We start from the raw sequence: 72,089 nt of genomic DNA on the forward strand, positions 1-72,089 counted from the left end.
AGTCTCTTAGTCTTGATCATTGTCCATGCCCTCTTTTTTTTTTTTTTTTTTTTTTCTTTCAAAAAAAGTCATGGCTGGATAAAATTTGGATTGTTTTGAACTCCAAACTCTGTCAATAGTAGATGAAGTATATGTGTTCATATAATGAACCTAATCAGGTCAGTTTGGAGACTTACAAATGGATTCTGCTTTAGGTTGCCTTTCCATTTTAGCATATGCTGAAGGCACTATTATGCCATTGTTTGAACATATGCTGTCTACCCATTGGAATTTTTGCCTGTGAAAATAACCAAACAGGCACAATTCCCCTGCAATCTCTCTTGTGTTCTTTGGTGTTTTCCTTTTGCAAAGGAGAATTGTCATGAAGTGAGAAGTTTTCACTGTGGTACTGTTAATAACAATAACATGCATTCATCTGGTATCTTTCATCCTGATGCACTACAAAGCACTTAACAAACTGAGGCACATGCAGTCGGTAGGGCTTTCTTCATAGCCATCACTTCAGTGCAGCGGCCTCTGAAGTGAAATACTAGAAAGGTTTAACAGTTTACAGCAACTCTGCACAGAAGTGTAGGGCAAACAGAACCGCAAGGTACAGCTCCGACTGAAGTCAATGTAGTGTAACTGCAGTGGGACAACAGGCAGGCAGAATAAAACCACCAGCGTTGGAACTGAGCCAGGCCGCTGGGGCTAACATCCAGACCCTTACAAAAATTATCATAGGATAAATAATGCTAACAAATAGTCAGGACTTCAGTTTTTTTACATCTCTTCTGAATGATGGAAGCGGGATATCCTTTTATACAAAACCATCCCTGGTATCAGGACTCACTGAAGCCCAAGAATTAATGCATGTATATGAATCGGAATGATTAATAGCATGAATACTGTGGTGTTCACAATCTTTTTTTGCATGTCTATAGACAGAGGAATCTATCTTTATCCTCCTTTTATTTACAGTTGATGAAATCCAAATATTAATCCAATCTCAGCTATCAATAAATATGAATATCAGACCCTGGAACCCAAATTGGGATCAGAACTTGAACATTTCTGACATTGACACGTAAAATTTATTTTTTATCTTCATCCAGAACAAGAGAGGAGGAAGTCTCCTCCAAAGTGCAGTTTGAAACTGCTCACTCATTTGCCAGCAGGGCACACTGCTCAAATGTCAACACAGTAAACATATTATTTCTGTAAAACAGACAGATTTTCAAAGGGGAAAAAGAGAGTTTGGTGTCCAGATCACATTGAAATTGAATGGAATTTGAGCACATAACTCCATTAAACTCCAGCCATAGTCCATGAACAATGTACCAGACCTATTGGGAGCAATCATTATGACTGAGATTTCTTCAGTACATGAACAACTGATACCTAAATACTGTCACCCTAATAAGTTAAGTTTGAGCCATTTCCCATCCTCTGATAGCAAAATAGATTAATTTTATCTAGTTCTCCATTTTCAGTTTGTTTGTCATACGGATGGGGGAACAAGATTGCAATACTATTCAGTCAAATTGGAGTTTACTGCTTTCACCTTTTTAAGAACTGTATTTTAACAAGCTTCATATTCACCTTCTTCACACTGCTTAAAGTGAGGGGGAAGATGAATTACTGGTGATACATGGTTTTATATACTTATCCTTTAAGGCTGGGAGTTTGGGGCCATGGTGAATGAAACTAATCTGAAATTAGGGTCATTGATGTTGTGTAGGTCAAAATGTGGCTAATTCACAGCTAAACTGTATACGCTCAGGAACACACAATGTACCCACCAGAACTACGAAGTCTGTGCAGTAAGTAAATAGCCTTCAGTTTCCCCTGGCCTTCCAAGGTCGTCTTCTGGTTTGTTGTCCCCCTCTTCTCCTTTGGGCCATCCCCCACCATCTAGGAAAGGCCTCTAAAATCTGGATCTTAAAGGCACACACATACACAAAACAATAATATTCCTCATTTTGGAACTCCCATATGCACAGTGCTGGGCAAAACAATATTGGATAGGTCAGTGGAAAGATGTTTGCCCCATCCTCCAATGTAACCAACTCCCCTATCCAACATTAATACACCACTATGACTAAGAGGAATGGGAAGCGTGTTGGAGAGATGGTTCTTTGGGAAACACTTCACATATAACAGACTTCTTTTCATAAAACGTGGTGGGAGTTGAAGTGCCGTAACATGGGTGAGGCGAGTGAAAGTGGTGGAGAGAAAAAAAAAAGCCGCTGGCACAGAGATATTTATAACTCAGGTGATCTCCTCCCCCCCGCTCCACCTGCCACCCCCCCCCCCCCCGACCTCCACCGAATGTCCCCCGGCCCTGACTTGCTTCCCCCACCCCGTTCCCGGACCGGAGCAGAGCAGCTCCATGCTGCTTCACTGCAGCAACTGCTGTCACAGGGTCCTAGTGCCCCCCATCTCGACTGCCAGGGCAGACTGACTGTGAGCCTGCCCTTCCCCCTCAGACCCTTTAATTTTCCAATGGGACCCTCCAGCAGCACAGGGGGCCTCCCCTGCCTGCAGTCACCGCTCCTGCCCCACGCTGGGCAAGGAGGCAGCCCCATCCCTCCCCCCCAGTGAGGCTACAGTTAGGGGCAACAGCAGGGGAGGAGGCGCACGCAGCACCCCCCCCCCCCGGCACCCACCATGGGGGAGGCAAGGGAGCTTCCTGGACCTGAGAGGGGCCCTAGGAGCACATGCAGTGATAGTGGTGAGGGTGAGTGTGCTGCTGGGGGGCAGGAAAGGAGGACTCCTCCCCCAGAGCTCGCTACTGCCGGCAGGGAAAGGGCTGGGGGGAGTCTTCCTCTCTGGCCCCTGTGCCAGAGCAGCCTGCCTGCACCCCAAAATCATCCCCAGCCCTGCCCCACCCCAGAGCCCACACCCCCAGTCAGAGTTTTCACCCCCCCACTGCACCCTCAACCCGAGTCCTGAGCCCCTCCAGCACCCCAAACATCTCATCCCCAGTCCCAGCCAGAGCCCTCATCTCCCCGCACCCTGACCCTCTGCCCGAGCCCTGAGCCCCTCCCACACCCCAAACACCTTATCCCCAGTCCCAGCCAGAGCCCTCATCCCCCACACCCCAACCCTCTGCCCCAGCCCTGAGCCCCTCCCACAGCCCAAACCTCCCATTCCCAGCCCCAGACAGAGCCCTCACCCCGACTCTCTCCCTGAGCCCCTACCACACTCCAAACCCCTCATCTGCAGCCACAGCCCTCACCCCTGCACCCCATCCCTCTGCACCCCTCCCATTCCCAAACTCCCTCCCAGAACCTGCACCCCCTCCCTCCACACCCCCTCCCATCCCCAAACTCCCTCCCAGAACCTGCACCCCCTCCCTCCACACCCCCTCCCATCCCCAAACTCCCTCCCAGAGCCTTGGGCGGGTGGCGGGGCGGAGTTTGGGTGGGGGACACCACCAAAATTTCTACAAACTGCCACCCCTGATCCTGCCTGCAAACCTGAACTCCCAGCATTCTCAGGACACATGCTGATCCCTAGTGGCCACTACTGATATCCAGCACCTCCCTCCTCTCTTAACCTGTGAGTCCCTCTCTCGATTGGAACTGGACTGGAACCAAAGACCATCTTGGAAACAACATTACCAGCCCAAGCAGTCAAAAATCATGAGTTGACCCCTCCAAAATCACAGGTTATACCATCGCCCCTTCATTCATTCTTCAGCGGCAGGCCCTTCCCTCCGAGAGGGAGTGAGGGACCCGCCGCTGAATTGCCGGCAAAGTGCTGGCCCTAGGGGAGGGCGCAATTTTATATTCTTGCCTCGGGCGCAAAAATACCTAGTTACAGCTCTGGGGAGTTGCAGTGTGATCTTTAGGTTTCCTCCCATTCCCCTACGTTCCTATTCCAGTAATGGAGCCCAGTTGCTTTTGCTTGGATTGTATACAGTTGTCAACACTTTAAAAAGCTTCACAAAGGACATTTGTCCAAATAAAGAGAAGGCTGCTCAGTCCCCACGCATTGGAGGGCTTTGCATATGTTCTGGTGTACAGTGGTTATCATGGTGGCGAAAAGCAGTCCTGGGGCACCTGAAAAGGGGAATGTGAACAACTTGTGATTTTCAGGAAACATAAGTGACACGCTTTCCACCCCTCACATTCAGTCTCTATCCATGTACATCGCTTACGTTTACAAATGGAAAAGGGTTAGAAACTTAATCTTTATATGGAAGCTGATATTTTCATTTGCTAAGCACCCTTAAATAAGCTGGCTCTGGATACATGAAATTGTTTTGTGAACCTGCAGTATGCACCACACATTTCCGCAGCTTTCTCATTAAATAATAGTTGCAGAAAATTTACAGTATGCCCCAGAGATTTGCAAAACAAATCCATTACTAGTACACTAAGTTAGCTTAAATCCTTTGGATGGTGAACTGGGGAGGTTGTATAGTAAAGTCATTGGCCAGACCTATGAACGAATATGAGAGTCTGGGGTAGGGGCATAAAACAGGTAAGAGGAAAAATAAGTGCCAGTTGGATATACAAGTACATACCAGGCTTCAAGCATTGTTCCTGCCCTTTTCTTTGTGGAATAAATGAAATGACCTTCCAGTTAAAGTATAAAAGATTGGAAAAGACAAAATAGAACAGTAAGACCTTGTTTCCCAGGGTATGTTCAGCATTAGAATTCTGCTCTCACACTCTAGTGAAGAAAAACTGTAGCCTGAACAGAAAACAGCTTAGCATTAAGCCATTCTTGTGTCAAATACTGTAAAAGAAAACAGTTAACAACACAAACTCTCTGCATTCTCATTACAAGCTGTGTGTATAATAGCCTGTCTCTCCTCAAATACCAAACAGGAATTCTTAGTGCTCTTTTGTGTTTAGCCTTCCAAGTTGGCAATTCCACCAGGCCTGCTGCTAATAACCTGTAACTCCTCCATCATTCACAGGTATTTTCTGTAGTTTTCGCTTTTATTGTGACTTGAAACTATTTTATGACTGAATTCTATTGTTGTTCTGCATACAGTGGGTAATGAAGCATTTTTATCTGCATCTTTTGGTTCTTTCTTTTATTCTCACAGCTTAATGACATTATTGTGAGCACCTCTGGGACTGTTATGCAGAAGTACTTTCTGGAGAAGTTGCTGCTTCAGAATAAGCCATTACTTTTTGTTGGCCCCACAGGCACTGGAAAGACAGCTATTACAAACAACTTCCTGTGACAGTTACCTCATGAAAAATATGTTGTACGTCAAATTAACTTATCAATGCAGATCTCAGCTAATCAAACCCAGGATATCTTCCTAACGAAATTCGAAAGGTATCCAGAGTTTTAATTAAAATCAAGTATGTAACTGTGCTTAGTTTACTCCACAGAGATTATCCACAAAATAATATAAAGCACTCTCCTTCAGTTTCTGACAGAATAAATGAAAGCTGATTTGTTTCTCCCTGTAATGTTTATTAGTGAGGAAACTACGTTTTAATTGTTGTTGATAAATATTCTGATTCATGGGGGTGCATAAAATGGAACAGTCTAAAAAGTGTGTCTACTTAACTTTTCAAATTTTGGTTTTAGGAGAATGAATCAGATGCCTGTTTCTGGGTATTCTTCAATCTAAAGCATATTAAAGGGAATCACCAGATTGGGTCTGACTAGTAAAGAGAGCCATCTGTTAGGGAAAGATCTGAGCAGTGGGCTATATATGGTACTTGCCAAGACAGAGAGGGCAAAAAGATCAACTGGAAGAATGGCAGCATCCAGGGGATTCTGTCTGGTAAATGGTTAGCTTTCCAGAATCTAAATCATGCATTTTTAATTAATCACATGACAGTGAAACGAGTCAAACATTAATTGGCACCATAAAAGAAAGCTTAGTCTGTATTCTGCACTATCAATATGGAGAATTTTGCCAGCCAGTCAGTGCAAAATGTGTAACTTTTTATTTGTAAGCACAATACCTTAGACTTGTGGGCTCCATTGTGACAACACATATTAACAACAATCACAAAAAAAGCAGCTAAGTAGTACTGAATGTTCTCAAAATGCTGTTAAGAATTACGTAAATAGCACTTTTGGTGTTAAAACTTATTGTAATAAAATTCAAATGTTCAAGCAAAACAAAATCAAGAACCAGAGACACAGACATGACAAACAGTTGAACTATTTAAAGAACAAACATTGCATGCACACTGGGGATCTAAACATAATAACAAAAACTGATATACTATAATGAAAGATTATATATATTCTACCATTAATACAAAGGGTTAGTAAATGTCATTAAGGTATTTATTAAAGATGCTCATGAGTCATAATTTTCATCTCTTGATACATTCAAATATAAAACCATTTGTCCAATGCATTTTTATTTCATATATTTTTCTTTATGTGTCCAAACTCACACAATCAAAGGTAAGAAGGTAGCCTATAAATCACATATATGGCAACTGAGCTGACCCTAGGAAAAGAAGTAGTCAAATGTTCTGAATTTAGGTTTTTTACTACGTTTTATCAAAATTTTGATTCTTCAGTTAACAAAGATTCAAATAATTTTTCAATAACACTTCCCTGAGTTTTTTGTTTTTGGGGCAGGAGGAACAGTTTGCCAGCTATATAGCTGTTGTGAATTTTATGATTTTGAAAAAGAAAATGAAGTTTGAAAAACCAGTAAAATGTTTTGGAAAGAAAACTGACATTTTTTATCTTATTTTCAACTAGTCAAAAGCAATTGAGGAATGTCTAATATGGTATTCTTAAGCTTCTAACACAAAATGGGTACAATATGTCCCACTTGATTGCAGAATTTCTACATCTGCATAGCTCAGAAAGATGTATGGCTTCGAAGATGAAGTGGCTCCTTTTCACCCATCTAGGATCATTAAGGGGTATGATATATAGTGTAGATGAACATAGTGTCTGAGACCTGTATTGACAAACTGCACTGTAATTTTGTATGATATTAGAAACAACTTTTCGAAAACATTTATCTGGTATTAATGAATCTTTTATGTTTGTGTCTGTAAATGCTTTCTGAAAATTATATCAAAATGTAGTACAGATGTTATGTAGATTCATTTTAAGATTTTCTGTTGATCACAGAGGCTTGTAAAAGTAAAGAACAAAGAGATTATTCTTGTAAGAAAGGTCATCATTGAATATTTTATTAACTTTTTCACAGTTTAGCATCTGGTACTAAAGCATAAGCCTCACAACATGTCACTTTGTATTTTATGTACAAGTCAACTAAAACTAGTACTGTATTGCAAAAGTTCTAGGCTGGCATGAAACAGCAGCCTAGGTGCAGCCCAGCAATGTAGGAAGTTATAGGTCTTATGTATGTATGTTATAGAAGTTAGGTGCTCGTTTGTGAACCAAGACAACTTCTTGTAGCGGTGAGAATTATATGTATTCAGCATTCCAAAGTTAGCTGAGCCATCAACAGAAGGCTGCAATCAGAAGAGTGCTAGGTGTGCTTTGACTTTAATAGGTTTCAAAAATCAGGAGAGACAACCTGAAGTGAAAAGCAACAGCCACATAAAGAAAAGCTTCTGAAAGACCCAAGCTGGTCTGATGTGAAACATCTGCAGTGCTCCTATTTAGGAATGAGGAACATGGGACCTGTCTGTGAGGTGCCGGGCTCTCTAAAGGATGAATAAGTTTCTGAGTAAAATTTAAAAAGCCAAACTATTGTGAAGTCCAAAAGAAACAATCATCAGTAGAATCAAGGCAGAGAGGAGAGAGCTAGTGGGAAATGACAGTATGTGGCATTAAAGGCAGACTGGAAGCTCTAGGAGGCTGTGACAGGTGGTACACATCCTTTGTATAACAGATACAGCCAAACATGCCTCATTAAAGGGGATCCTAAATCACATACAGTACAAGACAGCTTTCTGATCCATAAATAATCCAACTAAAGGACAAGCTATCTTGGATCTCTTCCAGTGATTCACTCAATTTATTATTTCACTTGAATATTTGACCAAATGACTAAAACTTCCAGGCATTTTGTCAATGGACTGATGAGGAACACCAGACATTTGACTTTATGCCTGAAGTCACACACTGAATTTAACAGCCAAGCAGATCAACGTATTAAATGCTACTACATAGTGCACAATCAAATAGGCAAGATTCTGTGTAACCAGGAATTCAAAGATTATCCCTTGCTTCGCTTGGAGGGGGAATAAGGGTACCACATGTCTTATTGCTTGGCTCTGCTCAAATTGTGACTCACTTCATACTCCCCACTGAGAATTTGGGGCAGGGAGTGGACAGAGCCATTGCTTCATCCAGTGCCAGATTAAGGAATTTTGGGGCCCAGTGCACAATGGCAACGTGCTCCAAGGGGGTAGGAGGCCACACTGGGGCAGGGGGAGAGACAAGGTCAGGACCTGCCCCTGTAGTGGGCAGCCCAGGGCCAGGGGATGGTTGGGTCCTGCCTCCAGGAGGTGGGAGGCTCGGGTGGGGGCCAATAGGAGAGTGATCCTATTCTGCACTCACCCTGGAGTGGGCTCCTATCTTGCAGGGCTGGCCTGGCTCCCTGCTCTGGCCACAGCATGCAGGTGGGGCCCTCCCCCCATGACACCTTGCCTCCATGCTGGGCCTGAGTTGTTTTGTGTGTGTGTGTTCCCTTCCACCCCTGGGTGGTGGTCAGAGGGGCCCCCTGAGATAGGGGCACTGTGAATGTTGTTTAATCTGGCCTGGCTCCACCTCCTTCTCCTCTTGCTAGTCAAAGTGGCTGGCTGAGTACCCAGGACACAGTGAGTAGCTCTTCAGACAGTGCTGAAGTAACTTATTCCCCCCTCTCCAGAGCAGTTGTGCTCTGCTTCTTACAGGGGACACATTGTAAAGTTACAATATAGCCCTAAGCTCCTACTTATTGGAGCAAATGATGTTTGAGAGACATAAACTGTTAGATTCAGGCTTCTTGTTTGTTTCTTAATTCTTGGGTGATTAAATTAATGAAATCTTGAATGAAAAGAGAGATTTCTGCTGAAAAACTTCGCTCAGAGATGCAGTGTTCTCAGGATTTACATTCAGTTCATGGTGAGTGAAATCTTATGTTTGTAACAGTGTTTTCCATTAGCTAGGTTCCATGGTTAAGCAAATCACTTCACATCTTCTTGTTGAATGGGAAATGCTATGTTGAAAGGGAAAGAGTGTGCTAGCACATTCCCTTACTTGTCTGCACAGTCCTGTGATGAGTGAACAGGAGTCCTGATCAAAGTTCTTCCTACAGATTTACAGTATAAAAACGCATACATTTCCCTATGCTCCTCTCACCTGGAGGACTATGAAGAGACGCATTTATCCTTCCCAGAATCCCTGTTTCCACCAGAGACATCTCCAAATCTTACTCAGCCTCCACAGTCACAGAGAGCAAAGATGCAGCCTGAGAAGAGGTTCCCGTTGAACTGAGGCATGAAACTGGAAGCTGATAGTCCAGCAAGCACAGAGTGAAGAAGAGGTGTCAGTGGGCAACAGCTCCACCACCACAACCGTCAATTGCTGAACATCTGAGAGAGGCCAAAAATACAATCTTAAATCCAACCAATTCAAGCTTTGGGTGGGGTTAGTCTGATCTGAGCTGACTCCTGTGGTTTTGATTTGGGATCATATCTGATTTTGGATCCTTCTAAACTGGAATGAACTATTTTCAATTTCTGGTTTGGATGTGACTAAAATATCATGAAATTTTAGCCCAAGATGGTGGAAATCATGTAAGGATAGCTAATCTTATTTCCACCCATGTACTGAGATATGGTCTAGATGAAATTACTATAAGATGGGGGCATAAATGGTTGAAAAACTCTACTCAAAGAGTAATTATCAATTGCTCACTGTCATACTAGGAGGAGTTGCCAGCACTTTGGAGGACAGGATTAGAATTCAAAATGGCCTTGATAAATAGGTGAATTGTCTGAAATCAAGATGAAATTCAATAAAGACAAGTGCAAAGTACTTCACTTAGGAAGGAAAAATCAAATGCACAACTACAAAATAAGGAATATCTGGCTAAGCAGCAGTAGTGCTGAAAAGGATCTGTGGGTTAGAGTAGCTCACAAATTAAATATGAACCAACAATGTGAGGCAGTTGTAAAAAACACTAATGTCATTCTGGGGTGTATTAGCAGGAGTGTTGCATGTAAGACAAAGGTGGTAATTGTCTGGCTTTACTTGGCACTGGTGAGGCCTCAGCTGGAGTAGTGTGTCCCATTCTGGGCACCACACTTCAAGAAAGATGTGGACAAACTGAAGAGAGTCCAGAGAAGAGCAACAAAAATGGTAAAAGGCTTAGAAAACCTGACCTATGGCTAAAGGGTTAAAAAAATGGGTATGTTTAATCTTGAGAAAAGACTGAGGGGGAACTTGATAACATTCTTAAAATATCTTAAGGGCTGTTGTAAAGAGCACAGTGATCTCCACGCCCATGTCCACTGAAGACAGGACAAGATGTAATCAGTTTAAATCTGCAGCAAAGGAAAATTAAGTATGAGATTAGGTAGGGTTACCATTCGTCCGGATTTACCCGGACATGTCCTCCTTTTCGCGCTAAAAATAGCGTCCGGGGGGAATTTGTAAAGCACTCACAATGTCCGGGATTTCCCCCTCCCCCGGCAGAGCGAGCGGCTGGGAGGGCTGCAGAAAAATCCCGGGCTGGACTCCTGAGCAGCTGTAGAGGAGCCGGAGCCGCCCTGCATTCTGAGTTGGCCTCTCCTGCAACCCGGTCCGGCAGCACTGTGCAGGGCCAGGGACCGGGTTTTGTTGTGCAGGGCCAGGGACCGGGTTTTGTTGTGCTGGGAAGCGCAGCCACGTGTCCGGCTCGGCTGCACAGAGCCCAACACCCTGTTCTGAGCAGCAGGGTAAGGGGGCCAGGGAGGTTCTGGAGGGGGCAGTCAAGAAACGGGGGGGGGCTTTTGGGAGGGTGGAGAAAGTTTTGGGCAGTCAGGGTACAGGTAGGGGGTAGGGTCCTGGGGGGCAGTTGGGGGGGGTCTTAGGAGGGGGCAGTTAGGGGACAAGGAACAGGGAGGCTTAGGGGTGGGGTTCTGGAGGGCAGTTAGGAGCAGGGGTCCCAGGAAGGGGCAGTCAGGGGACAAGGAGCAGGGGGGTGGGGAGCTGGGAGTTCTGGGGGGGGGCTGTCAGGGGGCAGGAGTGGGGAGAGGGATCGGAGCAGTCAGGGGACAGGGAGCAGAGAGGTTTAGATGGGTTGGGAGTTCTGGGGGGGGGCTGTCAGGGGGCAGGAGTGCGGAGAGGGATCGAAGCAGTCAGGGGACAGGGAGCAGAGGGGTTTAGATGGGTTGGGAGTTCGGGGGGGGGCTGTCAGGGGGTGGGGAGTGGTTGGATGGGGCGTGGGAGTCCCAGGGGTCTGTCTGGGGGTGGGGGTGTGGATAAGGGTTGGGGCAGTCAGGGGTCAAGAGGCAGGGAGGCTTAGATAGGGAGTGGAGTCCTGGGGGGCAGTTAGGGGCAGGGGTCCCAGGAGGGGGCAGTCAGGGGACAAGGAACGGGGGGAGGGTTGGGGGTTCTGGGGGGGGCGGGAAGTGGGAGGGGCAGGGGCGGGGCTAGGGCGGGGCTCCTCCCGTCCTCTTTTTTGCTTGCTGAAATATGGTAACCCTAGATTAGGAAAATCTTTCTAACAACCAGGGTAGTCAAGCTCTGAAATAGACTTCCAAGAGAGGTTGCAAACCCCATCACTGCAGGTTTTTAAGAACAGAGTAGACAAACATCTTTCAGGGATGGATATACGTGGTCCTGCCTTAGCACTGGGAGATGGATGAGATGACCTCTTGAGGTCCCATCCAGCCCTACATTTCTGTGATGTCATTTCCACCATTTTTGACTGAAATTTGGTGAGGACATCTTTCAAGCTTTCTATGTAAACTATCCCAAACCCTTGTCCTGATCCAGCCTGTCACCCTTATTATTAATTTCCAGTACTGTCCACAACATTCTAGAATCTAGTCCCATTCCAGACAGAAAAGAAGGTACAATCACATCCTTGAGATGCTCACATCAAAGCCTGAACACAATCCAGATGCAGATCTAAATACTGCCTCCTCAGCCCACCTCCAGTGACAATGAAACCTCACAGGAGCTACCCATTACGGGGTGGGAGTGTAAAGAAGAAGACATCTGATGCATCCCCCTAGCAGAACTGAAGACCAGAACCATCAAATAAGAAATCAAACTGATTGCCTATTTATATAAAAATCTGTTCAAACAATCTGTCTATAACCATTTTCAGTTATTCCACCAAATACTTAAAAGCTTTAGACATTTAGTCAAATACCCAAGTGAAATGGATATTTGATCATATGACTAAGTAGTTTGATGGAATAACTGTAAAACAATCTTTTAAAAAAAATTGGGGAGTGGCTGATAAGGAATAATAGGGAATATTGGCACCATTCTCCATGAGCACCTTTAATTTATTGTAGGAAGGAGCTACTTCACAGAATACCATTAGTATTAGATTTCAGGAAAACTAATTTGGGGAAATTTAAAAAATCTTATCATGTGAGAGTCAAAGTGAGGAGTTAATAAAACCCACCAGTGTGGAAGGAATCTGGGGAGTCTTTAAAGGACACTGTCGATAAGGTGCAACAGACTGAAAAAGAAAAATGCAAGGAGCAAGAAGTGGCCAATATGGTTTCACAGAGAGATGTCTCAAACATGGGAAGTTTTAGATAGGAAAAGGAAAGTAAGGAGGGAACCAAACAACAATATGCAGAGACTTTTTTAATTTATAAGGGGAAAGGTAGCTAATAATTATATTAAGGTCGCACTTTATATTAAGGTTCTGATTTATAAATGGTTTATAAAGTGTTAATAAATTATTAGTACATGATATAAATGTGTTACAGAGCTGAGTAATGTATTAGAGATGGTTATAAACACATCTGCAGAAGGCATTATTGCTGATTATAAGACAAAATTATAAGAAATCTTTTGACCAGTTGAATAGTATAACAATCGATAACAATTGATTAACCATTTATTAAAAGATCTATTAATCCTTTACATACCATTTATGAATGGAACCTTAATATAAAGTCTGACCAACAATAAAAATAATACTTTGCCCTTATATAATGCCTTCTATGTGAGGATTTCTATAAGGGTCTGAGCACCAATAAATTAGTACTCATGATACTCTTGTGAGATAGGGAAATTTATTACCCTCATTTTACAGAGAAAGGGAATTTGAAGAGGAGAGAGAGAAGGTGAATTGGCTATTGTCATGCTGGAAATCCAAGACAAAGTAGGCATAGCCTCCCTCTCCAAACTCTCAGTTCCAGGCGTTAGCCATATTCTTCTACAGTAACGATGAAATAATCCAGGTGACTAGTGGGCTTGCCATTAGTTGTCACAGAGGATTAATGCCTTGACCTGTTTGCAACGGGAGACATATTACACAGAGAAAGAGAGAAAGCCATCATCAGAAATACCCTCTTGATATTTCTGCAGTGCTACATCATCCAACCTCTTTCAGATCAGATCCTGATCACCCAGTTGAGCTAACAGTTCCACAAAATGGGAAACAACAGCCTAGGATAGAATTTAAATTAATCTATTTACTAGATTCTCTCATTTTGATAATTATATGACCGTATATATGATGATGATGAATTGAAAAATAATAACAGGAAATGATAGCCAGACAGGGACTTGTAATAGAGCTACTTTTTAATCTATCATGCTTACATGTAATTTCTACCACACAGTGTTTTATGAGCTTGTTAGCAGTCTAGCAGGGCTTGCAGAATATGGCAGGCGGAACTGCAGTAGCTACACGCTCCCTTAAGACCAATGTGTGTCAGTTACTGTTGCCACATCAAGCAGCACATGTCCTGTGTCTAGATGATTGGCGGAGTGTGGGATGACTCAGAGTATGATCTCCCCACCCCCCACTCCTCCACACACAGACACACTTTTAGGGAGAGAGACTGAGTTTTTAATTGCCAAGTAGAAATTTCATCATGTAATAAAGAGGGAGATGTTTGCCTAGAAATGTATTCGAGTGTTGCCCTTGAACTGCTATTGTTATGACTCGGTTGACAGATTCTGCCAGTTTTTGCTTAAATGAACAGAAGAAAAACCCTGTATATATCAGCCCATTAGCACTTGAGCATTGCCTTTAGGGATTCCCCCCATTCCTGATGATGCATGTGTCATCTGCAGCCAAGCTCCGAACAGGCTGGGGCTGAATACTCACCCTGCCTGTGTCCTACTACTGTCTACCAGGTAGATGAGGGGATACCCCTTAGTTCCTCCTGTCATAACTATAAAGGGAAGGGTAACAGCTGTCCTGTGTGCAGTACTATAAAATCCCTCCTGGCCAGAGACTCCAAAATCCTTTTCCCTGTAAAGGGTTAAGAAGCTCAGGTAACCTGTCTGGCATCTGACCAAAGGACCAATAAGGGGACAAGATACTTTCAAATCTTTGGGGGGGAGGGCTTTTGTTTGTGTTCTTTGTTGGGGAGTGTGTTCCCTCTCGGGACTGAGAGGGACCAGACATCAATCCAGGTTCTCCACATCTTTCTAAACAAGTCTCTCCTATTTCAAACTTGTAAGTAAATAGCCAGGCAAGGCGTGTTAGTTTTCATTTGTTTTCTCAACTTGTAAATGTACCTTTTACTAGAGTGTTTATCTTTGTTTGCTGTACTTTGAACCTGAGACTAGAGGGGAGTCCTCTGAGCTCTTTAAGTTTGATTACCCTGTAAGGTTAATTTCTATACTGATTTTACAGAGATGATTTTTACCTTTTTCTTTAATTAAAAGCCTTCTTTTTAAGAACCTGATTGATTTTTCCTTGTTTTAGATCCAAGGGGGTTGGATCTGTATTCACCAGGAGTGGGAGGGAGGAAGGAGGGGAATGGTTAATTTCTCCTTGTTTTAGATCCAAGGGGGTTGGATCTGTATTCACCAGGAGTTGGTGGGAGGAAGGAGGGGGGAATGGTTAATTTCTCCTTGTTTTAAGATCCAAGGGGTTTGGATCTGTATTCACCAGGGAATTGGTGAAAGGTTTCTCAAGGCTTCCCAGGGAGGGAATGGTGGCAGCGGGACCAGAGCTAAGCTGGTAGTTAAGCTTAGAAGTTTTCATGCAGGCCCCTACATTTGTACCCTAAAGTTCAAAGTGGGGATACAGCCTTGACACCTGCCAGTAAATCAAAGATGTGGTGTAAGGCTCTGAAATAGTGGGTCCATTCAACCAGTCATCTCAAAGAATCAGTTACTATGGTAACCATTCTTTTTTTCAATTTGTCTGTCTGTAAAAAGTATTATTTTTATTTCATTACTGTATCTTTGAAAATCACTTTTGAGCCTCTCACCTCAGGATCACCAGTTCACACCCAGCCCAGGTTGGTAGAGACCAAAATTATTGCTATCTTGATGCCTTTTTGATGGCCAATGTGAATATAGTTGGTCTCAGTTCAATATGTAGTGACAGGTGTCCACATTCTGAAAAATACTAGTACATTTAGCACTGATTGGCACCCTTATTGGCAGAAGAAATTGGCCAAAAATTTAATGGATGTGAGGAATGTCCACTACTCTCTCACCAGCTAAGGTAACTCCTTGTGGAAAAGGGCAAATGTGAAAGCATCAATATTTTCTGCCTATGCTGTTCCTGTCTGGTGAGTAAAGAGATGCTCTCAGTCTCTAGGGCTTTCAATTTGGCACATCTCAGGGGAGATTTTCATTTCTAGCCTCATTTTTGCAGACACACTTTTGCAGCTGCAATTCATTGTGTCACATCTGAACACCTGCAATCATCTCTGGCTTCAAAAATTCACCCCGAAAAATGGAGACTGGGTCAGGCCTTAATGAAAATCAGGCCCTTTTTGAGCAGAGCAATAATAAACTATTTTAGAAGAAGTTTAGTAAAAACAAAAGCCATACTAGTGCAATACTGTTAACTGGTAAGCATTAGAGACCGAGGAAGAGACAGCAGTAATCTCTGTGTATTGCATTTTACAGGTTTTGTACAGGGCTTTTCTTTTCTTTCTCTTTGTTGAAAAATCCCTCCATTTCTTCTTATGCCTGACAAACAGCTATAACCATGTTAAATCATTTATTTGTGATACAGGAAAGGGTTTTATTTATGCCTCTGAAGTTAGTTGAAAGTCTTCGAAACATGAAATTTATAACAAGTTCAAAATAGGTGAATTACACTCCAAGTAAGTGTTGGCAGCTCTTTATCTTTTCCTTGTTTTCCATATTTAATTCCACCCTTGAAGTGTGGAATATGCATCATTTCCCCCTCATCTCTCTCTGGTTCACATCAAGTGAAGTGTTTTGAATTAATTATGTTAAATTATTAATAGCCCATGATTTGAAAACATTACAGGATTTGAGTAATGTTGTATCAGGCACCGTATGATAATTCTGTGGTTTTCATACAGTGGAGAACACTTCCACTTGATAGGTAAAAATGAGGGCTGTATTCCAGAAGCACTGAACTCAGTTTGTTGTGAAACTGCGGTGACTAGAAGTCATTAAAGCCTGTTTTACATTTGAAGAAAATCTCATCTTCAAACCTGAGAAGAAAAAAGACAACCCTTTTGCAAGTGATTCAGAGAGACTGAGATTGACCAGACCCCTTCGCAATTCTGGGCATGCTCCATTTCTTCTCCTGTTTATTTCCCCAACACTGACTTCTATCCTTGAATTATAATGACCCTCCTTCCAGTATGAGCAGTATGGACATGGCTTTCTTTAGAACTCCAAATCACTTCTCCAAGTACTAGCCAGAGGGGGTTGTTTGAGTGTGATGAGAGGCACTCCCTTGCCCAGCTTTCTCAACACCCAGTGGCCCCCAAATGTGAGCAGAGTATCGTTTTGCTGATGACCATAATAGGTTTTCTAGAAATAATACAAGTTCCTACAGAGCATTTAATTAAAATTAGTCCTTATACTGTGTACTGAAATGGAAGGTGTAATATCCCAACTTTTTCCATTTATGCTGTTGTTTCACAGTGTCACAGGTGTTCTTGTTGTAATCAGGACACAAACTGGCAGAACAGAAGCAATCTGCTCTGTAGTTTCCTCTGTTTCAAGTTCTCATAGTCTTGTAATTAGATCGAGTGAATGCAGCTCCTCAGCGGTAACTCGGCACACTGTGATACACTTTGGAGTGAGTCATAGCACTGGAACAAAGGTCTTAGCTCAGGGTGCCAAAGTGCTTACTGTCGGCGCAATACTGCAGTTCATTTATTATTATCCCTCTTGCTTAATTAATTCCATTTAATGGCAGCAGAATTTTGTTGACACTCTTTAACAAAGGTTTTAACTGGAATAGTTTTATTAGCTTGTTTACTTCAGAATGGCTTGCCACCTTTGATTAAACTCCATGTGGATTTATAACTATGTCCTCCCCATGTTTCTGTGACCTTTAAGGCACATCTGATAAAAAATAAAAGGTCATGGATTCCAAAAGGATCGGTTCTAATAATAATGTTAGGCAGGTTCCCCTTAAAGTGTATTTTTTCCTTTTTATTTTTTTCCCTGCGGTTTCAAATGAGGATGAAAATTAACATGAATAAAATGAATGGTTTAATTTTGCAGAAGAAAGAAGAGGGTTTACAGTGCTCCACTAGGGAAAAGGGCTTTTGTCTTTGTTGATGACCTAAACATGCCTGCCAAGGAGAAATATGGTGCCCGGCCTCCCATTGAACTGCTGCAGCAATGGATTGACCATGGCTACTGGTCTGACAGGTGCAATAAATATTAATTAGTGTGCTTGGCTACAGAGGAGTAATGATATACACTGCTTCTCTGAAGCGTTAAATTGTGGTGTTAGTCTTTTATAATTCCTCATCTTCTCAGTCACAACAGGAAAACATTTTGAGTTACACGATTCCCTGTATAGGAAAAGGAATAAAGGTTTATATGTTGCAGTGAATAACAGCAAACACAATGCAAGCCTTAGCTGAGAGTGCCACAACAAGCATTTTCATGTTTTTAAGAAAACACCATTAGTACTTAAGCTGGTACAAAACTGTTTCAAATAAATTTTTATTTCTCGGTTGTTAAGGACTGCAACTAAAACATTTGTCTTTCAATTAATGATTTTATTTAAGGTTAAAATGTAGTTGAAAACACTTCTATTTTGTACCCAGTGTTTAGAGGAGCAGTGTAAAATAGAGCTATGCATTTTTTTTACATGATTTGGTTGAATATTGTTATAGGAAAGACTTCAGCATCTTACTGGTTTATGTCTATTACATTTTAGTGAGGAAAAGTTATGTAGTTTAAGCGCAAGCCTAGCAAATGTATTAATATTTTTTAAAATCTAGTAATGGAAGAACACAAAACAGTCATGGAGACTCTATTAAGTGCTCTAATGTTAGTCGAAAGGAGCAATGCTTTATACAGAGAGATTTTTAATAGCTTTTTTTTAATGGTTTAAATATATACATCTGAAGTTGAACAAAACGACTACTATTTACTAGGACAAAGGAGCATTAATTAAAAATTGGTATTTTCTGAATCATTCTTTATCATAGATAACACATATTTAAAGCTTCTCTAGGAACTAATTTGTCAGAATATCATTACATGTTTTCACTTATTGAAGATCTTGTTTTCTAATGAAATGTTTGAAGTTTTATTGCAACTTTATTTGGCAGTCTTTGCCTGTGTGCTCTTTGCACACCCTAAAATAGAAAGGCCTGAAACTTGGTGTGGTATCTGAGCCTGGCAGGGAACTTCTGCCCTTCCTCCTCTCCTCAGTGCAGGCACACAAATGGTTTAAATCTTCTCATCTGCTTTTCTGTGATACAACTGCAAAAAATAAAGAAGCAACATGATAGTAATTCAGGTGATTTCAAAATGTGCTGTTTTCTCCAAGCTATAGAATACATGCCCAAATTGAAATTGAACTGCCGTTTGCCACATCAGTAGAAGTGGTGCAGTATTTGATATAGATGAGGTACTGAACTTTGAAAATAGTGACTGAGCATATACGTTAAAGACTTATAAAAATCTCTTCTCTCCCCTTCCCCTCCACTGTTTCTAATGAATACGGCAGAAGTCCCATTTACTTCAGTCGGAAAATGACACTTTAGCTGTGAGCAACATTCTTGTTACCTGCTGTACAAGCTATAAGCAGGAATTTTGGGAGAGGCAGATATGAGGCATTAGGCACCTGGCATGCAGTAAGAGGCTGGTTCTTTTTTTTCCCTTTTTCTTCTTCTTCTTCCTTATGACAGTCCATAACAAGCAAATATTTGCTGATACTGTCTGACAACATAGCCACAGGAGTAAGCAGCTGAGGTATTGCTAGTATCTTCTCACTGCCCAAGAAGGCCATGGTTTTCTAAGGTGGTCAAAATATTGTTGGCAAAGCCATTAAGAATGCTTGATGGGAGAGATCTGCTGGCGCAAGGCCCTGTACTTCATCAGATCCCAACCTCTTCTATCAGCCCAGTTTCAGTAGCTTTTCGGTCTCCTAATGTCAACTTCCTGACTTCAGAACAAAGAATGTCTGCACTAGGAACTCTGTCATTTGAACATCATGCACAATACACAAAGACAAGCTGGTATTCAATCTTCAGAGTTTATCTCAAAGGTGAATACAGAATTCCATAACTCCCAGGGATTGTTATTTCCTTCTGCTTGCCTAAATCCTGTACTGAGAAGGAAAGGTTCTACCATGAACTGACACCAGGAAGGCAGCCTGAGTCTACTTGGAGAGGACTAAGCTGTCTCAGAAGGTCCTTCAGCCTTCTTTTTTCTTTTTCTTCTTCTTCGATGCAGCAGACAAAAGATGCCAAGTCTACTATTGCTAAATAGCTCTGTCATTGCAATGCAGAATTCCAACTAAGTGAAAGGTTTACCACGAGTAGCACTGCCCTACTGCCTACCCCAGAATCAAGGCATACTCTACAAGATCAATGGCCATCTTGTGTGCTGAAAAGGCCTCCTCACCTGTGGATGAAATATGTAAAGCAGTAACATGATCATTCAGTCACCCTTTATGTTACATTATAAGCTGGATATGTCAATTTCCTCTGATTTGGAAGGAGAATCATCCATATCTAGTAAAGGTCTGACTTTAGAAAGTATATTTAAAATATATTCGTCATTGACTGGTAACTTGTAAGCATGTTTATCTTGTCAGTCCTTTATTTTTTATAGTGTTTTCCCCCCTCCCTAAACTGCATATTGACCTCATTGTTCCCTGTAGCGAAACCTGGAGACAGAAAAAAATGTCCTACTTGTTAGTTTCTATTGTTCTGCAAAGACTTATCACAAATCTCGGGTTACTGATGGGCACCTCCTGCTGGTTAGGTACTGCAAATTCCACAGTGTAGCCTGGTCTGCATAAATAGGGGTCTCCATGATACTAACTTGAGCCAAATTGTCTGTCTGTATTTGAAGAGGGTGGGGCCTCTGGGCTTCTACTCCCTCAAATCCTTTCTGTGTAGTCCCAGATTTAATAACCTCAGACGAGATAGACAGTAATGATGCCAAATGCTTACCAGTTCACCTTGGGGCTTGCCGAACCTATTCTGCCTGGCCAGTGTACCAGAGGTGTACTGCCTCCTCATAGGCATGGGGAATCAGTGACTGATCTTCTTGAGAGCAGTTTCCCTGAAGCTTTCCATGAGTTTCTCTTGGGATCTGTGGAACTACTGTGCTGTCTCCCAGAACTGCCCAGCCATTGGAACTTCCTGCCTTTAAACCCTTATTCCACCCTTGACATAATTGACAGGCCCAGAAGGCAGATCCAGCCATGCCCACAGCAGCTCTTTAACCTCTTTGCCAACTGGTGCAGGATTTATACACCCTGCCACAAAAGTGTTCTCCAATCCAACCCACCGTCTTGATTTTTGTGCATGAATCTCCCTAAAAATCATAAACTCTTAGAAACAAAATGTTCATATTGTTTGTATTATCATTTGGAATTTCACCCATTTTGTTTTTATTTAAGTAATCATGAGAACTTTAGAGCCAGGACCCCAATCTGCACATGCTTCTCTAAGTTGCTTTTCCATTTCCCTGGTCCTCAGGCCTAAGGGCGGCTCCCAATTTCAGCCGCTACAATAGTCCTTTAAGGATTCTTGTGCTGGTCTACGACTGCTGGAGTGCATAGTGCTTTTGCTCGACTTCTTCCTGCTCCCAGCCTGGCCAGGGAACACCCCCAATACCTGGGGCAAGGGGAGAAGCAGATGGTGTATTTCCATCTATGCCAGCCTTATTCCACCTAAAGTTTCCTCAAGGAAATACCTAACTGCCATGTTAGAATGGCTCTATCCCCTGTGCTGCCAGAGCAGTGCAAAGGGGCTACAGCCAGTATCTGGCCCTTGGAATATATCCATCTAGCAGGAAGCTGAAGGAGAGGGTCGTTTGGTCGTGCTCCCCTGACGGAGTGCTCTGATCCATCTGCCTCCACAGCATGAGGAAGGCTGCACCCTCTAGAGAGGATTGTGAATGATCTCTGTATGAGAGAAATTAACAAGCACAGCTAACTTTTCTAGCGATCAAGCTGTTATGACTTTTAATTCCCTTTTTGTCATCTGTTTAAAATCCATTGAGAATCCACAAGGTGCACTTCTATTTGTTTCTCTAGGTTTATTTGTTTGTGTCTGTATTTAACACATTTACAATGTCTATTGTGGGTAGGTCTCCTAAATATGCTAATGAACGCTTTGAAGAGCACACAAAAGCCATGCAAAAGCTGGGAGTGGGAGGGGGAACTAAAAGTACTCTTATGAGGGAACAGAGATCTTCATTTGGAACCAGGAAGTCTCACGTGCTATAATTAAATGCACTGCCAACATAACACAGGTGTACACCACACGAATAGTTGAATAAATCTGATTATGAGAGGTATCATCATGCTTCTGTGTTAGCAGTGCATTCATCCTGAAGTTCATTTGTGCACCTGTTATATACTTGGGTCTCTGTATTCTAGCAAGTTTAAAGATATTTAAGCAGTTGAGCATCTACATCTAGTAGACCATATGTTACAGCGAGGCTATGAGATGGGAAGAGAAAGATGTCAAGATGTGCTCAACGGAGGTAAAGAGCTAAATATTCTGGGAAGCACAGAAATAGACTTGAGTTGTGTCGATGATAAGGAAAAAATACTGCCTAGATGCAGGCAGAATGAGGTGAGTAATTTTTCAATATCCATGAGAAATGAGGAACTCCCAAAACATCTCTGTTTTTTTAACACTAGAAATTAATTTCTTTTAACAAACATCTCTACAGGAGCATATGCACTTGTATGTTCAAAGATTTATTTACAGGCGTCATTCCTGAGGAAAGGATCTATCAAAAAGCTGCATGTTAAATGCCCTCCTGAACACAATCAAGCTTGTCTTCAGTTTGATTTCTTCAATTAACCAGTCCCCCAGGGTCCAGGTCACTGAGAGCAGACTGTCCTCAACTCTTTAAACCTGGGTCTCTTCATTTCCATGGTCCCAGTGAAACATTATAATCTTGGAAGGAGGTGGCGGTCCCTGATATAGTCCAACCCCAATCTCTAAAGGGCTTTTATTGAATATGACCTAGATTTTGATTTCTGATCCAAAAGCAGTGGAGTTTGCAAAACAAAGGTAAAGATGTGTTCACCTTGGCCTTTGCTGCTTATGAGGCTGGTTGGGGCTGCATGCCACACCAATTGCAGCCCTTTTTGAAATGGGCATATTCAACTCTAGGTAGAGTGTATTGTGGTGGCTCTGACCTGGAGAAGACATAAAGATGGGTCACAGTCCTCATCTGAGAGGAGAAGTTTCCTTCCTCACCATTCTGGCAATCTGCATCCAGGAATCCAGCATGATCACACAACACTGACAACCTCATCATAGACAAAGGACTGGATTTTTGCAAGTTCTTCAAAGTATTTTCTCCTTCCTACAAACATTACTTGCGTCTTTCCTGGGTTTAGCTTGAGCCAACTGTTCTTCATCCATCAGCTTCCTTCTTCCAGGCATAGAACACTTTCATGATGGCTCTATCAGAGAAAAAGGAGATCTACAGTAAAGAGTACTCTGCATGTAGGTGGCAAATGATGAATCTGTGGTTTCTTATGATTATTCATGTAGATATTAAAAAGGAGGGGAGAGAGAATTGAGCTACGTGGAAGGAAATCCACATCATAGTGGCCATAGTGTCAAGGAGCGGATAGTCTGGTGGCACCTTAAAGACTAACAGATTTATTTGGGCATAAGTTTTCCTGGGTAAAAACCCCAAAAGAAGTGGGGGGTTTTACCCAGGAAAGCTTATGCCCAAATAAATCTGTTAGTCTTTAAGGTACCACCGGACTCATCGTTGTTTTTGTGGATACAGACGGCTACTCCTCTGATATAAGCTGATCACAGCTTTCTGGGATCTGTATCATAGGAACGGGAAGATATAGCTGAGTGCTACCATATTTACTCTTATTCACTCGGATCATGTCCAAAATTAGCATCTTGTTGGTCACTTGTTCTATATCACATTTTAAAAAATGACGGGCTTCAGTGCCCTCCTCTCCAGAATCGTGTATCCTGGGGTCATTGAACTTTGAGGAATCTGACAGAGATGCTAACCCAACTTTTGCTGCTGGCTGCTCAATTACTTGTAAGAGACTGAAAAATCCTGACTTTCCCTCCACATGTGGGACTCAGTGCAACAGGCATGGAACTTTGCCACTCTGCACAGCTGTATTGTGAGAAGACATATATGTTTGCACACACCTGGTGTTATTTTGCTAATTATTTAAATAAACAAAAAACATTATGTAAATGGGAAAACCTAGGGGAAAATTGATGAATTTACACTCCTCTACTTACCTATTCATGTCTTTGTCATTTCTCTCTCTTTCTTTTCCTTCCCTACATATTTAAATAGTATGTTACCATTATAATTTCTTTTTTGAAGAATGAAAAACTTCTTGTTGTATTTTGTCAGTTTTATGCATAAAATTGTGTAAAATTCTACAGCTATATATATATCTACATGTCATCAGCACTGTATGACGAAAAAAGTCAGAGACTGTTATATCTTGACTCAGAAGCAAAGGAGATAAATGCAGGGGGAGCTGATTTAAACACAGCTGTCTGCTGTGGTGACTTTATTGTTCTGGCAACAAACAGGAGCAAATGGAAGTGAGGCTCTGCACTGAGTACAGAGTGTCCAACCATTTAAAGGGGCAGGACATCACACAGATCACTGCTGAATTTGACCTGGAGACTTCCCTCCCAAAGAGTCAAAATTCCATCCAGTGCAAAGCAAGTGCTTTGGAGCAGGAATAACTTGCTCTGGGAGCATTGCAGGGCTTGTGGCTTCCTTGTGGGGTTAGTGGGAGGTGGGGCAGATTGAAGAGAGACAAATAAATCCTCCTTACACATACACACACACACACTGAAAATCAAAGTTGGTGAAGCACTAAAATATTCTGGCAGCACATAAGACTGCATAACACACTACATCATTTATTATTTCTTCACACAGTAGAACTAATCATGAGATTATAAAGTTAAATTTATGTATATCATATTTTGAAAACTACCAGAGCCAGCTGTGTGGGCTGTTTATACTTGATCTATTAATGAAAGATCCCACTTGGCAGGCACAAAATCAAAAAAGAAGAATATGTTGCAAGCCTTTCTTTATGCTGATTTTTGGGAAAGTATTTAGCAGTTTCCTTTAATTTTCAGAGGTTTAATTTTTCATTTTATCCTCCATCGTCTAACATATTGTTTTAGAAGATTGAGGAAGAAAAAGTTAGGTTTGTATAATTCCCCAGCGCTGTGGGATTCTTCCTTATAAAGGACAGTTTGAGTTGCACAAGGGACGAGGAGGGGAAAATTAAGGTCCTGCCCTGGCCATTCCATAATTCAGAATGTATTTGGCTGAATTGATTTCTACCTCACAATTGCACTAGTGAACTCTGTGTATTAAATATACAATACATTCAATATATGTCTTGCGAAATGGACTACTACTTTTCTCTTTGGATTCACAAATCAGAGGGATGACATATCTTCCAAAAGATAAGATGCTTCAAGGCTAAGCCACCATCACTCCACTGTCTATTGTTACATTGTGTATACACTACATACAGTATTTTTCCATGTAAAAGGGGAAAACATTGGGTTTCCAGAGTCTTGCTTCTACTTACACAGCATCCATGCTCAAAGGCCTTAAACCACATAATAGCCCTTCTCAAACCCCAGAGAGCTGGTTGAAACTCCCTCCAGACACTCTTACTGGCGAGTCTTCAGTTGGCTAATGCACATTATTCGACTGTTACATGAGTTGCTCCTCCCTCCCAGATGCTGCCTCTAGGGATATGTCTACACTGCAGCTGGGAGCAAGACTCCCAGCCCCGCCAGACCGGGTCATGCTAGTGGGGCTCGAGCTAGCATGCTAGAAATAGCACTAAGGACATTGCTGTATAGGCAGAGGCTCAGGTTAGCCACCCAGAGTCTGAGCATGGGTGGCTAGCCCAAGCCTCTGCCAGTGCAGCAAAGTCCACACTGCTATTTTTAGCGCGCTAGGCTAGCATGAGTCTGTCTTCCTAAACTGAGCGGCTTGCTCCCAGCCGCAGTACATCCTTTGGTGACCATAGCCCCTTCTCCCTAGGGGAATGAGGGATAGAGCTTGGAAACCAAACAGAGATCCCGCTCCTATTTCTCTCTCTTTCTCTTTCAGATCCTACTGTTTTCCAGAGCACTGTGTGCCAGCACTCCTGAAATGTTATATAGTTACTTCTCACCACTTTTAAACATCCCTCCGTCACTGGAAACATTTTAAAACACAGTTTCCTCCAGTTTACAAATGATGGTATGGCATTAACATGCTCTGAGAAACAGGAAAGTATTATTTTTGAAATGGTGTGGTAGGAAGAGACGTCCTAACATTTCAGGAGTACTGCTACTCTTACATTTACATCAGCACTCCTGGAAAATAACACAATTTAATGCACTGTTTCCCTTTTCAACCGGTGAGTCACAAGCAGATCTATAGACTTGTCCTTCCCACAATGATTTTTGTTCTGCCACTGGCTAAATCATGCACCAGTGATAAGGCCCTTACTAGAGCTGCTTGAAATGTTTTTGAAAAATCTTCCTGGCCAAAAATAGACTTTCATCCAAAAGTATTCAGGGGAAAATGTTTTTTTTAATGAATTATTTTGAATTTTTGATTGTTTTGTTTCAAAATTTCATTTTGCTTTGTTTCAAATTGAAAACTGGAAAAATGTCAAATATTCAAACTTCCAAATGTCCATTTCCTGGTCGTTTTCCTTGGGAGTGAAATAATGAAATGAAGAATGTCCAGAGTTTGTTTCCTCCCTCTTACTCCCCCGCTTTTTCCACTCTGTAATTTTTCAGAACTTATTAAGCTCTGTAAAAATTACAGAATGGGAAAAGGAAAAGTGAAACACTGTAACTTTGCCCCTCTGTAACATTTCAAAAGTACAGAAAGTTTTGAAACTCTGGAATGGAAAAAGGAATAAAAAACAAAAATGTATAGAAGGAAAAAGTGACCAAAAAAAGCCAGCCATCAGCTATCATGCATTTTATTGCACTCACTGGTGGAAAAAAGGGAGGAAATCCAAAATCCAAAATAAAAAAAAATCTGTTTTCAAAAAATGAACAAAACAAAAATTTCAGTTTGAATTGAAATGAAAATGTCTATTCATTTCATTCAGAAATTTTTCCATGAAATGTTTCCATTAAAATGTTTCATGGGAAAAACTGGGTGTCTGGACAAACTCTAGCTATTAGGGACCCCCTAGACTGTCACTAAAGAAAATGGTAGAGCGCTGTCATTATGGCCAAGCAGCTAAAGGCTTCACTGCCCCTATCTGGTTGCAGTGACTTACATACCCGCTTAGAGGGGCTATGCAATGGAACTCATTGGTGGCACCATTACCCAGTGCTTTGTTTCAGGTCACAATCTCTCCCCTGCTTTTTCTGTGTCTGAATGGACCTCTGCAGTTTTCTAGTGCTAACAGGAAGCAGTAAAAAATCTGGACCAAGAGAGAGACTGATTTGGTCCATTCACACTTGCTGCTTTTCGGGGTCTCAGACAGTTTCCATGTCCCCCTCCTCCCCATCCCCAAGAGGAAGAGAAGAAACGTTGAGGAGCAGTAGAACTTTCCCATATTGTGATCCATTCTGTACCTTTGTCCACAGCACATTTCAGGTTGAAATTTACCAGATTTGAGTAAAATGAATTTTGAGATCTGAGAGACTGCTGCTGCGAGGGATGGTGGGAATTAACAATGAATGTATCCGTGCACAGAGGGAGAAGAAATAGACAACAAGCCTGGTTGGTAATGCTCTTGTGTCTTGTTGAAATATAATAAAACAAAACAACCCCAATGACAGAAGAGTATTCATTTTTCACAGACAAAAGGAGAGTCACAGAAAGCCTCGATAAATAAAGTAGGACTGAATCTCTACTGTGCTCTGCCTGGGTAACTCTGCTGAAATCAGAGTTGTGAGGGCACAAAAGTGAAGTTACAGAGTGGAGAATCAGGCCGCAACATGTGAACAAAGGAAAAGGGACCTGATCACTTGTGTGTAAATACGCAGTATATATTGAATGTATTGGCTGTTCCTCCCTTCCCCAATCCATACTTGCTCTTTCCCCACACTGCCGAATTGAACATGATGGCCTCTGGAGAATAAATGCTTTCTTGGATGGCTCTTGCGCAGATCACTGCATCTTGCTGTTGCGGGGTTGTTTGTTTGGAAGGAGATGACATACGGAAGCAGCAATTTATTCTTTAAACATTTTTCACTGACTGATAGTTGAGGGATTTGCCTTCTTCCAGTAATTTGAGAATGTAAATTTTAATTTGCTACTCCTTAAATGCTTAACTAAACTCCAAGGACAGTGATTTTAAACTTAAACATTTAGAATGACAATAAGGCTTCTATTTGCCTTAGAAAAGAGCTCTTTCTGACAGCATCAGAGGCTTCAGATGGAGACAGTTACCTATTAATAACAAAGTGAAAAGCTTCCCCTCCACTACCCCCCCTTCATTTGCAGTAAACAGCATAGCCTGTCCTTATTTTGTGGATATGGCTTTATAATGCTTTCTGAGGTGCATTTAGTACCACCAGGATAGCATGGTGTGTTTTATATTAGCTATTAAACAGGACACATGGAGGGGAAGAGGAGGAATTTGTTCAGTTTGGGTAATTACACAAAAAAAGCCCTTTTAAGTTGTTTTTGTTTTAGATGCGGGAAAGATACTGGTGTGATACAAGTCAAGGACACATTCATGGTTGTAGCTATGGCCCCCCCTGGTGGTGAAACACATGAAGTGACTCTGGTTTCTACTGTAATCTCCATAGATAACTTTACTCGTGAAGCTGGAATATGATCTTCACAGCTAGAAGCTGATTGGCATTTTAACCAGGACTTTGACCCATCTCCGAACTGATATTCAAGAGTAAGACCTAGCAACTTTTCTGTTGTGTTCTATTCCAATATTTTCAATGGTGTGCACCATGCCCTCGAGTTAGCACTTGTATCCCATTGAAGTCAGTGGCAGTTGTGCCTCTTCCTATGGGAGGAGAAAACAGTGCATGGCAGTAATGTTCATCAATAAAGTAAAAACTTCTATTTATACATTAAACTAAATGCTCTGTGGTTTTCAGCTATATAAGTCATCAGTCCAATCATCAGTCATTTCCTGTATTTACATACAGGAGTTGCCAGACTGGGTCAGACTCAAAGTCCATTTAGGTTTCAGAGTAGCAGCCGTGTTAGTCTGTATCCGCAAAAAGAACAGGGGTAATTGTGGCACCTTAGAGACTAAGCATAAGCTCTAATAAATTTGTTAGTCTCTAAGGTGCCGCAAGTACTCCTGTTTTTTTTAAAGTCCATTTAGTTCAGTATCCTGTCTCTGACAGTGGCTAGTACCAGGTACTTCAGAGGAAGATGTAAGAACCCCATAGCAGGCGGCTATGCGGAGATGACCCATGCCTGCAGATAGCGGGGGGCAGAGTGAGGCAGTGGCTTCAGCAGATGTTACTGAGCATCATAGGCGTGCGCAGCCCATTTCATTAGGGTGTGCACCCAGGGAGCCCCGCCCTAGCCCCACCCCATCCACTCCCTCCTACTTCCCGCCCCGACTGCCCCCCTCAGAACTCCCAACCCCCCCTGCTCCTTGTCCCCTGACTACCCCCTCCTGGGACCCCTGCCCCTAACTGCCTCCCAGGACCCCACCCCCTATCTAAGCCTCCCTGCTCCTTGTCCCAACTGCCCCCCTAGGACCCTACCTCCTACCTGTCCCCTGACTGCCCTGACCCTTATCCACACCCCCGCCCCGGGACTCCCACGCCTATCCAACCGCTCCCCGCCCCCTGACAGAACCCCCAGAACTCCCGACCCATACTGCCGCCCCTGCTCCCTGCCTTCCCAACCCCTTTCCACACCCCGCCTCCTGACAGCCCCCCCCAGAACTCCCAACTTATCCAATCCTCCCCAGCTCCTTGTCCCCTGACCACCCCCTCCAGAGGCCCCCCCACCCTAACTGTCCCCCCAGGACCCTCCTTGCTTCCTGTCCCCTAACCCCTATCTACCCCGCACCCCCTGACACACCCCGGGACTCCCATGCCCCATCCAACCCCCACCTGCTCCCTGACTGCCCCCTCCAGAGACCCCCCCTGCCCCTAACACCCCCGCCCAGGATCCCACCCCCATCCAACCCATCCTGCTCCCTGTCCCCTGACTCCCCCCACCCCTTATCCAACCCCCCCTAGCCCCGGACCCTTACCATGGCATGAGATGAGGCTCCTAGCCTCCCCGTGGGGCCAAACGCTGCCCCGCGGGAGTGCGCACAGCCCCGGCCCCCAGAGCACTGCACACGCGGCGGCATGGCTCCAGGAGAGGGGGGAGGGTGTCTGCCTCCCCGCAGAGGCGAACACTTCCCCACGGGAACATGCAGCCCTGGACCCCAGAGCGCTGCGTGCATGACTGCAGGGCTCCAGGGGAGGAAGGAACGCAGGAGAGGGGCCGGCAGCTTGCTGCGCTCGGCCGGGCGCTCCAGCCCGGGAGCGCAGATCCCACGACTTGCCGCGCCTGGAGAGGGGGGCCATTTGCCCACCCCTGCATTAGGGTGTGCCCGGGCACACCCGGCACACCCCGTGCGCATGCCTATGCTTAGCATGCTCAGTACAAGGCAAGCAGCAAATCGGGGGCGGGGGAGTGATATGACCCCATTGCCTTTGCAGTTATGGAATATTCTGCACCCACATTAGCGTTCATACTGATCTCTAATAGTTAGACATTGGGATAATCCCTGAAGCACAAAGTTCAATACGCTGTCCAAAATTGACATTAATTATAACAACGCTGGATTTCTACTTATTTAGATGACTCTCCAATCCTTTTTTGAGCTAATAATTTAAATAGTAAAAAAGCACTATTTTATAAATGGTCGAATAAATACTACTTACTAATGTTCAGTCATGAGGAAACAGCAGACTTTGGAGCATGCCCTATATTCAAGAACAGACTTTCTCTCTGGGTCCTTACCTTATGATTTGGGGCAGAAATAAAATTAGCTTATGAGGATGGGAATTTTTGATCGGTTTCTCTGTAACATATTTTCCAGTTACTTTACTAGTCAGAGTTCATTTTCCTTGAGTCAAGTAGCCATTCTCTTATCCTCCTAGAAATGTTGGGAATGACTTAACAAGATGTGAGCTGGCACAAATGGGGAATGGTTGTACATACGTGATAGAACCTGACACTGGGGAAAGGTTTCAACAAGACAAGAGGTAAAGGCAGAGACTGAAATAATGTATGCCTTCAGTAAAAAATAAGGAAGCTAGCCCTGGGTAAGGAATAACTTTATACAGGAGAGAGATGAAGTAGAATGGCATCCGAAGAAGTGAGGTTTTTACCCACGAAAGCTTATGCCCAAATAAATCTGTTAGTCTTTAAGGTGCCACCAGACTCCTTGTTGTTTTTGTAGATACAGACTAACACGGCTATCCCCTGATTCTAGTTAGAGAGACACTGAGGCAGATACAGAGTAAGGAATAACTTTAATAAAGAAGAGAGGCAGTAAGGGGATGTTTTAAGTGGGCCATTCAGGTTGACAGAAGTGTCAAGAATAGACTCAGATGGGAATACAGCTGGTGTACTCTTTTTAGTAAGATCATATGGGGTGAAAAAACCATCTACAAATAGCTCAGCTAAGAGCCCTGGCCAACCCCTCAATACAAGCCGCTAGCACCAGAACCCCACCAAGAAGAGGTATCCAAAGGTGAAAACATGAAATGGTGTTAAATTATCAAATATTGTGTAGTAAAGAATGCCTATGGTTAATTGGAGCAAGTAGATCTTGTTTTTCTTTATTTTACATTATGTGCATTTAGTAGTGGATTCAATTTGTCCTAAGCTCCATCAGTCCAAGGACGCAGAGACTCTCCTGTTTCTATTTCAAATCATTATGTTTGACAACCCAGTAGACTATTTTGTTGCTCTTGCTATCACTAGGCTAGCCTGAGTCATATTCTTTTTCTGTATTTTACATTCAAGATAACACTGTTTTCCAAATACATGGTCCCTAATATATTTAGCTGGCAACAGAGCATCAGGTAAAGTAATTAATATCAAAGAGTTAACAGCCGAGGCTTCCTTGCATTGGAGAACTGCATTAGTTCTGAAATATCAGGTTTGTTATTTACTGAGGATTTCAATGTTCTGTGGAAAGTCTGTTCATCATATTTTTTCAAAAGTCAAGTCCCATCTTTGTAAATATAAGAGTCTATCTCTATTCCCATGTCATAACAGAGCAAAGAGGGCACAACAGCATGTCACTTCCTTGATCCATGTTCCATCAATTTGAATAAAACGGATAAGGTGACTCTAGAAGGGGCACCGTTACCTTCTGAGCACCCCAGTGTGGCGTGTGGCCCTGCTGTGGCCTGCCTCAGACATTTTCGCTTGGACTGGAACCTGGGCTCTAAGACCCACCCCCCCCACACCCTTGTTGGGTTTCAGAGCCTGGGCTCCAGCCCAAGTAGGAATCTCTACACTGCTATTTTTTGCCCCGCAGTGTGAGTGCTACAAGCCTGAGTCACTCAGGCTCTGAGATTCGCTGTCGCGGGGTGGTGGATTTTTTGTGGGTTTTTTTTGCAGTGCAGACATACCTTAAGCAGCCCACACAAGGAGAAGCCAAACACTTAACTTTACAGCTGAATATCTCCCTTTAATAAAGCCTTCTGAAAGGAGCACTTGTACAATGGTTTAAAGGCTCTTAATTCAGAGCCCACATAAAATTTAAAAGTCCCAAAACAAAAGTTTCTAGGCTCCAGCAGCAGCAGCTGCTTCTGTTGTAAGGGCCCAGGCTTCTCCACTGCCTGGATTGCTTTTGCAGTCTTTCTTTTGCTTGTTCAGGGTCTCTCCCAGATCTCCCTAGCAGGAGAGTTTTTGTCTAGTTCAGACTCCCTGAGAGCTTCTCTCTGCAGGAGCTTCCTTTCTGCTCAAGAGCTTTTCCAACTAAGCCTCTCCTAAGGTTAGGCCAAACTATAAACTTACAGCAGTATAACTATGTCACTCAGGGGTGTGAAAAATCCACACCCCTGAGCAACGCAGTTATAATGACCTAACCTCCAGTGTAGACAGCGCTTCTCCCATCAATGTGGAGGTGGATTAACTATGCAGTCAGGAGACCCTCTCCCGTCAGTGTAGTAGCACCATCACTGAAGCACAACAGCGGCACAGCTGCACGCATGAATCTGTGCCGCTGCTGTGTTTTACATGTAATCGTGCCCTAAGTCTTTGATTAGGCTCAGCTGCTGCTTACTTAATTAACTGCCTTTCAGCTACTTAGATAGTTAACTGTCCCCAGGTAAACTTGGGATGGTTCATTCCCTTCAGTGGAGCCAGCCACAGGCAAGCTGAGCGTCTGACTCCCTTAAAGGGTGAGGCTGTAACAGTGATCCACAGATCTCATCAATTTCAAGAAATCTAGCTTAGTTCTTCAGTGGCTTAGGGTTCTTTCCATGGAAATAAATAAATAAAAAAGTCTTCACAAATAGTGGTAGGATAAATCAAAGATTGTAACACTGTGCTTGTATTTCATTTATCATAAGGTTTTATGAAAGATCAAATTCTTCAGTCACATAAGAAACTGAACTGGATCAATATTTCTCCCGTTTGAATTCAATTTGTGCACAGATTCTTTTGTAATTGTATGGCTGCATTAAAGCTGTTACTCCAGTTAGAACAGAATCACATTTTTTGGCTTTTGAGCCTCTCTGAGCTGTACGCAAATCTTTGGGTAGAGGAGCAATGTAGAATGAATACAGTGCTTAGCATTAGATCAATCTCCAGCAACATTATGACATATTTGGCCTGAAACACCTTTCCTTTACACTATTTAAATACCAGAGTAACTCTTTTGATGCCAGTGGATTTACACCAGATTTACACCAGGGTAAATGAGTGAAACTCAGTCTCAATAGAGACAGTAAAATAAATGGTCATATTTTATTAAAAAATACAAAGAAAATGATAAGGCGTGTTTCTGTGTTGTCCCCACTTCGACAGGTAATGGGACCGTCTCGATCAGGAAGTAATTTTGACTTGTACTTCAGTTGTAATACTCTGCTGGCAGGTGTCTTCAGGATCTTAAACAAATTCAGCACACAGTTGTTGCAAAATGAATACAATAAAGCCTACAACATGAAGCTTTGTGATCCACTGATGCCATCCAGCCAAGAGAGGGAGCACTAGTTAATTAACAAAAATCCTATTTCCAGAGCTACCTATGTTTCTGCAGGTACACAGTCAAGGAAGTGGCTATAGGAAAGCTATACTGGCCTTTGAAGTGGTACAAAATACAAACTGGTGAAGAATCATTTGCAAGCTTGTGAGTAGATTTTTCAAAAAAAAATGCAGAGTAGAAAATAAAAATGATATACATTAAGACAAAAGAAGACTCCCATGGTAGAATCCACTTTCAAGGTTCAGCTGCTGTTCATAAGCAAGCAGATCCCCTTGAGTCAGTTGCAACCTTGTGATTCAGTCTGGGGCCATCTGTTACCCTATTTATTAGAGCTGGTCAAAAACAGTTCTTTGCTAATAATTTTGGTTGTGAATTTTGGCAGTTTTTCAATGAATAGTTATTTGCAAATATTAATTTCCCCCCATTATCTCACCAGCCACACTCTTTATCTGAATGATTATATGACAGCAACAAGAAGCTTGAATCTCATAACAAAATCTTTGCAAGCTTTTGTGTTTTCTTCTAACAAATGCATCTTTTATTGTTTCAGGGGAGTGTTTTTTGGCAGGAGCTTCAACTCAAGGATTCATTTGCCTTTCATACTTAGTAGAAGTCGAACTTTACTTGACTGTTTGCACCTTAAAACATACATCAGGTTAATTCTTTCCTTGTTTATGAAAGGAAGATGAAAAATTACAACCAATGAACTTTTTAATTTGCTACAGTGGTAATGGTCTGCATTACCAAGTGGGAGACCTGCCTTGATTCCCGATCCGAGTCTGTGGCACTCTGAGGGTCTGAATCTGGAACCCTCGATTAAATAACATGTCTCTCCATGAGTAGTTCCACTGAAATCAGTGGGGGTACTTGCAGACAATGGCCCCAATACTGGAAGGAAAACTATGGGGGCAGACCCCATTCACTTAAGCAGGGTGCTGTATGAGCACACGCCTCCAGCTGCATGATTCCCATGCAGGATGGGGGCCTAAGACACTACTCGATCTAAGTAAGAAAGGCAGAATCAGGCCCTAGTAGGGCCTCGGACTGTGGCAGAAGCCCATCCCTAAGGAAGGCCCATTGGGGGCGGGGGCGGATTTGTCATCCCTCAGTAGAGATTCCCTCCAGCTGGTTAAAGAGGCATATGAATGGCTTCCCTGGTGTGTCCTGTCTACTATTTCCTGGCTAGAAACCTGGTAGAGATTTAAAGGGGAGGGGAATATATAAAATGACCAAAAAAATGGGGTGGTGGATGATCAAGCTCCTGTGGCCTGTCAAGAAATATTGAGAGAAATTAAAAGCTTTAAGTTAAGGCATTCAATATTACTATGGGGCTGTTCCAACAGCCCTCCTGAAAAAGAAGAGGGGCACCGAATAAAAATAAAGTTTAAAAAAAGATAAAGGAATCTTAAAACTAAATGGTTATTTCCTTCTTCATATCAAACCTTTTTTGTTCACATCCAGGACCAAACTCACTGTTTGGTCAAATCCTGTAGATGCTGTGACTTGATTGTCCAGAAACATGATCAAAGGGCAACCATTTATAACTGTGGGAGGTTTCCTTTCCAAAAACACTGGTCTACAATTTTTGAGAAGTCATCTGCTTCAGAGATAAAATGTGCTATTTATTACGTATTTTGATGTGCTGAATTCAAATATGACAATTAAAACAACTGATTGGCTACTATTTCTAAGATATTTAAGTTTTTACATTTTATGTCTATGTATATTGTGTAGATAGTAGAGTTTTAATCATAAATTGTAAACCTAGGTCTTTTCATGTGTTTATGGTTGCTTTACATGATAATATTTCACCTGTCTGGTTTATGTAACACTTTAAAAATCAGCAAAAGGGTTATATAAATAAAATTTATTATGAAACAAAAGGCAAAAAACTATTCTGTACATAGTTTAGTCCTATTCAGTGTCTACTCAGCACTTCTTGGCTTGTCTCTTGTATTCATTAAATGGAGCATCTCTTGTCACTGTCCAGCAATAGTCTGTAAGCATTGATAGGCTCCATTTGCCCTGATAGCGTTTCTCCATTGTTGCAATATCCTGGTGAAATCGCTCGCCATGCTCGTCGCTCACTGCTCCGCAGTTCGGTGGAAAAAAATCTAGAGGAGAGTGCAAAAAATGTATCTTTAGGGACATGTTGCAACCAAGGCTTTTGTATGCCTTGAGGAGGTTTTCCACCAACAACCTGTAGTTGTCTGCCTTGTTGTTTCCGAGAAAATTTATTGCCACTAAGTGGAAGGCTTTCCATGCCCTCTTTTCCTTGCCACGCAGTGCATGGTCAAATGCATCATCTCGAAGAAGTTCATGAATCTGAGGACCAACAAAGACACCTTCCTTTATCTTAGCTTCACTTAACCTTGGAAATTTTTCACGGAGGTACTTGAAAGCTGCTTGTGTTTTGTCAATGGCCTTGACAAAGTTCTTCATCAGACCCAGCTTGATGTGTAAGGGTGGTAACAAAATCTTCCTTGATTCATCAAGTGGTGGATGCTGAACACTTTTCCTCCCAGGCTCCAATGACTGTCGGAGTGGCCAATCTTTCTTGATGTAGTGGGAATCTCTTGCACAACTATCCCATTTGCAGAGAAAACAGCAGTACTTTGTGTATCCAGTCTGCAAACCAAGCAAGAGAGCAACAACCTTCAAATCGCCACAAAGCTGCCACTGATGTTGGTCATAGTTTATGCACCTCAAAAGTTGTTTCATGTTGTCATAGGTTTCCTTCATATGGACTGCATAACCAACTGGAATTGATGGCAAAACATTGCCATTATGCAGTAAAACAGCTTTAAGACTTGTCTTCGATGAATCAATGAACTGTCTCCACTCATTTGGATCGTGAACGATGTTGAGGGCTGCCATCAAACCATCAATGTTGTTGCAGGCTACAAGATCACCTTCCATGAAGAAGAATGGGACAAGACCCTTTTGACGGTCACGGAACATGGAAACCCAGAATTAGTAAAGTTTGACTACATTTATTTCAGAAGCATTTTGGCAGTAGAGCAGTGTAATTTTTTCACTCTCCTTGGCAGTCCAAGAACACAGGAAATAGAGGTAGTGTCTGAGTTCACTTTATTTCCAAAGACTTTCTAAGAGCCAGGCATCTTCATAAACAAGATACAGTTGAACGCCTGAATGACAAGTGTTTTTTTCCAGTGTGGAGCAGGTGTTTGATTTCAGGGTTGCACTGATAAACTGGGTTTCAGTGTGATACTTTTATACATGTTCATTTTGGAAGGGGAAGGGGGATCCTTTTGCTGTACATTATTGTTTTGTTTTTCTAATTCTAACTTTGTTTCCCCTCTGCTAACAAATTTTTTGGAGTGCCTCACAATGGAAGGGGACAGCCAAGCTGTGGTGACATTTTAATGTACACCGCTTACATCTCACTACATTTTGAATCCAAAGAAATGTCTGTGTGTCATCCAGGTAACATTATCAGTTTGAAATAGCTATGTAAATATAAATGTGTGTTCCCAAACAAAACCCTGGGCTACGGCTAACATTAAGACAGCACCAGCAACTTAAAAGAGGGAAAAGCTCACAGAGAAAAAGATCCAGGTCCAGATTCTCAGCTGTGACCAGTTTATACTAGATGCAGCTGAGGTGAGTCGGAGAAGGGAAAGCTTGTTCTAAGGCACCTTTCTGCTCCCCTGGTCCTGAGCCAGACAGGGACTGAAAATAATTTGAAGCAGTGTAGGGGCTGTTTTAAATTATGGCAGCTGCAGCAGTACCACAGGTGTCCCCTTCCGATCTGAACACGGCCCCTACGTTGGAAGAAGGATTCCTCTGCTGAGGGAATCCTTGACTGCCCCATTAGGGCAGCTTTCCACTTACTTTGCATTGCTGAGGCAGCATAAAGCAGACAAGGTGAGGGACAAAAATCTGGCACATCGTTTATGTATCAAAACATTAGAAAGCAAGAAAATTATAAATCGGGGCTAAACTGAAACAAAACACCTCACACTGAAAACTCAAATGACCAAAACTCTGGCCCTGTGCTTAAGCCAACCTCCGAACTTCCAGTGAGCATAACCTTTGGTACCGTCTTTGTAAGATGTGATCTTACATAAATGAATTGACATTGTTCATAACAGGTTTTCTGTAGGACTTTAAGAAATCCAGTCATAGAATGCAAACATCTTAAATTTAGAAAAGCTGTAGTATTTGAATGGTTTGTATACTTTCACAGCTATGACCTGATGCTTAGGAATTTGAAGGTCGCATACGTCTTGAAAAGCCCATGGCGTTAATGCATTAGTTAGGGAACATGTAGAGGGGTCAGTAGATGCTCCCTAATTCATGCACAAACTAACATGGCTTTACTCAGTGTTCCTAATGCACTTGCAAAGTGCTTTTAAGAATAGGAATCACCCTGCTTCCGAAGGCAGATCTCATGACCAAATTTGGAGTTTCCCAACCAAGCTGTTTATGAGTTATGACCAGGGCTTTGTGTACAGTGTGATCATGTAGCTGTGTAACTGGCCTAAGAATTTTCCTTTCTGCAATGATGCCCCATGAATCTCTTTGTGTGCCACATGAATAGTTAGTCTGGGGGCTTGGCACACACCTACACATCAGAGACTGAATGTTTTTGTTCGTCACGAGTACCTCTGAACTCTACTTCTCCAACAGGCAATGGAAAATTTTTGATCAGCCTGACAATCCATGCATTTAAGTATAAAAACCTATTTTGTGAAAGGAAAAGCTATAGACAGAAGACTTAATATACCCACACACCATCTAATCTTGACACTGGCTCCTGCAGATGCACAAGTGGATAAAATGGCATAATTTTCTACTTGTTTCTAAAGGTTTCGAGATCATGTTTCTTGGGATTTGCTTTGACATGCTGAGCGCCACTAGCATACTCATGTAATTATTGTACGGGTTATCGATTCGGAAAGATTCATATTCTCTGCTTTTTTTTTGATTGATTGATTGGTTCGGGGGTGATTTTACTGAAGGCAGAACAAGCACCTTGAAGGAGCACAAAAATGACTGTGACTCTGGATACACAAAGTCTATTGGGTCCTTTGTGATAGACTTGTAGACACCCAAGCCTTGTAGGCAGAGACCTTTTCTTCCAGACTCTGAAGGTGGTGATTAAAAAAATCCAGCAAAGGATGGAAGGCAATTTTGGAAAGCTTTACAGTTTTAGTAATAAAAATATTTTGAAAGAAGCATTGACCCTTCTTGCCTTTGATTTTTTCCCCTCCCCTTGATGAGCCCCAAATATGCTCAGGTTAATGGAATTCTGTTCTTGGAAAGTACTGTGTACAGTACAAAGACAAAAAAAAACTGTTAATGTTAGGGAGGAAGTCAGGTGTTCAGTATTGAGGTCTGTAAACATAATTACACCTTGTGGGTCCACATAAGTGATTACCATGTAACCTGCTCTTTGGCGAGTGAGGTAGAAATAATCATCCATTCATTTATCCTCTAATGATATGGTGAACTGTACACATTTGACAGTATATGGTACTTGCCACCATGTGCACTCATTTTAAATGGTCAACAGTTACCAGCAAGTAAAAGGAAATTACTTCCCTGCAATCCTTGTCCTAAGGGAGTAATAATAGATCTCTACTCTTGGGTCAGGGCTTCTGCATGTGAAAGGATCAGAATGTCCTGAGCTCAGTGACTGGATTATTAAATCACCTCCCCTGCTCAAGTGCAATAGTCCACAAGCATCTCAACTGCCAATTCCTTTTTCAAGTGAGACCAATAACATAAAACAAATCCAGGGCTCTGCAAGACGGGAGAAGTGGTGTGCAGTGGTTAAAGTTCATTTGTATAGGGGGGAGAGCTCACTGATTTTTAAATGGTCATTGGCAGGGCCGGCTCCAGGCACCAACTTAACAAGCATGTGCTTGGGGCAGCCAAGGGAGAGGGGCGGCACCTGCAGCAATTCGGGGGCGGCAGGATCCTCACTCCCTCTAGGAGCGAAGGACCTGCCACTGAACTGCCACACCTATCGCGGCTTTCCCCTGCGCCCCCCCCTCCCCCCCCATTGCCGCTTTTTTTTTTTTTTGCTTGGGGCGGCAGAAATGCTGGAGCCGGCCCTGGTCATTGGGATAGAGCTTAACATCCTGCAATGATGGAACATTGCATTCCTTGTGGTGGTGAGATTTAGTGTGAGGAAGAGAATGGCAATGTGAGAAAAAAATGTATCTGAAGCTAATTCATACCCTCAAGCAAGCTGAAAGCCAACAAAGGAAAGTGCATGTGTGCAGTTTGCATAGATCCATAGGGGCACACAAGGATGAATAGGTAATGATGGAACATTGGAATTGGGTCCCAGAAAATGATGAAGAACCAGATACAGTTTCCTGCATTTTAGCGATTTCACAACTTTTGAGAAAGTAAAAGTAAGCTGACCTAGTATTAGGTATAACTCACTAGTGGCAAACTATGTTCTATTTAAACATATAAACAAACATGCCCTGAAGCTACCAGGTCCCAAACATACACACATTTCCCACCAAGCATGCTCACTGGAAAAAAAACAAACAAACAGCATTAACAATAAAAAGCCCTTAAAACAACAGTAGGTTATCCCTCTCCTATCCATAAGAATTCTGGGCCCCTGTGCTTATGTCCTATCCACAATGAAGTCTCTTAAGCTGCCTCATCCCCCAACCTTGTTTTCTCCAGGATTAACTTTCCTTCCCACTTCCTCCACACTCATGCCCTCTCCTCCTCCATTTTCTCCTCTCTCTTCTGCCCTCTCGGGATATTTGAAGCCAAACCCAGCAACTGCCTTTATCGGCACTGGTTTGGTTTCAGTCACTTTCTTGTACAGACATATCAGTAGAATGGAAGACCAACAAATTCTGAGAAGCCTGTGTTCAAAGGAATGCTGCTACATGGCTGGCGCCATGTGGGCGCCAAAACCTTTGGTGGTGCAATAGAATTGCCAGTGATGGACATAAACTTGGAACTAGAAACCTACCACAACCATTGAACACATGAGGCCAGTAAAGCATTAAGGTGGGCACATCCACATAATAAGGCAAACACCAGGGTGTACAACAGGTTCGGCTGTGCCCTGGACTCTGATCTGGCTTAAAGGGAATGGTGTACTTGAGGGGTGGGAGCTAATGGAAGTGGAGGCCTCCAAAAATCCCACAAAGGCATCAAGGGTTTCTGAAGCCTATGTAATACTGAAAAATGCTCAATAACCAATCCAGGCATCAATCCTGGAGGGCAGCTCATCTTCTAAGTGAGAAGTCAAGCAACATGAGAAATATACTGAAATGTGCTTTGCACATACAATAGAAGCTAGCGGACTCCTCCTAGGTTCTTAAAATACCACTGTAAGGCCTAACCAATCTGATCTGTGCTAAACTAAATGACTACAAAACAGTCTTGACTCCCAGTGGAGTCATCACACTATTTTTTGGGTGCCTCCAGCAATTTTACCTCAAGACTTTGACCTGGGCATTTGAGATACTTCTGGGAAGGCTAGTCAAAACCAAATTTAAGATTGCACCTAGACCATGTCTGGAAGCAACTGAGTTGTATATTAAGTGACTGCCTGCGATGTCAGGGAACTGGGCTCTGACCAGGAAGAGAGGAAGGTGGTATCTTCCAGTCCTATGTTCTTATGCTCTTATCCGTCTGAAAAAATGTAAGGAAAAGTATCGCAGATTAAAAACAGAAACCCAAAATGAAATTTATGGAAAAACTCGATCAAGTATGGAGAAAAATAAATAACCTAAAGATACACTGAAGCTTAATACCCTTGACAGATACAAATACTATTTTCCTTTAATATGTATAAGGAGTAGGCAGCTGAAGCAAAACAATTCAGAACTTCTGCAGAAGCAGAGAACAACCCATTAGATAGCATTTCAGCAGCAATAGAAGGCAATCTTCACTTCAGACCCGGGAAAAGCAGGGGACAATTCAGTCATGTGCTTCCAGTTATGTCTTAGTTGTGGGTAAACCCACCCCTCCCCACCGGTAAGGCAGTTTAAGGCTTAGAGCTAAGGATCTTCTTCATGCTGTCTCCATTGTCAAACCCTACTTTTCTCCCTCAGTCTCTCACATGCCCCAGCTCTTGGTTAATCCTGTCACTTCTTACTCTAACATCTCACCAAAATCCATTCTTTCCTTTTGGTTCCTACTGCTAATCTCTAGCCAATGCCTTGAAGTTTTTTCACCTCAACTGCTTTCTTCTTCCTTTCTGTTTCTCCCTTACATACATCTCAGCTTTTGCCTTGCCATTCTATCGAAATTTCCGATGTTGAGCTCATCTCCCCTGCCATAGCTTAGTATATATCTTTTAATGTTATTTAAATAAAATACCACCTAAAAAATTATCTGTGTTATTTTACTATGTTGGAATTTGAGACTATTTTTTTAAAAAGTGCTTGCCTAAATTGCGTGTGCAAATCCATAGAAATCATAGAAATGCTCATTCAGACCCTCAGGACCAGATCTTTGGCTCCACTATGATATGTTTGTGCTACTCCAGAGGTGCAAAAGGATAGAAAAGCCTGCTTAACCAGCCTCCTGCTATTTCCCCCAACACAGGAGGAATCAACAGAGGAAACAGAACTGCCATAGAATCTCTGCATCATCCTGTCTCCCAGCAAAGGAGGTGTGGCCAGAAGGCTTTTGCTCTCCAGCAAGTCCAAAACACTATAACTCAGTCCTTTTGAGCTATAGATATCCAGACACAACTTAGAGCAGCCCTGATGCTGCTCTAATTGACTCCAGGAAACCAGGCTCCAGTTGGCCTCAAGAAGCTGCAAAAGTAAAGCCAAACCACCTTTGTCCTCCCTTCAATCCAGCACCAAGCAGAGCTCAGCCAGAGTGGATGCTTTAGCTGATCATTTCCATTTGGCTCACCTGAGTGCCCATTGTACTCACAAATATAAGATTCATGCCCCCAGTCTATTTGGCTATGTTCATGTTTATAGTTTTTAATCTCAGCCATAAACTCCCGACTCTTACAGTATGCTACAGCTAGTAACAGTGTCCGGGTTTGTGTGTCAAGAGCAGCCTCAGGCAAGTCCATATTCTTGTCATCCTTTCATTGATCCCTTTGCACTTAAAAAGTCACAGCTTCTTCCATTTCAGGAGATGTATTGTAGTCGGTCTTTTAAACAGTATGACACAATTCAGTATCTAGAATGTGCTGCAGAGCTGGAACTGCCAGAAAGCTTGTTTTTAATTTTCTCCACAGGAAAGAGCGATGTGTAACTTCTTAGCAGAGTAACTGTCACAAAGAAAGAGAAGAGAATAAAAGAAGAGAACAGAATAAAAGGAATATTTTGGCTCATGTCAAGGTAAAACTGAACAAACAAAAATTCTTCCCCACAGTTCTGCCTTTATATGCGGAGACTTGACTTTATAACAGGATTTCTGTTTAGAATGAGAAACGGGTCTGATCCTCATGCTCCAGATATGGATACAGATCTGAACTTCCCCAGACTTTGAGTATATTTGGTTCTAGCATCTAGGTTCAAACCCATCTCTAATGAGAACCATGTAAAAATTCCAGAAAGTCCTAAATTTCCAAGTTTGTGAGGTCATCAGGAGTATCTGTACAACTGCCCCTGAGAACAGAAATTGTCACTAGGCACTCATTGTGCTAATGGAAGAGGAAACTTTTCATTTCCTAGATTGGAAGTAATGGTGGATTGGCACCTGCTGTGATGCATCCACAGAATATCAAGCAAGAAATCTTCCTAAGAAAACATGGTTTTGGTCAATGGTCTTTTTGAAGGGAAAGTTGCTAAATTATTAATTAAATTTAATAACCGAGATGAGTATGATAAAGTTTCAGATCTTTAGATAATAAAATGATCACTGCAAAAATTTTAGGCCCAAAAACACAAGCCATCAGAGAAAGTCCTCTCGATTACAAGTCAGTCATTTTTTTAAAAATACCACTCAGATCCTGTGAAATTAACTGAAAAAGTACTATTATATAGCACCATGTATGCATGACATTTTACAAGTACATTAAAAGATAAGGAGCTAGACTCTTCCTGGCTATGTGGCAGCTTTACATTTTGCATTGCTGGAAGAAAGTATTTCAAATGCTGGCATAGCCAGCTATGGAAGGATCATTCCAAATGGAGAGATCCCTTGGTGGCATAGTGGCAGAGTAGCAGTTCCTATGATACCCCTGTGGCCAGACTCTTAAGGGAAGTTGTTTTCATTAATATTTATTTATATTATAGAAGCACCCAGAGACTCCACCCCCCATCATGGTGGGGACTCATTGGGGTTGGTGCTATACAACAACATATCAAGAGATGAACCCTGCTTCAAAGATCTCACAGCCTAATTTGTGGAAGCTCTAGAAAATGTACTGTTGGGGAAAATCCTAGAGGACGATGAATTAAACAAGTCTTCTGATCAAACCTGCCACCCACTGTCTACATTGGCTTCCCTCTATACTGAATCAAGTTCAAGTTCTCAAGCCCTATCTTCAGGGTGCTCCATGTCCTACATCAGCTAAAAGATCACCTCAAGGTCCAGGATGAAGACTGTGATCAACATCTCTGCTCCCCAGGCACAATGAAACATTCTACCAGAATGGTAAAACCCAACTGCGCAACAGGCAGAACTTTCTGATGGGCCAGTCTGAGACTGTGGAAGGAACTTCCCCCAGGAATGAACAACACAAACCTCACTGCTTTCTGCTCCAAGTGCAAGGTGGACTTCTTCAACCTTGCATTCTCTAACATAAATACAGAGCAGCATGTAATATTAAAAACAAAAAAGAACCCTGTGAAACTGCATACACAATTCCCCCCACACTTCCCTTCTTCTTACCTCCCTCCCCAACAGTAAGAGGAGAGAACAAACCATATGTGACAGATGTTAGTCATTTATTTAGTGCACTACTAGAAGGCACTCTGATACCACAGTGAGGAGGGTGGAATAAGACCCTACACAGAACAGAACTAAATGACCTATTAGGACTTTCCCATCGCTAATTTCTACACTTCTTTGCTTTTAGCTTTATAATGTTACAATGTTTTACATTCCTCCTGTTGGCTCTGCAGGAGCCATTTATTAATAAAAATTATTCCTAGAATCATCCATAATGTCAAGGCACAAACAAGGATGTTCTGGCATGGTACTGTACAAGTTTCAAATGTGTTAATATAGCTAAGTGAACTACATCTTCATTCATAACAGAGTCAAAACTTAATGTTGCTTTAATGGAAGAGGACAGTGGGGCCAAATTAACTTCCATTGAATATGGGAGTCTTTCCATTGGAGCTGGCTCAGGCCCAAAGTCTGAAGGAAAAGAAAGAGCTCACATTTCTAAGAAAGGGTGGCAAACAATTAGAGCTGGTGGAATTATTTCTTGGTAACAATACTCCCTTCAGTTTTTGTCCTTTTCCTATTTATGATTCATTTACAAACCAATCCTGATTTCTACAAAAGTACTTGTTATATGTAAGTGTTCATCAAGTAGTCCATACAAAAATATGTCAGCCTGTGGAATGTTCACTTTGATTATTTGTTGATAGATATTTGTGGTATGTGATAAGTTACCTAAGTCACTTGGTAATTTTTCCACTTCTTATTTGGATGCCTGAAAATTCTTAAAGAGAATAATGAATTGCAAAGAATGAATGACTTCTGGTGAGAATTTTGGATGAATAGTTAATTGTGCAAAAATTCATTCTACTTTTGGGTTTTGCATACGCTTTCACAAATACCTGATAGTAACCCAAATAGTCATGAACGATAAACACTAGCACCCCATAAAAATTCAGGAACTGACCTCATTGCTTTTACTGTCAAAAATATTTTGCAATCACTTGTAAGTATTATCCAACCAGTTCTACCCAACAATAAACTTTTAAAAAAATAAAATCTGCTAAAATGTGATTTGACAATGTTCTATGAAAAAAGAGCTGCCAAATTAACTAAACTAGAGGGTCAGTTTAAGAATCCTGCTACAGACTAATTAAATCCTAGACACTGACATTTTTGGCTAAAACTTACAACCATAGTAATTAGTGTTGCAGAAAATTTCCATATGCCATTATGCCAAATGAATGAGAGTATTTCAGAATTGTTCCTATAGGATATGTTGCAAGGAGCTGGCAGGGATATGATTCTAATGAAGGAAATCAGCAAAGACATCACAGTACAATCACTCCAATAAAGGTGGCTTCCCAGGTTTGGGGTATGAAGGAGAGAGAAGTTTGCAAAATATTATAAATGATTGTTACACCAATAGGAATAATATAAATGATTATCATACCAATCTAAACTTTCTGACGCATATTCATGGCAGTTTTTTCTTTTGTTTTTACTATCATTATTGTTGTCCTGGCCTTAGTACTAAATTCCCATTCTTTTTAGGGAGATATTACTCATAAGGCTATGGATAAATACTGAATATAAAATTAAAAATCACTATTGCGGTCCATTTTATAGGCTAAAACAAAAGGTGTTATTTATTATTTTGTTTATATATATTCAAGTTAAATATGTTAAAACATTTTGTTTATCATTAACTTGTTCAAGACCATTAAGGGTTTGCTAAATGTCAGGCAGTGAAATTAAAATGTCATCATATGACATAGAGGTCAAATAGATTTGTTAAAACAGAACTATATTATTCCACATTTATTTCTGGAGTTCATTTTTATGCTGGAAAATGTGGTAAAATTGAGATATCATTTTGTACAGCCATTGCCTCTAGTATTCAATAGTCAGGTCAAATAACTTATTCAAGTGCTAGTCTCTGGGCTGGTCTACACTGGGGGCGGGAAATCGATCCAAGATACGCAACTTCAGCTACACAAATAGCGTAGCTGAAGTCTAAGTATCTTGGATCGAATTACCTGGGGTCCAGAGGAGGCGGGATCGATGGCCGCGGCTCCCCCATCGACCGCGCAACCGCCACTCTCTCTGGTGGAGTTCCGGAGTTGACGGTGAGCGCTTTCGGGGATCGATATATCGCGTCTCGTTAAGACGTGATATATTGATCCCGGATAAATCGATTGCTACCCGCCGATACAGCAGGTAGTGAAGACGTACCCTCTCTCTCTTGTTTCTGTTGCTGACCCTTCTCTTTTCAGGACATTGTGCAAACTCAGCTCAAAAAGAAAATGACCAATCTTTGTTTATTGAGCACTGGATAAGAGATGATATGAAGTGCAGCCTTTTCCTACATGATTCTGTATCTTCAAAGATGAATTAAAAGTCAGGACAGCCGTACAATAACCAATATGAATGAACTAAAAAGTGAAAGTGTGTGTTGTGGGGAAAGGGGTGTCAGTGATGGCCGAGATGGGATAACCTGTGACTGATGGCAGCAATCAGAGAACACAAAGGTGGCTATTTTGGACAAAGGGAACAAATTCTAGTTGATGTGTTCTTTCAAATGAACTCTCTAAAAAAAATTACATTTCATATTTCACTTATAAAAATTCAAGGCTATTATTTCAGGCTCTCTGAAGACTCAGGTCTCCCTACAAGAAAACCCATGGGATACTGAAAGCTAGGCATTAAAAAATGGTCATCAAGAGACAGCAGAGTTTCGGACACGTCATGAAGTATGGCTAGAGTCTGGCCACATATGAAGTAAGCATGGGGCATACCCCTCCCAACTCATGGATGTTCGGAGACCTACAAAGAATTTTCCAGCTCGCAGGGTATTCACACAAGGAACCAGGCCCTCTGTGGTACTCCATGGACATCACCCCACAAAGCCTGTAAGAACTAGTCTCCCTACCTGGCTATGCCTGCCCCAACACCCCGGACCTCAGATGGATATTGGCCTTATGGCTATTCCCATTTAATTGGTAGGCTTTCTATCCCATCTCCCCTTCAAATTTAGCTTAAGGCAGAAAAATCTCAAACCTGCTCTTAAAAATGATATTTACATAAGATTCATATTAGGGGTAAACAATGATGGTACTCTGCCAAGCTCCACTACTTGAGATACTGAAATGAGACACCACTCAGTAGAAAGTGTAGATTTTCAAAATATAATCACACATGCCCATCCTGGGACTTGGCTTCCAGGGCGTTGGATGCCCTACTGGGTTTGGCTTACTCTCAGTGGGCCTCAGGAGCTCCTGCTGTGCTCTACCAGGCTCCTGGGGCTTGGCTCCTTCTTGGGTGAGAAAAAAAAATGTGCTGGTCCTCTCTTCAGTGGCACCAAAAGGAGCAGTCGCTGCAGATTGCACAGAGCTTCCTAATAGGAACATCCCTTTCCTTTCTTAAATGCTTTGATCAGCCATGAAGGTGTTAACATGTCGACATTTAAATCATCGTCATCAGGCATCTGAGTTAAGACCACACCGAAACGAACAGGGGCAGTTCACATTTCTCAGCATGATCACTGTAGGCTCTGTGCAAACTCCGGCAGAGAGGGGGAGGCACACTGTACACTTGTGTGTCTCCACAATGGAAGCCATGCATTTACAGTGAAAAGGGGGGGGGAGACAGTAGTGGGGTTATATTTAAACTACATTTGTTGTGGCATGGGACTGGAAGTCCCTTATTCAGGAGCACTCTAGAGGACTATCATTTTTTAGGCTGGTGGAGCTTAGGCTCCTTCATGGGGATACAGGCCAGTTGATCCAGAGAGAAATATTGCTGTTAGCTTTAATAGCTATACATCCTGGCTAAAATGCATTTATAGCAGCCACATTGGGGAGGTAGTGATTAGGGACCAGGAGACCTTGGGATCTACCATGGACCTGCTGCATGACCTTGGAAAAGCTACTTCATGTCTCTTTGCCCTAGTTTCCCCTTCTGTAAGAGTGAATATTGATGGTAATAATTAATTGAGGTTGAATTATGAAAAGTGCTATGCAAGAGCTAAATATTATTAGTGTTATTATATACACCAAATTATTTTTCACACACAGTACGTGTATGTATATGGTGCATTATTGTTTTTTTACAGATGTCCTAGCTTTCAGGCTAAATCTTTTGTATGTTAGTCATCCCTTTTAACGTGTCAAAGTACATTGTACTTCTATAAATGTCCAGTATGTTCAATGCATTCTTCCATGAATGTTTTCAGTGCAAATATATTTATAAAGTAGGCATGGTGGTATCTCCTCTGGATTTTGAATGCCTATTTAAAATTTAAATGGTCTTTAGATATCTTCAAACAGCAGCAGGTTGCTGGATAATTTACATTTTACCTCAGTGAGGCAGATGTATTATCCCATAGCCTGCAGTTGTGTATACCACACACTGAGTACTGAGAGGTTACTTGTGCTTGTAGTATATTTGTGAGGAGAGCAGAGATGGGTAAGCTTATTGAGCAACAGTGTTTTTCTTGAAACTGAATTCATTCCATTTGAAGGATTTAGAGCATATGAAGCTGAGCTAATCATCAACAAACTCTCTAATCTCTATCATTACTTGCATTTTCATGTTAGTGATTGTGACAGTTTTTCCCTCTTGTCATCAAGTATAGAAGGCAATGGTCGGCACTCTAATGAGACTGGAGACATTTATGGCAAACTGCGAGCTCTACCAGCTTAGTATTCAGGTTTCATACACAGTGAGTGAATGGAGAGACAATCTCAAAAAGGTGCTGGGGAAAATGGGACTTCCACTCAGTTCCCCTTTGCTGATCATCAAATAAAGGTAGAAGCAGCCATTATTAAAATAAATTAATTTGTGAGGTAAATATAAAAATAAGCCTATCACTTAGGGCCCTAACTATTGCAGTCAAAGAAATAATAGAATAAATCATTAGGAATGAAGAAATAGAGCAAGAGGCACTGAAAACGGAGAGGTGTTTTATCACAAAATTGCAGCATTAGTAGTGTTTTGAAGCTTCACATTTAAATTGCCTATTCTGACACGCAAAATGCACAGTAGGAAAATGATACTTATTTTATAGTTACTTGTTAAAGGGAAGGAAATAAATACGATGGTTTTAAAGCATAAATATCTTTCATAACTAACAACCAATCCAGGAATATCGGGACAGGAAATAAACTGAAAGTGAACGGGTGATTTTTAAAATGCTTTTGGAATCTGTAGTTTAAATGAAGAAACTGTCTCTTCTGCTCTAGGAGGAGTCATTTTTAGAAGATCTAAATATGATCTTAAGTGCCGGTGATATTCCTACGTTATTCAATAATCAAGCAAAACTGGAAATAGAAAAGGTTATTTCTTTTTTCTTATAATAGCCCAAGTATTGTGCAATTATACTGTGTTTGTCTCTTCATTATATGATTGCAATTTTCTACATGTATTTCCCCACCTATAGATGCATCAGCTTTTCCCAGCTAATGAGCCACAAGTTGAGTTTACCTCGTATATCCTGCATAATAAATTCAAGGAAAGATTCAGAAGGACCTAGTACATTGGCATTCAGTCCTATAGGAAAGGCTTTTCATGAGCACCTGCATCAATTTCCAGCTCTCGTTAACTGCTGCACAATAGGCTGATTCCAGGTGACTATTTGCATATCATCTGCATTTATCTAATTTTTATTTATTTTTAAAGAATTTAAAGTTATGGCTCATCTGCAGTGCTTCAATATTTGAGCATTAAACAGAAATGCAAATACAGCACTAAGCTGTTAATGAGATGTATCTAGCTCTTTTTCTTTTTTTCTTTTTTGTATTAACTCCATTTCTTCTATCACAATACAGCATCTACAATATATTGGATTCACCAATTCCAAAACTGTATTCTATTATTTCATGAGCTACTGCCAAACATTTTAACATGTTTATATCCTAGTTTTGCCTACAAAAATAGCAATGATATTGTTTCACACAGAGGCATAATGCTGAAAGGGAAAGGACTGCAGAATTTTAGGGCTTGTCTAGACAGAGAGTTCGTGCACAGCAAGCTGGGCTGTCAATCTACAGTGCACTAGCCTGCTGGCTCCAAGGGTGTGTCTACACTGCAATTAAAAACCCATGGACTGCCCGTCCCAGCTGACTCGGGCTAAGGGGTTCAGGCTAAGGGGCTGTTTATTTGCAGTGCAGACATTCAAGCTCAGGCAGGATTCCAGGATCTAGGAACCTGCAATTTGGGAGGGTCCCAGAGCTTGAGCTGCAGCCCACGCCCGAACAGCTATACTGCAGTTAAACAGCCCCTAAGCCCAAGTCCTGTGAGGCCAAGTCAGCTGGCATGGCCAGCCACAGTTGTCTAATCGCAGTGTAGACATACCCTAACTGTCTATGTGGACCCTGCTCCTGTGCACTAGAGGTTCCCTACTACACTGACTTATAGCTATTTGAAACAGGAGTAGGTCAAAGTGCTCTAGGGAACTTTTGGTGCTCAGTAGCAGGGTCCACACGGGTAGCTAGTGCATGGCTCACTACTGTGTTATAGCTTTATACTGTGGCTTGCCATGCACTGACTGTCCATCTAGACAAGCCCTTAAAATCCCTGGGCCTGATTCTCTGTTCCCCTGTGCCTTTTAGAGATATCATAGCAAAATGAGCGCACAGAGGATGTACTACAACCCCTCCTTCTCATTTGGTGGGACTTTACGCTAGTGTAAATGACTACATGAGGTGTAGGGCAATGGAGAATCAGGCCCCCTTTGTCATAGTCACCAGGAGGATTGACTTGTTACCACATTGTTAAAACAATCTCATTAGGGCTTGGCCCCCAAATAAATTTACATTTCTGTGGGGTGGACCTAATGCTACTTCCCTTGGGTCTTGTCTAGCTTCCAGAGGCCCTGACCTATTTCTCCAGAATACTTTGGTGTCGTAGGTTTCACAGAGCAGGACTTCTCTTGCACTTTGGAAGTGGATTATTAGCTCTGCCACTGCTTAGGATGTGTCTGCACAACAGAGACTATACCAATATAGCTCCATAGTGCAGATGCAACCTGCACCAACAGAAGAGGTTTTTCTATTGTTGCAGGAATACCACCTCCCCAAATGAAGTTAGTTATGTTGACGGAAGCTCTATTCCATTGTGCAGGCTGCATGGCTGTCCCTCCCTGTCAGTATCTGAGGGAAGCCACGCCTCCTTGCTGTCACATACCCGTAAAGGTTAGCTCAAAGCAGGGAATTAGCTACATCTAATGCTCCAGACCTCCAGTCAGGCAGAACAGTACAGCAGTCTATGAGCCCCAGGCCCTTGGTCTGGGCGGGGCAGCAAACATTTAGTAGGCTCTGACCTGCAATCAGGCCAGAGCAGTTAAGCAGTCTCTGAGCCCCAGGTGAGGGTGAGCACCAGTTAGTGTTGCCAACCTTCCAGGATTGGCCTGGAGTCTCCAGGAATTCAAGATTAATCTTTAATTAAAGATTACATCATGTGATGAAATTTCCAGGAAAACATCCAACCAAAATTGGTAATCCTAGCGCCAATAAAGTCTATAGGTTCAGATAAGGGTGAGCACCAAGCACGGTCTATGGTGCTCAGGTAGGGGAGCCCGACGAGCACAGGCCTCCTGGCCTAAGGAGGGGGAGTACTGCCACCCCAGGGATGGGGTGGCAGGGGGTCACAGGCCCACTCAACTCCACCACATCCCAGCCCAGGACCCTAACAGTGGCTTGTTACTGGTTCAGCAGGGATCCACCCGCAATACACTGATCTTGTATCAGGCCAGTTCCCAACCAGACTGTTGCCTGGTTTCCCTGAGCTACTTGCTACTCTCCCCTTCAGGTGTACCTGTATCTGTCATCTCAGGGAGCTCTGGCCAATCTGCAGGCAGCCACCCCAGCAGCTCCTTGGCGTCTCGGTCGGCCAGCAGCCCAGGGGGTTCCAGCAGCAGGAAGGATACACCTGTCTCCTGTGGTGACTCCCACCCAACTGAGCTGCAGGGGCCTGTCTTTTGTACTTCCCTTTCCTCTCCTTCCGCTTCCGGCAGGGCGGATGTTACTCTCCTGGTCTGGCCCACCAGTGGACGTGTTGTGGTCCCTCCCTGTCACTCTCTGAGGGAGGCCACACCTCCTCGCTACACATTGACATAGCTGTGTCTACACTGGTGGTTATGATTGCAGAGCAATGGCAGTCAGGGGTGTGTTTTTTCACACCCATGACAAATGTAGCTATGCTGCTAGAACTTTTCAGTGTAGACTTTTATTTCTTAACGTGTGTATTTGAACATCCATGACTAAAACATTGGTTTTTGATTAGCTGTATAGCAGTTTTAGTGATTTGCTTGCTTTTCCTTATATGGCATTTAAGCAGCAGGAATGGTTTAAACACATCTCTGGCTTTTTTAATTTTTTACACTTGATTTTGATGCTGCAACATTTCTAACTTTTTTTGTTTTGAAAGTTGTATATATGGTTGATGTTCTGTGTTGTTGGTTCACGGGCTCTAATGAATTATCCGCTTCACAAACTTCTTTGTTGTTCCCTATGGAACTGTAGCAATTAAAAAGTTGTGCCAATTTGGCTTCTTAGTATAAGGTAACTATTGGAAGAAAACAGGTCTCTGCATTAGAATCCATCATGAACAAACAAATCACTTTAATTGGCTGCATAATGAGATGGCCCTTTTGTAGAATAAGCACTTGGAGAGTTCACTATTGAATTGGAGCTCTAAGTTTTGCAGAGATTGAATATGTCAACAAAGTTAATTAAATAAAACAAGACTGGCAGATTTGTTTCAGCTTTTCAAATACAGATCGATAACGTTTAAGATAATCTACTTATTGTTATTTTAATGTCTGTTTACATATTTTTATTAACCTAACTGGCTCCCAAGCTTCACCATCTTATCATATGAAGTATTTTGCTATTACTATTTAGGAGAAACCCAGAAATTATATTTTATATCCGTCAATGGTCATCTTGAGTTAAAAGAACATTGTGTCTTGTTGAACCCCAAAAAAATATTCTTTTGAACAATTTGTGTCAGATGTTGCTTATAACATTTAGGTTGCTTCATGCTGGTCCCACTTTTTCTTCTGTAACTTGTTCTTACTAATTGACTTACTTACTTCAGGCTAAACATGTTCTTAATAGGCTTTGCGTGAAACTGTCTTGAGATGGTCACTAATCATAGTCTAGATAATGCAGAACTGGAAATGAATCTGTGTTTATGTGCAAGGCCTTCCAACAGAGTTTTTTAAGCCTTTGCGTAAAGTACATGAAACATATCACATCCATCCTTTCAGTTATCATAAATTTATCCTAACTTTTTAGAAATCTTATTCTATTTTAGTATAACTTTTGCATGCTTTTTAAACTTAAACTCTAGTACTCAGAAAACAATCTCTGTCTGTCTGTCTTTCCCAAAGGTGCTGAATATCACATACTGTATAACCAGCACATAAGAAAACTGTACTTGGGAACAAGGTGGTTTAGGGATTAGTAATTCGAATGAGGCCCCAATCCATCAAAGCACCTAAACACATGCTTAATTTAAAGCACATGAGCAGTCTTATTAAAGTCAATGGGACTATTTGTGTGTTTAAAGTTAAGTACATGCTTAAATGCTTTGGTTGATTGTGGCTATACAGCCTTCCACCTTTTGGGTTCAAATGGAAACACGCCTAGTGGAGACATAAAGTTGCAACTTTGTGAAGGCAATTCAGTGGCCTATGTGAAATGGGTTTGATTCTCGTTCCATTTTACAGTGGACAGGAGTTTGCCTCACAAGAAACAATATCACACAATCAGCATTAATTAGCACCCTTGTTAGCAAAACAAAGGATTTAGTGGACCAGGGAGAATGAGCTGCATTTCCTGCCTGTAGGAGGCCACTCCAGGTCCAGGTTGAGGCATGCTGGTGGGGTAGTTTGGGAAGCTTACCCTGTTGCTACACCTGTTCTGTGGGAAAATGGAGGATTTCAATCTCCAGAGTTTTCAATCCAGTTCTTTTCACAAAGCATGGTGTTCACAAAAATGTGTTAGAAATAAAATATATAGATATGTTTTAAGATACCTGTCCCCATAGTATCTAAACACTACACATATAACCTTATTTAGTATATACTCTTTTGACTTCATTTCTCCATTCTTCCAAGATTTGTTCCTCTTTCTTCCTTCAGTGCAACTGAAGCACTTTTATAAAGTTTCAGACAAAGTCGGTATGTCTCTCTTGGTAAACATTCCCTCTTTCATTTTAATGGCCCTTTGGTACAGGCATGAACTTTACATGTTAATGAATTTTCTTTGCAGACTGGAAAGATTTGTTTTAAGCACGCTAAAAAGTTCTTTTTCCAGGTATGTGCCATTGACCAAATTGTGCCCTGCCCTTAGTCGGTATGCAATTGGCTGAAACAGTGAGCCCTCGCTGCTTGCACACACCCATGAAGGAGCCAAGTATAGGTGCAGGTCTTTGTGCTCTCCTCAGTGCAAGGACTTTGCAAGGCTAGGGCTGTCAGTAGCAGTAACCAGTGGGAGCCAAACATAAACCTCATGGAGCTCCTGTGTGACACACCACATTGCCTCTAGAAGAGGGAAGTGTCTATAAAGCACTATCCAACTCTATGTATTTTATTAAATGTTTTCTGCACGTTTGGGTGTGTGTGTATATGAGTGGATGCATCTAATCTATTTGAATTATTACAAAATTGGCTGGTTTCAAAGGTATTACACATATATGGCTTGTGTAAGAATAGAATAGACTAGAACCTGCAAACTCTACTCTTAGAAGTAATTATTACTCACATGAGTAATTCCATTGAAGTCAGTGGAGCTGTGCATACGATGAAGAATAGTCAAAGACTAAAGTTTTGCAGAAGTGGGACATAGAATAAAGGGTCTATCTATATTTGAGCTAACATACTAAAAATAGTAGTGTGGCTGTGGCAGCATGGACAGTGTCTTGGGCCTCCCAAGTTCATACCTAGGATTTTGGAAGGGACTGGACACCGGTAGCTAGTCCAAGATGCCACCAATACCACCTCAGCCACCCTGCTATTTTTTTAGCATGCTAGCTCGATCAGAGCTAGCCTGTGCACATCTACCTGAGCTAGGAATTACTCCTCTCAGCCACAGTGCAGACATAGCCAAGCTTTTCAGGGCAAGGACTTTGTCAATGTACTGTCTATAAAGTGCCCCATATCATTAATGAATATTAAGAACAATAAATAATAATTTGAGATAATATACTATAACTGTGCAATATATTCTATGAAGGAGCAAACGGGTAAATAATAAAGAACTATATTATTTTTCAGTCTGAATGAATACAAAACCAGTAATTACTCATATTGTTAGTGGAATTCTGTGCCACATAAGACTCAGTATTTCCAGAAAACAACTATTTGAATTTTGTGTCACAATTTAGTTTTAAACAAAACTGATGTTTATACACCTGTGATCTCAAATGCTCTGTCTTCATGTCAGCAGTTACAAACTCCATAATAAACCTTACAAAGTTATTGCAATCCAAGAACTCAGTTTATCATAAATTCAGTTATCATCAAAAAACTGTCCTTTTAAAAAATGACACCTGTGTGTTCCCGGCTTATTCTTGCTCCATAAATTCCATACCTGTTTTCAAGTTTTTGCTCAGTTTTCAAGTCAATTGAAGATTTTTCTGTCAACAGTGCAGATTCAGCCTGGTGCCTGAAAATTAAACTGTGTTATTTCTGTACCTCATAGACCATCACCAACTATAAAGATTGTAGAATAAGAACTTAACTGGAAATTCTCTTACTAGTGTTTGAGACAGACTGGAATGAAGTTTATCCTTGTGTAGCTATATTGCCTCTGCTCTGCTGACAGAAAGAAAAATATGTTTTTGTCAGTAAACACAACACATATTGCTCAAAAGCCACATAGCGAACAGATATTTACAAGACCAAGGTGCCATTTTTAGACAGGCACTTTTCTGCCTATGACAAAAATAATGATATTTTCTACTCCATTAAGTGGAACTGCTAATCACGGGAGGGAAGCCCTTAAAATAATTTCTTTGACCACTTACCCCAATGAGGATTCTAATCAGTGAGTCAAATTTCTTAATGATTGTCTTCTTCCTTCCTTCTTGTCAGTATTTTAGAAGATGATCTCTAATGTCTCTGAGACATAAAATGGAGGCTCTGACCACTTATGGTCATTAAAAATCCCATGGCACTTTCTGTAGCAGGGCTGTATGCTGTTAAATAGATGCCATATTCAAACCTAAAGGTGGATGTGTTTTAGGGCTTGAGGAATTCATCCCCATAAGTAATTTTATATATGTATTAAAGTTCATAAATTGCCTTGGGATGAAAGGTGAAATATACATTTCAGATATTACTATTCACTCTTATTTACCTTAGGCAGACCTGATTTGTACTCTAGCTTTTTAGTTCTGATTTTATCATGCAACATTCACTAAACACAGAGAACAATGATCTCAGATGCACTACCAATTAAAATCAAAACACTTTCTGGGTGTCAAAGATACCCAGTTATTAAAGTGTGACATAACATCTGTTGTTTCCACCTTCCTTCTAAAGGAAAAAAAAGGTATGTGTCAGTAAAAGGAATTCTTCAGTCAGTTGGATTTTTTTAAGGGCAGATTTGAGCCCTTTGTAGCTTTTCTCATTTTAACAATGATACAGAGTTGGCTATAAATAGGGAAGAAGAGAGTTGCTTGACTACAAGCCAAATCCTGCAGAACCTATTCAGACAAAACCCCTACTGGCTTTTTCTAGGCTGGAATTTCAAAGGGTGTTGTTACAAAGTGTTAGCTAACACCTTCTAACTAACTTATTTGAAAAGACTAGTGCATACTAGGCACACTGCCTATAACAAATACTAATCAAGTCTGATTAAAGCCTACTAGGAGTCTAGGCTTCATCTCAACCAGTTTAACATGTGATAAAAGCCTACATCGCCTTGTCTACACCAGGGTTTTTGCACCTGCTAGTGAATGTAGTCTACCAACACACCTTTTATCTCAGGGTATGTCTACACTGCAATCAGGAGATGTCATTGCAGCTTCTATAGACATACTAAGCTAGCTTTGGTCTAGCTCAAGTAACAATAGCGCTGAAGCTGTGGCAGCAAAAGGGGAGGCAGCTGCTCGAATATGTACCCAGGATCCTGGGAGGGTGGGGCTTGCCTTGGAATCACACCTTCCTATTGCATGTAGACATACCCTCAGTCAAGACAAACTCATAAAGCCTAGCCTAAACTTTAGCATATTAGCTAACATATTTTAACAACACAGCTTTGACTTCTAGTCTAGACAAAGCCATTGACTTCATTGGAAATTTTGTTTGAATAAGGACTTCAAGTCAGGAATGCATTAGTGGCCTTAAAGCACATCTAGGAATATATTTCCTCCTCTGGAGGTGTAAGGATTTACTCACAGAAAGAGCATGCAGTTTATTCCCTATTGCAATGTGCACAACAGTCAGGGAATCAGTTAAGCAGTCCTGATGCAGAGCCAGGCTGTGGGGCCCTCAAAGTTTACAACTACAGCCTCCGTACTCTTTTCATTGCATGAAAAGATAACCTAGTCACATTGTTTGTCACGGTGATTATCACAGTGCTCCAATTCTAATAAAAGAAGTGCTGGAACACACTACTAGTAAATGATGGTACTGGAAGTAGAGGAACACCATTTTGGTTCCTCAAAATGTACCAGAATGCCATTCTGGAACATTCTAGCAGGATTCGAGTCCTGGATTATCCATAAAAATCATGAGATAGTCACAGTCTCCCTCCCCTACAGTTACCCCTGAGAAACCCAATTTATAGAAACATATTTTTAGAGGTCATAGTGTGTTGATTGTGTTTTCCTTATGAAAAATATCATTGACAATGGGCAGGGCAGATGTAGGGAGATTTTATCACCACTGATGCAGCATTCTTCCTACTAAAATTAAAATTGTTTACTGATTGCAAAAGACAGAGGAATGAAGGAAGTTAAATTTGTTTGTTCAACATCTAGCACACTGGAGTCCTGGTCCATGACTAAGGCTTCTAATAATAATAATAATAATAATTAATAATAATAATAAATTAATTAATTAATTTATTATCTATGGGGCAGTGAACTAAAGCAGTGAAAAGAATCAAAACTAAGCTGTGCATTGTTTTTCTTCCACTCTGACCAATCCACTTAACAATGGTTAAGTAGTGGGACATGTTTTTTGACCAGCATTTTCAAAATACAACGTTGATTATATGTTAGAGCTCGTATAATATTCATAAACACAAGCACCTGCATTTTTTCTCCTGACCTAACCTCCAAGCTGCTCAAGTGGAAATTAGATTTTTTTTTGTTCACTTGATAGAACTGTCTACATTTTGCTGGATTTTCTGAGAAGTGGGGGGGGGGAAGAAATTCTATGGGATTAATAAGGACACTATGCCTCCTTATTCCAAAACAGAATGGATGGACTGCAACTGAATGAGGGAATCAGAGTTTATCTATTGTGAATAACTTATCATTCAGCCACAAAGTTTTGACTGAGCCCATGTTGTGAATTGGTGGACAGGTTCTTTGAATCCTTGCAAAGAAGAATTCATTTCACTCCTGTTTCTTACCTTGAATTACCTAAGGGTTTTAAGAACTTGTTGGAATGCAAGAGACTTGAACAGTTAATCAGCAAGAACAGATACATGGTTGGATTTGAAAACCTCAATTTTGCTGCTTCTCAAGAGAGTCAGAAATTTTAGCACCCAGTAAAACACACAATACAGTTTAAAAAAAAAACACACCACCTGCAATAGATGACAGCCATAAACACCTTGGGCCAAGTTCAGACCTGGGGTGTAAGCAGGTGCAGCTCCCCTATTGTCAGGATGGATTTTGCCATAAACTGCAGCCTAGAGTTATTGAAATTACAAAGCAGATGGAACAAATTTATCCTGTTTTAATTGGATTATAATATTCTCTCATTAGAAAACAAAGCAGCCAGCTTGGCGTTGCACGCACAGAAGGCATCACAACTTTCTGTTGACAGAAAGGCTTGAAAAGCTCTTTTGTGCTAACAAGGATTAGTTAAATCAGCACAGCTCACTCAGGGCCGGTCTAAAGTTTAGGTCGGCTTAAAAACATCTCTCTGGACTGTGAAAAATGTCATGCTTTGCATGATGCAATTAAGCTGACCTTAGTCCTGGAGTAGACACTACTAAGATGACTGAAGAATTCTTTCATCAACCTAACTACCGCCTCTTGGAGAGGTGGATTTACGACAGCAATGGAAGGGGCTCCTCCCTTCCATCACTGTAGTGTGTACATTACAGTACCAGAACAGCTCAGCTGCAGTGCTGCAACTGCACTGCCATAGCATTACGAGGGCAGACTTACCTTCAATATATATTTCTTCCTTTCCCAGGCGCACATAGATTGTGGATATAATTTTATATGTAAAATGAAACAGCAGTTTTACTCTGATGGAGAGCTATGACCATTGTTCTTTTAAGACTATTAAAGATATAAACACAAATGCCTGCATAAAATCTTTCACATATGTGAAGTAATGCTGGGAATACTGTATCCTGTCCTTTAGAATTAAAAATCTGTTAGTTTTATTTTTACACAGATTTTATCTATTTATGTATGCACATTCTTGGTATTGGAGAGAAGGGGGACATGGATGAGAGGTCATGTCGCACTCCCCGTCAGTAACAAACCCAAGCCGGGGAAGCTAATGATCCTACCTGCAGACCAAATTCGGTGATGAACCCTGGTCACATGCCACCTGAGGCACATTGTGCATATTTAAGAAGATGATTGGAGAGGAAAGATGGTCCTGAGGTTAAGACACTAGACTGAGACTTGGGATCATCATCATCATCATCATGTTCCTATTACGCCTCTGGCGTTTAGGACAGTGACGAAGCTCCTCCACTCCTGTCTATTTCTGGCAAGTCTTTCAATGGTTCCCCAGCTGTGCCCCAGGTTTTTCAGCTCGGCTTCCACAGCTCTTCGCCATGTTGTTTTCGGGTGGCCTCATTTTCGCTTGCCTTCAAGTGTCCATTTTATTGCTACTCTGGTGATGGAATCAGTTTCCATCCAAAGCACATGACCTATCCATTTCCAACGCCTCCTGGCAATGATAGTGCTCAGATCCTCATCGCTGCACTGTGCCAATAGATCTTGGTTTGAGATTATTCTGGGCCAAAAGATATGGAGGATTTTTCTGAGGCAGGTTGTATGGAATGAAGGCAGTTTGGATATGTCATACTCTCTCATTCCCCAGCATTCTGCCCTATAAAGTAGTGTTGAAAGTACGCAACTCTGATAAATCTTGTATTTGGTTTTGGTGTTGTATTTTGATTTCCAGACTATATTTAAGCTCCTGAAAGTGTTCCTGGCTTTATTGATTTTATTCTGGATGTCCTGGCTTGTTCCACCGTCCTGGCTGATGGTGCTGCCCAAGTATGTGAATGTTTCTACATTAGTGAGAACATAAACCTCTATCCATACTGGTGATGGTGAGGCAATATTAAAGATCATAATATCTGTATTATTGCGGTTGATTTTCAATCTAATTTGCTGGCTGAATGCGTTGAGTCGAGTTGTTTTTTCTTGTATATGGTGTTGGGTATGTGATAGGAGAGCAACATCATCTGCAAAGTCCAGGTCTTCAAGAGATGAGAAAAGTGTCCATTTAATGCTTCTTGGAATGTCTTCTGTTGTACGCCGCATTACCCAGTCGATGGCAATGTTGAAGAGGATTGCAGACATGACACACCCCCGACATACTCCTGTTTTGACTTCAAAACTGAGCTCACTGTGATCAACGCTGCATGTAAAGTTGAAATAGAAGCTTTTGATGACTTTGATTATGTGGAAAGGAATTTTATATGCACGCAGAATGCGCCATAGATTGGCCCTGTGTATGCTATCAAAAGCCTTCTCAAAGTCTATGAATTTTATGTAGAGTTACCGTTGCCATTCTAAGCACTGTTCTATTATGTTTCGTAGAGTGAAGATCTGGTCTGTGCATCCACGTCCTTTCTGAAAACCAGCTTGCTCTTTTCTGAGAACACTATCAACTGCCTCTGATACACACTGGACTATGAGCTTACACAATACTTCGTTTGGCACAGATAAAAGTGTGATACCACGACAGTTATTACAATCACTGAGAGTTCCTTTCTTTGGAATCTTCACTATAACCCCATTGGTCCACTCATCTGGCACTTTTTCCCTTTCCCAGACTCATGTAAATAGAGGGGCCAGGATAGATGCTGCTAATTTAAGATTTACCTTAAACAATTCTGCATTCAAGTTATCCTTGCCAGGAGCCTTCCCATTTTTTAAGGATTTGATGTCTTGAATGATCTCTTCCTTAGTTGGGGTGTCTGTGTTGATATCAAGATCTTATTCTGCCTCCTGGATGTTTGCTTCCTCTTTAGGTGGCTCCCTGTTCAGCAATTCTTGGGAGATCTTGGTTAATTTCCCAGCTGTGCCACTGACTGGCTGTGTGACTCTGGGCAAGTCATTTCATTTTTTCTGTGCCACAATTTCCCATGGGGATGATACTAGATCTTGTAAGGTGCTGAGGGTATGTCTTCACTACCAAAGTTTAAGCACTGCTGCTGCAGCACGTTAACGTGGCTGTGTAGTCACGGTACCCGCACTGGGAAAGAGCTCTCCCAGTGCTGTAAAAATACCACCTCCATGAGTGGAGTAGCTACCAGCGCTGGGAGCCATGCTGGGTGCACTGTGAACACTGCCACTTTACAGTGCTGAAACTTGCATCATTCAAGGGGGTGTTTTTTCACACCCCTGAGGGAGAAAGTTGCAGCGCTGTAGAGTGGCAATGTCGACAAGGCCTGAGTGTTCTTCACTCCCCATGGGGGAGGAGGGCATTCAGTGTTTCTGAGGAGGCATTCAGCACCATGCAGGTTCAGTCCACTTACAATTAGTGGAAGGTGTAAAGCTTGCTTGAAAATGTGGGTCTCTATCACCCTGGTGCTTCTTCATTCAGTACATTGCAAGTGAGTTGTAAAAATTTGCCCTGGAGATAAGGAAATGCAAATATAAATTAAATGGAGAGATAATAGCAAAACATTATGGAACAATGCAAACCACTTTGGGCCTCCCATGGAGAAGTAATCCATGCATTCCTTTCTGAATCATCTTTATGGAAATTTTTATAAACTTGCCATTATTAAAAGTGAGTAGCAATTATTTCTTACTTTGGTTCATCGGTTGTGAAAAAAACATGTTTTCTTCCCTTTTCTCTTTTACTTTTTTCTTCCTTATGCTCATCAGATAGCTATCATTCAACAGGAACTGACAGAAATGCAGCCTGTCTGATAGAGCAGAGTGGGGGAGACAGGAGAACTGGTGAATATCATTGCCAGTGAGACTCTGGAGGTGGAAGTAGTTAAGGGAGTAGTAGAAGCAGAAGAGGCCACAGTTAACAAGGCTGCTCAGGAAGCCAAAGCTATTAAGGTATGTTGACATAACATTTGCAAGCTTCACAGGGGCCATCATTGTAAATTAGATTTAATATTGATCAGGCAGTTCACCATCAGGGCCAGAGGAAAATTGGACACAGAGTTCTTTGTAAAATTGGCACTTACGATTCTGCTTTCTAATTAACATTGAAGAACAGAAAACCTAGATCTGCTTACTGACCTCACATGGCATGACTGCTGGCCTATTCCCATGGGCAGTTAAGAAATAACAGTAATTTCTATTCTGTATCATTTTTTCAAAGCTGCCGCAGCAGTCATAACATGGACATTAAAAATATGCCTCCAAGATAAAAGTTAAATTCAACACAAGTCTGCAAATGCTAGGAACTCCTTGTTAATGAGATCTGCTGAAGACTTTGCGGGTACTGGCATATCATGTAGAAATTAAAAGCCAGTAGCTGTCTATTACACTGTGTTCCTTCAGGGGTTCTGGTGATTGGCTACACAGTGAAAATGAATCTTGAAGAATTTATACAGTCATTAGATTCCACTCCCTCCCGTGGGATTATAGCCTACTATCCCCCCATCTTCTGGAAGCCTCCTTTTCACTACTAGAAAAGTCCATGTCTCCCTCTCCATTGTCTTCCCTTTCACTGCTGGAGTGGCATTTTCTTACCACTTTGATGGTTCTCCAGTCAATGCCACAAGTGCAGACTACACTCATTGGTTAACTCTTGCCATTCCCGTATGTGATATAAAATAAAGGGATTGGGCTGTGGGAACATCAGCCTAGGCAGTCTGAACATCTGTGGGCTCTAGGTGATGATCACGGTCCTGTTGGATGTGCTAATTTAAGCAGGTTTATTGTTGAATTTTCCATACAGCCCGCTCATCTTCCTTCTTCAACCGACCACTGCTGCCTCCATCCAAAAAAAATCCATGTTTTGAGAAGCGCCTTGCTCACTTACAGTACTATATAAATGTTTGTTCATAAATAACAAAGAATGGCCTTTGGGAGCTGGAAAGAGCTGCCCTTAAAGAAGGAAAAATCTTAGACACATTGTCAGCTATAAATGAATATTAGGTGATAAATAGTAACCTCCCTTTCCACTGACAGCTAGCGAGGGATGAAGTGGAAGGGGCAGTAACATCCCATTAGTCTTAGCACAGGCTGCTAGGGAGCTTAGGGGTCGCTACTGCACCTTCCACCTATTTTGGCAGTGTTTCTCCATCTCCCATTGCCTATCAGAGACAATGTCCCATTGTTTCTCAAGTCCCTTCCCAAACCCAAAAGATCTTGTTAAACTCAAGGAAACAGTGGCCCTACCTGATACCGTCCAACCCAGAATAAGGAAGATTAGGGAACACCACCAGAAGACGATAACACAGATATATCAGGGATGTTCCTGGCATCAAGTGACTGAGACTAAGTTAAACCAATGAAACCAACAGGGACTATCCCCTTGCCAATCCCTGCAGATTCTGGTTTATGTGACTATGACATTCCAGCATGCAATCCAGACCAGGGAAGGGTTATGTCACCACCTGCCCTGCAACCTTGGGTGCCTCACAATCTTTGCTGCTGTAGCTCCCACCTGGGCCACTCACAAACAGCCAAACAGCATGTAGGTCACACCCTGAGTGTCTGTATAGCCACAGACCTGGTCCAGCAATCCTGCCCCACATCCTCTCAGCAAACACCAGCCACACTCTGGCTTCCAACAGCCCTGGTTATTATTTGCAGGGTGACCTTAACACACTCCCAGTCTCAAATTTTCCCCAAAAACATGTGTTCTGCACTCTCCAGCCCTGCCCTTGGCCGGTTCAGATATTAAAGGTCCATTGTCTCTCTAAAAGGATCAATATACAACAGTTTGCTACTTTAAGTGGAGTTACCCACACAGTTCACAACACTGGGTTAGTTTTGATTAAAGAATAAAACAAATGTATTTTACTACAGGGAGATAGGTTTTAAGTGAGTACAAGTATAAGGCATTAAAGTCAGAAATGGTTACAAGAGAAATAAAGATGAAATGATTCCTAGTACTAAAACTTAACAAACTAGACTTAGGGCTTGGCTACACTTGCAAGTTAGAGCCCATTAAAGCAACCCGAGGCGCCCTAACTCACAACTTGTCCACACTGGCAAGACACTTAGAGCACCTGGACTCTGCAGCTGTAGCGCTCCTGGGTAATCCACCTCCACGAGAATCATAACGCTTGCAGCGCCTCGGCTGAAACGCCTCAGCGTCAGTATGAACGAGATATTGCATTACTGCGTTTTGATCGGCCTCTGAAAACGTCCCATAATCCCCTTAAGTCAAGTGGCCACTCTTGTCATTGTTTTGAACTTGGCAGTAGGAATGCGGATATGCCCTTTGAAAGCTCTGTTTCTGATAGCCGGCATGTTTATCTGCTCCTGGACAAAGCAAGCTATTTGTGTGGAATGCTGCTGTTGAAAGTGTGTGTGTGAGAGAGGAAGGGTCTGCTGCTGTCTGAACTTACAAAACAGCATGCTGACATGCTCTCAGCCCCCCAAAACCCACTCTTTCTCCCCCCACATACACACAACACACTCCCTGTCACACTCCACCCCACCCCACCCCACCCCACCCATTTGAAAAGAATGTTGCAGCCACTTGCATGCTGGGATAGCTAGCACAATGCACTGCTCTTTGTGGCGTTGCAAGAGCTGCTAATAGGCCACGCCAGTGCGCTTGAATCTGACAGTGTGACACATGGCAGTGCTTTCCCTACTGCGCTCTCCAAGGGCTGGTTTAACTCACAGCACTCTATATCTGCAAGTGTAGCCATGCCCTTAATTCAAAATATAGTAAAAGTGCTGACCAAATTCTTGGGCCAGGGGCTGCTCCAAAAGTCCAAAGACTGTTTCTTTTGTTTCTTTGGTGAAGGAGAGAGGGGGATGGATATGGAGCGATAACTTGGAGTGTTTTTACCACTCACTTTTATAGTTCAGTCACCCTTGGAAATACATTTTCCTCAGGATTACCCCTAGGTAAAGTTCATTCCCGCTGTGAGGACAGAGACAAGGTGTCTCATGGTGAAAGAGGTTCCATGCTGTTATTTGCTAAGATGCAGATGTGTTTGTTCCTGCTCCCGCTTCCTTGGCAAAGAATGCATCACCTGACAGATGATGACACCTGGCTAGAGGGGTCAGCTTGTCCTTTGTCTTTGAGAAACAGATTTACCCAGATTGTCTGGTAAACACGCTTCAGTTATGTTCAACTTATGTTCATAACCTTATGTATAATGTAGCTACACACATTTTATCATGATATTATTGACCAGTGAGTTAACTTTCAAATGATACCTTTCAAGGCATATTTTGTACCAAGATAATTACAATGGTGTGTAGGATGTGAATACCGGGGTTCATTTGGTCACAGTAACCCACATGAATCAAACCTCGGAAAATTTATTACACATTACCCTGACTTTGGAAAAAAATTCTGAGACTGCACGGTTAAAGACAGTCCCCACAATGCCATTATTGGTAATCAGGTGCCTGGGTAGTCAAGGAGAGAGTCTGCCATGGTGAGAGAACATTTAAGGGACTTGTACAGTTTTTCCTGAGGGAACAAGATTAGCTTCTCCACCTGTGAGCCAGGGAGATTAATTGATGTCGAGCTGAGTCTTGACTCAGCAGGGTAGGCAGTGGACAATGGCTAGTGTTAGGACTGATTGCTGCAGGAAGTCTCCTGGAGGCAGCAAGCCCTAATTGCGACCATGTGAACAGTAATGCCAAGGTTACAGCATTTCAGGAAGCGTCGGAAGAAATAGGCTCCTTGAGTGAGACTATTCAAGATTTTGTCTTTTCCTCTTCATCTGCAGTGCCCAGGGAAGAAAGAGAAACTGTCTACAAATAGTGTTTAAATCTGTAATACCTTTGCGCTATCCTGTCATCAAATGGTTACAGAGAAAATAACTAGACCAAAATGAAGACTTGAAAAGGATTTTTATAGTTTTTAAAAGGTCTTTCTCACAAGATGCCTGCCTTTTATTTCAAAGACAGCACTGTGCACTGATGAAAAGTGTTATGAAGGCAGTAGCTAAATAAAACCCCCTCATTTTAAAATGGGCAGAAACAAAGCTTTAATCACCATCATTATTTACAAAGTAATGTCTCTTTCCTTTTATTTAAGGGTGTTTTGTTCAGTATTTCCTGCATAGCTATCTCCCATTTGACTTACTGGAAGATTGTGCTAAATGTCAGAATATCTCACCAGACTCATAAAGGCTGCCATGGTAAGCAACATTTTTAGCTTTGAATGAGTAAAACAATAAATAAACTAAAAGTGAACATTTTGACATTAATTGAAAAAGGTGCCTGCTTTTCTAGTGTTGTCAGATTCTTGTCTGCATTTAAAAAAATAGATTTATTACCCCATGTGATGACCTTTAAGTAATTTTATAGTACTTTATAGCTTTGTTACAGTCTCGTAATCAGCATTTGGTCTGAAGGAAATGATAAGTGGAGTGTTCCTCTCCATATATTCTCCGAAGTTATGTTAATTTTGATTCTTATGGAATGGGGCTGGGTTGGTGAGGGGTCTAGATGAGTGGGGTACCTACCACTACCAAGTCATTTTAGGTGATCCTCACCCTCCTCCCTTTTTTTTTAAGGCATCTGTTAACTTTTAAGAATTCTGGTGGCAATTATAAGTTTTCTCAAACAAAGTTACATGTGAATATTTCCCTGATGAGGTTAAAGGTCAATTTGCTTGTCGTTTCTGTGCTTCATTAAAATTCTGTGTCTGTGCTGTGTAATGTGGGTAATATTAATTTTCTAAACATTGATGTACAGCAGCTGCTAGCTAATTTCCATAATGGTGCTTCTATTCTAAGGACATTAAATCTGAAAAAAGGTAGATCCAAATGGAAAATGTGTAGATGATTATTGGCCCCCTGCCAAAAAGATGTTCGGGGATGTGAAATTCCTGGAATGACTAAAGGTACATTTTGATCGAATATTCATATTCTGAGCCACGTGTCGACAATTTTACTGTTAAATGAAAAAGAGGTTGCAGATAGAAATATTGATACCATGGCTCATATGGGAGTTTACTTTTGGAAGATTTTTGTAAAGGAGGGTGTGTTGTTAAAGAGGAATTAAGAAACCATTTACATATGTTCAAAAGTGTTGGAGCCACGAGTTGCTTCCCATGGGAAAGGGGTATAAGTCACGATAATGCACTTAGCTTTGAAGTCAAGAATAACCAAATATATTACCTTCACATGCTTCATGCATTTTCATTTCCACAGCTTCATTATACTAATATCAATAGACAGGCCTTACTTGTAACTGAATAAGGCCCCATTCCTGCAATAGGATCCAAGTGAATGGCCTCGTATGCCTGTACAATGTCCCAGGCTCTGCCCAAGCGCATCTGATTGTAGGATTGGGGCCTAATCTGATCAAATGGCCAGTATTTTGCTGTTGCATCCACTTATGGTACTTCACGCATAATTGTTCAAACAAATTTTAGCTCATGGGTTGTTCATGAACTGTGGCCATGTAGTCATTCATTGCTTCCTCTGTGTGATTGGTCATTTTGGTCACATGATGTCACATAATTTGATTTCTGTTCCCTGATAGGCTTAGTGTAAATATGGTAAAGAAGAGAAGAGTGTGGTGAAGTCACTAGGCTATCAGGATTGCTCCATTAGTGAAGGAGTAGCCAGGGCACCCTGCAATCCAATCCTGCCATTTCCCATCACTGGCACAACCTGAACCCAGACATACCCCCTATGACAAGTGGAGAGCCAGCTATATCAGCTCCATGCCCAACCATGGATTTCCCAGTGCTAGTGGAACCCTGAGCTGCTTGTCTCCTTTAAGTGCCCTTTCTGCCCTTAGAGTAGTGCAAACAGGACTTAGGGAGGGCCAAGGATCTGGTTCTGTAATTGCATGAATTTCTTACCTGTGAAACCCCAATCATTTGATTTCACCATTTTAAAAACAGAGTGGAGGAAAATGGTTCAAGGGTATTCATCTGCAATCAGGCACTGACTTAAACACACCTTTGAATGTGTCATCCAGTAAATGTTCCCTAAGGTGCAGTGGAATGTACATGCAGAATTTGAAAAGACTATCACTAGGGCCCAACTGAAAGAACAACAATCCCTCAGGACCCTTCTGATGATGTGTTCAAACTAGGGTATGACATGGACTACATGTCCATAAAGGGTGCCAACTACCCAAACCCTAGGTCAGAACAAGAAGATGTAAGTGGGTCCTCCCTACTTGTTTATTCCCCCAAGAAGGTTAGTGGAGAGCAGGCAAAGGCTTTGTGTGCAAGCCAAGACAACAGTTGACTAAGGGGGGATACGATAGAGGTCTATCATATCATGAGTGGTGTGGACAAAGTGAATAAGGAAGTGTTATTGACCCCTTCACATAACACAAGAACCATGGGTCACCCAATGTAATTAATAGGCAGCAGGTTTCAAACAAACATATGAAGGTTTTTCTTCACGCAACACACAGTCAAACCGTGGAACTCATTACCAGGGGATGTTGCAAAAGCCAAAAGTATAACTGGGTTCAAAAAGAATTAGATAAATTCATAGAGGATAGGTCCATAAATGGCTATTAGCCAAGATGGTCAGGGACACAATGCCATGCTTTGGGTGCCTCAAACTTCTAAGTATCAGAACCTGGGACAGGAAGACAAGGAATGGATCTGTTCTGTTCATTCCCTCTGAAGCATCTGGCACTGGCTCCTGTCAGAAGACAAGATACTGGGCTATATGCACCATTGGTCTGACCATATGGCCATTCTTGTGTTCTTATATTCTTATGTTTAGTTGACCTGGCACAGTGCAGAAGATTGTAATTTGCTACTGGTATAGACCAGTAACTAATTACCACTCCCCTTCCCCAGAGCAAGGGGGGAGCAGGAAGAGAATTATGGCTGCCTGAACCAAAAATCTGCCTCTCAGCTTCCTTGCTAAGGGCTGTGTCCCGGGGACACAATCTAGCTCTTGGATGCTAGTGTGATAGGTGCCTTAGAAATACCTGAGACAAATCTTAAAGGGTACTTTGATTCTGATTCAGCAAAGCACGTAAGCATGCACTTACGTCCCATTGAAGTCATTCAAATATGGGTCAACATATTTTATTTTAAATGTTTCCAAAACAATTCATTTCTGGAAGGAGATTAATCATAAGGATTTCAGTCCAAAAGATACTATTTTAGGAAAATTAGAAGTTACTCTAAATAAAGGTTTAGAATAAAAATGCCTTCTCAGCTGTAAATTGCTACTGGGACACTATAATGTATGAAATTCATTACTTTGCTTTATCAAGGTAAGCTGCATCTCTCCCTCTGCCCCTAGAGCATCCACTTGGTTTTAACCCTGCCAGCAGAGCCACATAAATAATTAAACCTGCATAGCAGAATGGGTCTTTAAGAAGCTGACGATGGAAAGACTTGCATGCTAAAGGCATACGTTACTCTGCTGTTATATTTAGTACTTATGTGGCACTTCATCTTGCAAGCTCTTTGCAATCAAAGTAATTAGGTTCCAATGCTGCAAATCACTATACCTGGGGTACATCACTGCACCCACGCATAGCCCCATTGACTTCCTGGAGACACCGTGGAGGTCCCCATGGAGCAATTTGTAAGATCAGGGCCTTACGTTTCTCAGCACTCCTGTGAGTCAGGTTGGTAAATGATACCCCCATTTTACAGATCTCTCAGTGAGCGCATCTCTTCAGTGAATAGCATGGGGAAATAAAAATAGGTCCTATAGGAATCATTTGTGCTAAGAATTAATGAGCTGGGCATGTCTTGGCATTCATTGTGTAAGTTGTGCTCATGATCTGTTAAAAATAAATGCATTATGAAGGGAGAGGGAGAACATGTTTTTGTGTTCTCCATTAAAAATGTTGTTATGGTGCTCTGTGTTCTGTTGCACATTTTATTACGATAATAATTTCAGTAAACTACATCTGGCTTTCCTGAAGGCTGTCCCCTCAGGTTAAGCACGCTGTCTAAAAATATCTCCTTTATATTTTTTTAATGCTCCTCCTTTTTAATCTTCCTTTTGATGCCTCTTTATTTGAATTATTTCTCTTTTTTAAGATTTACATTAACACGTTTTGTTCTTAATTCTATAATCTTTTCAACTCTGGGCTCCTTTGTAGTGTGTGCTTTTGTACCCTTTTCTTTTCAAGCCCTTTTCATGTTGCCTCCCTTTTGTTTTTTTTTCCTCCTGGGAGCCTTTATTGTCATTTTATCCTTTATTTTTAGATTTGCACTCTACAGTGGGAACTAATGCTGAGAAAATGGAAAAGAAAAGAGCTGCATAAAGCAGTGTAGTGAAGAGCAGTATATTGTGCCATAGGAAAACATAGGAAAGAAGGCATGGTAGTGAGGTCTGAATATTTCTGGCCTCCAAAGTGGAATATGCTTGCAAAAGAAAACAGGGACATTTCATAAAATAAATAAAAACCCCGTGTATAACTATTACTTTGGAATTATAAAAATGCCCTGAAAATGGGGTTGTTGCAATGTGCTGGATTCCCCATGAGCTGAGTCAAATTTACTTTTAAGACACAGATCAGAGAGCACTTGCCTGAAGGGTCCCACTGAGCGAGGCAGATAGTGACAGTGACTAATTCTGGTTTGTGCGGGAAGCTGACTCACTGCTCTATAAGTTAACACATTATTGTTTAAATGTGTTAATGCTGACTTATAAAACAATTGCCTGTTTTATATAAAGATGTGTAACACCAGCTATCCTTTATATACATGAGCATGCGCCGATAAAGCCTGTTTTCAACAGAGGATACAAATGTGGCCAAGCAGTATTAGGAATTTAACAGATTGTTGCTTTTGCCACCATTAAACAGAACTATCTCTATACATGTCAAATCTCTTTCTCTGATTTTCCCCCTGCTGCAATTAAGGATCACAATAGAGGCTCTAAATTACTGAATTGATCTTTCCTGGGTGAGAGCAATTTGTTCTCTAAGGGGTTGATCCTGCAAGGTGCAGAGCACTTTTGATAGGTACTGTGTGCCCTCAACTCCTATTGACTTGGATAGAAGTTTGGGGCACTCAGCACCATGCAGAATTGAGCCTTTTATATATGATCACCTTTACAATCTAAGAAGAGACATTATTTATTCCTTTATATAAATTCTTCTTGTGCCCTTT

Source organism: Malaclemys terrapin, chromosome 1 (assembly GCF_027887155.1).
Source record: "Malaclemys terrapin pileata isolate rMalTer1 chromosome 1, rMalTer1.hap1, whole genome shotgun sequence".
In the NCBI taxonomy this organism is placed as follows: Eukaryota; Metazoa; Chordata; order Testudines; family Emydidae; genus Malaclemys; species Malaclemys terrapin.